The sequence below is a fragment of the Carassius auratus genome, unplaced genomic scaffold, assembly GCF_003368295.1.
Source record: "Carassius auratus strain Wakin unplaced genomic scaffold, ASM336829v1 scaf_tig00018063, whole genome shotgun sequence".
In the NCBI taxonomy this organism is placed as follows: Eukaryota; Metazoa; Chordata; class Actinopteri; order Cypriniformes; family Cyprinidae; genus Carassius; species Carassius auratus.
Window position 1 is genome coordinate 2,950 of NW_020524844.1, and position 72,089 is coordinate 75,038.

At 37.2% G+C, this 72,089-nt stretch overlaps 1 protein-coding gene across 1 annotated transcript; it reads right to left on the reverse strand.

Moving 5' to 3' along the window:
- Positions 1 to 1,973: 1,973 nt before the first annotated feature.
- LOC113075938 (estrogen-related receptor gamma-like) lies at positions 1,974 to 23,431 on the reverse strand. Its single transcript, XM_026248588.1, has 4 exons — positions 23,366 to 23,431; positions 14,733 to 14,861; positions 4,903 to 5,318; positions 1,974 to 2,484 (listed from the first exon to the last, which is right to left on the reverse strand). Exons 1-4 carry the CDS (start codon positions 23,419 to 23,421, stop codon positions 2,348 to 2,350), a joined length of 738 nt encoding a protein of 245 aa, XP_026104373.1. The 5' UTR covers positions 23,422 to 23,431; the 3' UTR covers positions 1,974 to 2,347.
- Positions 23,432 to 72,089: the final 48,658 nt, after the last annotated feature.

A 72,089-nucleotide genomic window follows, 5' to 3' on the forward strand; every position in this document is an offset into this window, starting at 1 on the left:
GGCGAAAGATCCCTTTCTTTATCAGGATTACTTATCCCATCCCCCACCTCTCATGTCTCCCAGGGGTGACAGGGCTAATTTCAGAACAGATCTTCCCCCTTAAGCAAGCTGTTTGACCAATGGATAACATGCCATACTCCCTCCCCCAATACCTCAACACTAAAACAGTTACTCTGCATGGATGCTGGACACATTGGCTTAGCTGTACCTCACCAAAGCTAGCGAGCCACTGTTAATGGCCGACTGACAAGCTAATACACCACCAAAGATGACTGATCTGGATTTAATCTGATCCCAGGCCAGCAGGTTTTGGGCTAAACACTGAAAACAACAAAACATTACAAAAAAGTGCTAGCATAACATTAAAGTACTGTAAAATCACCAAAAAAAAAGGACATCAGTCAAACAAAAAGCAATTTAAGATATTCCATATGAATAGCCATGAGGTTTGCAAGCATGTCTAAAACAAACCTGAAAAATGTGATGTGCAAAAGTTTGTGAAGCTAGTAAAGTCTTGCAGTCAAGTTTTAGAGTTTTACACATAAAAATGTGAGGGACCTCAGGAATTCAACAAACCCCATTCCAAATATTTCACATGAACATCAAGGAGGTTGAATTTTTGTGTTTTTGTATTTGTGTTGGTAGTGTCTAAAATCCTGTGTAAACAACAATCCTTAAAAAAAAAAAAAGAAGATTCAAAACATTTTTTTTAATGCATGAGGTATGCATGAGGGTAAACTATGTTTGCGTGCTTTGGTTACGTCTAAAAAACTTCCACAATCTTTAAAAAAACAAGCTTGTGCAATGGTCAGAAGATGGTAAATGAGTCGTGTTGTATGCATGTCTAAAAAAAAAAGTATGTAAAAAATAGTAGCACATACAGAAATTGTTATTCTCAACAGTAGGGACTGTCATAAACCAACTAACAAAAACAATGCGCTACATTACAAAAAAAAAAAGAAAAAAGAAACAAATAATGATTATACATTGCTGAACTGAATTATTTGTATGCATGCTTTTCATTCTTTGTGTAAAATGCTTTAGAAAAATAAGAAAATTGATGCATGCATTTTTCAAATGACCCTTATTCATATGTAGAGGGGGACTTCTGTATTAAATTCAAGCACTTTACAACAAATGGTTGTGCCAGTGGGTGCCATTTTGATATATGTGCGTATGGGTGGCTAGCAGCAAGAACAAAAGGCTGCTATTTGTCTGGGTGCTCATGGGAGAAAATGCCATATCAAACATGCAACTACAATCCCTCAGACCTTTCTGAAAACAGGCCTCTACTTATCAATTACCTACCTGTCAGCGACACCGGCCGTGTAGGCAAATGTCCCTGCACAGGGCAACAATAGTGTTGAATGAGATTGCCATTTATGTTTGTATATGTGTGTGTAAGAAAAAGATGGATAATATGAAAAAGACACATTTCACATGGACAAAAACACACATACAGTATGTGTACACCCTCATGCTCGACGCAAACAAATGTGGCCTGTGGGGCATTTATGCTTGCTTTTGCTCTCCAGCTGAGTTGTTTTGGTATAATGTGAGCTGACCACTCAGGACCGCAGAAGGTAGGCTGGCCGCAGGGTTTGAGTATGTGTGTGTGCGTGTGTGTGTCTGGTCTTGTGTCTCTGTGAATAAGGTGCAGTCTACCTGATCTGGACTTAAAGGGGCATAGCGTTTGTGTCCACACACAACTGTGAGCCTATAAGTGCCATCATCTGCGTTTCTAAGAGGACCTGTTCTGTGAGTGACAGAAGCTTAGCCTACCTCTCATTCTCTCTCATGTCTTCCCCCTCTCGCCTATGACGGCAATTCTTTCAGAGGCAGACAAAACACTTCCTGTCCACCTGAATGAGAAGCGAGGAAACGAGCTGCCGTGCCGCATTTCTGCTGCTGAAGATATCAGAAAGGACGTTTTTTCCCGTTTGAAGGTTAAAGGCTAGTTCAGGCAGCTCCTCTGTAAACTTTTAACATCAAAAGCGGGAAAGCCTGGAGAGCCAGAGCCTGTTTCCACAGGAGAGCGGCGGTTTGAAAATAACTGCTTGTCCGTTTGGCAGACCTCTGAGAAAATGCCTCAAAGGCCGGCTCTCTAAATAATAACCAGTCTTGTTAGTTAGAACAGGGCCTGGAGGCCAAGGCAAAAGATGGTGTTTGGCTGACTGTGAGTGGCCCTTGAGGCACGAGGCCAACTGGCCCTTCAGTTTCAACCTTGACTTCATTCTAGACCTGTACTATTTTTTCCCCTTATGGAAACCTGTGCATTTCCTCAGAATTGTAGAGTGAAAAATACAGTTGCACAATGGATAAAATGTTCATTTCCTCTACTCCCCAACTATTTCTTATTGCTCTCACCTTCTCGCATCATGCCAACGGTCAGACACTTCATGAAGCGGCAGGCTTGGCAGGACTTCCTTCTGCGTTTGGTGATCTCACATTCATTGGTGGCGGGGCAGCTGTACTCAATGTTTCCTGTGGCGAGGCATGTAGAGAGAAGGAACAGAGAGTGTTTAATGACTGCAAACCAAAACACTGTCACATTTGATCAATTTAATGCACCGTTGCTGAATAATAATAATAGTAATAATTAAAAATCTTACTGGCCTCAGATTTTAGAAAAGCATTGATGTACTCTCAACAAATAAAATACTTTAAGTGCAAACCCAACCTCTGATTGACACTTCGAAAGAAGACACTGAAATACAGCAATCACTTCCCATCATATCTACATCATACATCTTCTCTTCATATCTGTGTGTGTGTGTGTGTCTGAGGGTTCAAAAGGCATGCAGAAAAGAGCCACTGGCTGTCCTCAGAGGTCATGTGTCACAGAGCTGTGTGAAGCTGGATAGGCAGGCTTTACTAAACCTAAACAAAAACCTGCAGGTAACAATTCACCTTTGAGTGAACTTCCAATCGCCTGGTGACCACTAAAACAGCTCCTCATCCTACCAATCCCACACATAAACAAACACAGAGAGCTACAAGTTTGCTACTGTGATTCCTGGCATACTGTAGAGTAGACTATTACAGCAACTTCTTTAAGGACCATGATGCTGTGAGAGGGAAAAAGCAATTATATATGCTTGGTACTGCAAATAGAAGCCTGATCAGTAATCTGGCACACAATAAAAACATTTAAATAGTTTTTGGCTGCATTATAAGATTTGCTTGCCAGATACAGTTATTTAATATAACAAATTTAGGGTTTGGAATGGCGTATGGCAGTGTTACAACTACCAGTGTAAGAAGAGAATTTGCTCTATAGAATGACAATTAGAACATAAATACGTGCACTCACACTTCTTGGGCTGAAACAGACTCTCTAATACACACACTCATGCAATTAATATAGCACCCGTCTGGGACCTCCACACTGATGAAATATTTCAGAGTTAATCAAACTTTGTAAACACTGATTTGTATTGACTTCTCTTCTGTGAACTGATGTTACCCCATTACAAAGCAGATTAGCAGCACGAGCAGGGGGCTAAATGCTCAAGACTGCTAATTCAACAGGAAACAGTATTTAAAGTACGCATGTCCATTAAACTGAGCTCCAATATACATTAGTCAGGTAATCTCCAGAATCCATTAGGGTCTTCGGATTGGGAGGAATGCATGTGGAATGGGGATGTGTGTGGAGATGTGAGGTGATTCTCATGAGGGCTGAGGCCAGTTGAGTGGTAACCAGCTGGGAATGTTTCAAGGGGGGAAAAAATCCTTGCCAATCTAATATAGGTGCTTTCCTACAGTACCAGTAGTTGAATGCCAATGGCTTGAGCGCTGTGTCCAGGTTATCAACACAGTGGAAAGGAGGCTATATGTGTGTGTGTTCCACTGATATGATAGAGTGATGTGATTGGAGTTAGGTGGCAGTCAATTAGTGCGATATCCATTGTCTATCACTCAAGTGGCTGCCGAGAGGTTTCAAACAAGATATAAAATGTCCCTAGCGCTTCCTTCCACTGCCTGTCTTCATACTAAATGCTACACTTCCATCATTCATCAGTCGCAGTCAAATGCCAATGAAGCTAATTACCAGAACATGGTGACAACCTGACCTTGGGGTGACCTTATACTACAGCTATGAAGAAGGGAACAGATTTGGGGATGTTCTGGGCTTCCTGAGGTGGCATTCTTGGTGTACACCTCCTATATTTTGCCCACCGCCTGGCTACAAGTGGCTCAATTGGGAAGTGATAGATGCAGGTTGTCAGGTGGCATTGGAAGAGTGCCACCGGAATGCCAGCTGCCAGTGATTTGAGTTGCCATGGCGTCCGTTCCGCCGCCTGTCCCAATGCCCCTAGCTAAACTGTGGTCTTGACGCATCTGCATCCCATAACTCACCAACCCTGCTCCGTCCCTCAAAAACCAGCCAGTCTGGATGTCAATAAATGTCCAGATGGATGGGATGTTTTTGGAAATCACCAAGAGTTTTATTGGCTAATGGGATGAAACATACCGATATGTCAAACCCCACCTTCTGAGGCTTTGGATTGCGTGCAGGCCAAGCATAATATTTGACCCATTTATTCAGCACCTACTTTGTTCCTCAGAGCTTCACTGCCACTTCTAAAAAACTAGCAGATGGGTAACTTCCCGGTATATTAATTGCCTGTAATTTCTTGTTTGACATAACTGATCGATCTTGTTAATCTGAAGCAACAAGACAAGAAAAGTTTATAAGCAAAAGCATTACCACCCTCTAGCTGTAAACGTCTACTGGACGGAAAGCTGCTTAAGTGGCATAAAGCCAGCAGATGTTGGATGTATGGAATTGCTTTGTGCACATTCTAGGACAATCCTACTTTGACTAAGTCCCTCTGACCCCTTGGCCTGACATGTGAACCTATCTGAAGTTCTAGCTGAAGGAGGGTAAAAGCCAACCTTGAATGGTCCTCTTGAAAAAGGCCTTGCAGGCCTCGCAGGATGCGACACCATAATGGTAGCCGGAGGCGATATCCCCACACACCAGACATAGGCGCTTGGGCATGGAGTTCAGCATGTACTCGCATTTAATCTGTGAGTCCTCCGTGATAGTGCTTGAGCAGTCCTCGTAACGCTTGGCTCCGGCACCGCTGGGACCCAGAGCACCGGTTGGGCCGTAAAGAGTGGGTGAGTCCAGACCATTCTGATGGCCATTCATGGTCGAGCTGTAGCTACCGCTGGCGTCTGAAGAGCCGCCGGGGCTGTGGTGATTTACGCTGTCCGTCAGTGAGGCAGGGCTGGAAGGTTCCGTCTTTATGTAGGAGGGGCAACTGGACTCAATGTGGCGGTCCTTGCTGGACATTCTGCAGAGCAGCCTACACGGAGAAAACATGACAAAACAAATACCAAAGTGTTAGTGACCATGACTGACAGTAAATAAAGTGTGTGGAAACCAAGAAAGTTATTGCCTGAGATCTTAATTGGTACCTTAGATGTTGCTATTTTTGTAAATTCATGCTAGTCTAAAATTTTATTTTCAGCAGGGGTGATTTGAAATGTCACCAACACCAAGCCATTAAGAAAATCAAAAGAAACAGAAACATAATACCCCCCCCACCCCCCACCAGCCCTTAAGAACAACTCTCCACTTCGCACATGGGTCCACCTGCGCCTTAGCCTGAGAGAACATTCAGCAGCTAAAAAAAAGCCCTGATTATGAATTCAGAATTCTAGTTTTTTTCGCATGTTAATGACTTCTCTGAGAAGAAACATAAGAGAATAGGCATATGAGAGCCAGTGTGCCACTGTCCCCTGGGTCTCACTAAAGTGTCTGAGTGGTTGTATATCTACAAGGCTGTAAAAAGAGTGCTAACATTGCTACTCTAGCATAGTGTGCAGCCAAGTTCTAAAGAAATGTGCCAAAACCAACTCGCACATGTCCTAAGAGTTTTAAATATATAAATTATATCTTACACTTACCATAATGGTATATTTGTAAAATATTATATGCACTTTTATATGTATTTGACATAATTTGACTTATTTAATAAATAATAGTGGTTTCAGTTTATTGTTAGTTATAATGTATATGTTAGAGTATATGTATATATATATATATATATATATATATATATATATATATATATAGAGAGAGAGAGAGAGAGAGAGAGAGAGAGAGAGAGAGAGAGAGAACATAGAGAGAGAACATATTTTTTCTTCAATACAAATTTGAACTCGGACCATTCAGATTCTTTTCCACTTGACAGGGCAAATAATTATCTGAAATTATTTACTGCTGAGTTACAAAGCATGAGTCAAAGCCTGCCTTTTCTCCTGGACCAAAATTGTCCATCTCTACAAAAAAGGCCTTTTCTTGTGATTGTGGATCAAGAGGTGGGATTCAGTGATCAAATACAACATGACAGATGAGCGTCTGCAGGGTGGAAGAGAAAGGGACAGTACGAAGAGCTCAGCACCATCACTCATTTTCCAGTCAATATCAACTTGTTCTACAAGACTCTAATCAGTGCGGAGGCGCAAAACAGTTCCATCATCCTCGCCTGTGGCCAGTCACCAACCACTCTCTCACACACACAAGCTCACATGCATTGATGTGCAGAAAACCAAAAAATCAACTAGACAGACACAAACATCCAGTATCAATCAAGTAACACAAACCGACACAAACATAGTCAAAAGCAGAGACTCTTTCCAAGCCAAACAAAAGAGCAGACTGACCACCCCAAACAACCACCCACCCTACATCACTTGATACCGCCAATCCTTTTAACCACCCCTCCACCCACACAGTCCTGGGAGAGAGGCATATTAATGAGTGCTGTAATTAATAGATATCTCTGCTCTGTCTTACAGGAGGCTTCAAGGCCTGCAAGAGTGGATTAACCATTTCCCCTGTTAACAATCCAAGAGACCCTGAGCTGAAGCATTGGTTGGTGGGGGGGGGGTGCACTTCACCACAACCCTGTCAGTTAGCTGCACTTCAATACCTTTAGCAACATAATCATTCAGGGACTGTTTGTTTTTTTTCTAAAATCCTCAAAGGTTTTGGGGGTTGTTACTTGAGTGTGAGGTCGTGCTTTAAACGCATTCTCTATTTTCCCTGAACTGCATTAGTGGTAAGGTGTGTAAAAACCAAGAAGATAGCAGAGGAGCAAAGTCGTTATAGTGACAGAAAGAAAGCATGGAGGATTTATACAAACAACACATCAGGACCATTTTAACATGGAGATGGAGGGGGACAAATAAAAGAGGCAGTCTGGAAGACCACACAAAGGTCTTTTTAATTAAGGAAGCCCGCTTCTAAATGAGGGCTCTAAAATCCGGTCAGCTTGTAAAAGAGGAGTTCTTCTGAGGCCCATAAAGCAAGAGAGAGTGTGAGAGCGAATGAGAGAGATCTTTAAAGAAACCAGACCACCTTACTATCAAAGGAATTTTAGAGAAACAGACTAAGCAACAAAGTTTTGGATTCTAGACTCTGAGATATGTAACAAATGAGAAAATATTGAAGTACTATAAACCTATTTTAAGCATGGAAATACTGGCTAACTGGCTAACTCACATGAGGATTTACAATAATTAATAATGAACTATATAAAATTAAAATAAATCATATCTAAAAAATAGATTATATTTACAGTGTGATTAGTGAAAATATTGACAGGCCAAGTACAAATCAGAAATGTTTTTTAATACTATGAAACAGTTTTAAATAAATTGAAATACTGGATAATTATTTTTTTATAATAATAATATAAATAATAATAATTTATTACTGATGCATCACCGACACACACGCACACACTCATACTCCCAGACAGGTGTCCTGGGTTGTGCAGGTATTCTAGAACATTCCAGTATGTCAAGGATGCATGTTGTGTATTTATACACAGTGTGAAGCCAGTTAAAATCAGTGAAAACAAGCACCACAGACTGTTTACACACGCATCATATTCTCTCATTCTATTTCGGGTAACAGAGACAAACTGGTTTTTGTGGGGCAGCTGAGAAAAACCCGCCTCCAGTCCTCAGTGACAGAGAATGTGAAGTCAAAACGGCGGGTAACAAAAGAGGAAAGGGCCAGCATTGTAAGAGCCCCTCATGCTTTACAGCGCCGCTCTTAAGGCTCTCAACAGGAGACACCCTGCTCTATAACTTTGACTGAAAGTTATGAGTGTTCTCTTTTTCTTGCACTCTTTCTCCTGCTCTTTGAAATTCTATGACTCTATTAATCCAAACCTGCAATATTCACAACTCTCTATAAATTCAATTGTCAGATGGGGGATTTTTATTCTAGGGCGCATTTGAATCCAAAATTAGAGGCAGTAAAATTCACATTAGCTCAGAGAGAAATGGAATTCTAAAGCCTATATTTTAGAAGAAAAGAAAGCCCTTACCGACAGAGGAGTGACTATTTGAGAGCTAATGATTTTATCTGTGTTCACCACTGCATGGTGTCGAGCTCCAATAGCACAGTGTGCCATTAACAAAAGGAACTCTTATACTGAAAAGAAGGAATTTAGTTTAAGTTTATGAATGGAAATAATAATAGTCAAGTGCAAGGGTAGAAAAAAGGCAGGCAATAGTCAGCCGAGAGACAAGGTGAAAAAAAAAAGAAAAAGCACAAGACATAATCGGTTGTTCTTTATTGTTAGGGACTTTATTGTGATTCATTATAAATAATTCCTGAGTTCGCAAATTTCTCGTAAATTGTACCAAACACTGTCATCATATTTAAGGTTCTAGTTAAAGTCTTGTGTGGTCTTAAAACAAAACAAAACTAAATCAACTTTTTTTTTTTTTTTTTTACTGAATATTGTTATGAATTCTGCTGATTTAAATAAGTAAACATGGTAAAGTTCTAGCTTGCTAACAAACACAAGGTTGTTGAAAATTTTAAGAATGATTTATAGTCCGTTTTGGAAGTATCTGTAGAACTGGGTTAAAATTATAAACAAAATTAAATGCCATCATTTTTCCAAAATGTTGCATAATAACTAATACCAATTACTGCAAATGGAAATATATGTGCAAAACTGATAATAGACAATAAATATAAATAAAATAAAAATTGAACAACGGGAAAAGCTAATTAGCTCTGCTTGCTATCGTCTCTCTAATCATGACCAATAATAATTACGTAGAGAGAAAATCTTGAAAGATAAGTCACTTCCAGTCATTTCCAAGAGTAACACAAAAATCTCAGATGTGCAGTCACTGTACAGTAGTGTATTCCTGATCTTATTCAGACTTCAAATATTTAAGCTGTCTATTTGTTGAAAGTTCAAATTCAGAGTGGATCTGAAACCAAAGAGATTATTATTTTTTTATTATTTTTTTTGTTCTCCTCTAGCTGTTGACTCTTTTTTATTTTATGTGCTCAGGCAAGATGTCACAAATCAGCAGGAAAACAATTTTTGGAAAACACAGCCACTTGGCAATGACAAGGTGTCATTAGGCTGTTTGATCCAGTGCTCTGACAACTATAGAGGTAAACATATAATCATTGCATTAAGGTGCAGCTACTGGGAGTTTCTCTCTCTCTTTCTTTGCCGGAAGCAGTAAGTCTTTGTGATCACAGATAGCTGGAGGCAGCACAGTCTGGAACAAAACTGCCCGTGAGAGCTATTGGCTGTTTAAATTAATATAGCACAAAATGTGGGGTAAAATGTTTTGGTGAGAAAAAAACCAAAAACATTCTATTATTATTATTATTATTATTATTATTATTATTATTATTATTATTATTATTATTATTATTATTATTATTGTCATATAAAACTAGATGTTTTAGGATTTTGTATAAAGAAAAAAATTACAGACAAAATGAAAAACATTAAAATAAAAGTGACCGATCAAATAAAACATTTCTGAAATATATTAAAAATATTCAATTAATTGCATGACGCTAATTATATATACTAAATAACAATAATAATAATAATAATAATAATAATAATAATTAGAAAAAAAAATTAAAAAGGTATTTTTCTGTTTTTGTACCCCAAAGTATTCCATTATTTTACATAACTAATTATACAAATATAAAAAAATGCATTCCCTAACATTCCTTAACATTTGTTTGATGTGCATTTGCTCTCAAGAAAGTTGTACGATACTCAATGAAACCTTATAAAACAGGAACTGAACTGCCATTGAACTGAAGGATACTGATTATACTTGTTCCCACATGAGAAATACAGACATGCGAAACAGGTTGCCTTTTCCAGCTGTATGGGCAGATCAATTGTTATAACATTACTGGGTTAGAAAGTAGTAATTCACTTCATTGTCGATAGACGCCTGCAAAATAACACCTCTGATTACATGCAATCAATGTGATAATGGCAAAAACACATTTGTACAATGGAGCGAGCTGCCGTAAAAATGCCAGCGGCAGACCAGTGGAGATGAGGAGCTAATGCTCCGCTGTAATAAATACTGCAGGAGGATCAGTAGCCCTTAGCAAAGCTCCTAATACAATACTGTAAATGCAGAGAAATAAGAATGTATATTTAGATATCTCGTTTTAAAAAAAAGTTAAGTCTCTGCAAACAATCTGTGTGGGGGAAAAACAAATTAAAATCTTTAAATAATTTATTGTCTGCCCCCCCCCCCCCCCCATTTTAATTTAATTATTCCCTTGTTCAATACTATTCCCTTGTACTAATACATATACTGTATATGCATACATATAAATGTAAAAAAGTTATAATAATAAAATAAGATACTGTATATATGTACAAAGTTCAGCAAAACAAAGTTTCAGTCAAGCTGAATCACTGTCAGAGTAAGAGGTCAAACTAAGTCAACAAGGCCAATCATTATTTCATTATCTGAGATTTTTGTAGGTAGGAGCGAGCGGCTGCTTCTTCGGCAGTGACAGCCCCTACAGAACAGGGCAGAGCAAATAACCGTTTGCTATTTTTCAATAAGCAATATGCCTAAAATCACTGTTTTACCGCTGTTAGAGCACAGAGCCCATCTATTCAACCCCAACAGGACAAGAGAGCAGATAAGCGAGGATGAGCCGCAGTGTCAAAGAAATGAAATTGCACGTAAATATAATATAAAAAAAAATAATGGGAGTAAAAAAATGGAGATTAAAAACACATTCTATGAAACAGATGGTTAAAGAGGATTTTATTCCAGGAAATATGACAGGCTTGTAAAAGAGGTGCTGAAAGCGGGCAAAAAGAGGGAGGGAGGAAAGGAGAGAAATGGTGGTTGTTTTTTGGTGAGTGAACCGGTGGAAGCCATGTCTTTAACCAGATCAAATTCTTGAAATTGGCTGTCATGGCAGGGTTGTCCTGAGTTATAGCTGTCTATCACCCCCGCTCGCGTGGAGACGCGCCGAGCTGCTGTCACCTTCCCCTGCCGCAAAGCATCTTAAATTTTCAACACAACCATCTGTTACAAAATCTAATTCAAATTCCGCCCATAATCGGGTTTACCTCTGTAATACCCGTTCCGCCACTCTCTCTCTCTCTCTCTCTGCAAGGAGCCCAGTCCCCAACCCTGAACGAAACACCATCCATGTCTGCAGGCACACATTCATTAGGGTAAAAGAAGAGGCGCAAACAGTCCAATCGTTTTTTCAGCATTGCTTTGATGGCAAAGATGGTAACATCACTCCAACTTCACTTACCAACAGAACTACCACAACTATGCGGTTTCTTTCATTATTAGTTGTCTGAGACAAGAATAATTTAATATATCTACAGTACTTGCTAATTAACTATATTCATTTACTATATATGTACTATACATAAACACCCAAAATATAATAATTTAAATAATGATACAAAAAAATACATATAAAAATAAAAAAACTATACGAAATATGTTAATAAAAATATTAATAGATATGAATGAAAAAACTTTCAAATATAATAGGAGTTATGATAAATGCATTATATTTAGACTAAAATGAAATTCAAGCATATCATAAATAATGTAATGTATCAACATACATATGAACCAGGAATATTATATATAACTAAAACTAAATATGAAATAAAAATAAAACAAAACAAAAAACATTTACTTAAAATAAAATGTTAAAATAAAATGTTTACTAAAATAAAATTAAAAAACGTACTTTTTTTTAGCTTGTCTCCAAAGCAACATTTCTCATTTTAATTTAATTATACTACGTACTAAAATAATTTAAACTAAAACTGAAGTATATAACAAAAAAGTGACAAAAACACAATCAAAATTACTAAAACTTTAACTAAAACTAAAATAAATAAAAAAATAATAATAATTAAAACTACAATAGCTGATATGAATATTTCATTGTCATTTTTCAAATTCAAACATCATAATATTAGAAAATATCATAAAATTAAATTAAAATTAAATTAAATTAAAATTGAAATTAAAAAAGGGGAATAAATAAAATAGATGTTTATTGATAAAAAAAAGTTTATATGACCTTTATCAATATCTTAAACATAATATGCTCCAACAAGACAAAATAACATTTCAATAAAATCAAACAACCAACATCTATTTCCAACAAGTGGCCTTTGCCCATCACATTCGGCCCTGAGACTCTGGAAAGATTGAAAGTATTAACACTACATTATAAAACACCTCAGTCTAACAATCCTCCCAGTTATAAACCTGCGATTCAATCCAATCTCCACCTCGTACTGCACCCCAAAGCCCTTGATTTCCCATCTGCGTTTAAGGCAATCTAATTTATTAAACAACCCGCTAAATTTACAGTAACAAGCCATCCCCTTGACAAATTAATAATTTTAGGACTATTTTATCATATAAATAAAACAGTGCCTCTGGAGGCTGAGGAGCTAAATCAGTTAGATTCTGTTTATCTGGAAAATGGCTGGCATCTGGGTAACAGCTCACCAGCAGATGGAGAGGTTTTTCCCCTGACCCCAGGACCAGGCTTCTGTCTCTCTCACTCCACTCAGAGATGAGACTTATCAGAGGAAGGTGTGTGCATGTGTGTGAGGAAGTGTTGAAGGTGGGTGTTCGCCTATTTCAGTAAAGCGATTTATTTATCTGAGCAGACGTCCACCAACGTTCAAAGTTCTTCTGGTTCACAAAGATCCCCTGAACTACCGTATTAATAGATGTTTTTTCCCGCAAATCTGTATGAATCTTATGCTGGCATAAGTGATCAAACTGTAAACTGTATGTGTTTGTGCATCACATGTGTCTATGCATATACAACAGTACTGATTTGATGGCCATCGGTGTATGATTGTGAATCTATGCGGGGGGTTAACCTGAAATCTTTGGATACAGCTGCAAGTGAAACATCCTGCTCTTTTTGGAGTGTGTGAATGTGTTTAACATGCCTGTTAGCATTAGCATTAGCTTCAACCCTGAATTTACACCAGTGACACACATCTAGCCCTTCAAAGTGAATAAACACAAGAGTTCAAATTGTGCTATGACCAATGTGGATGTTCATGGCGAAAGCCATGTCCTCCAGCTCCCAGCATGCTTTGTTTCAGGCCCATGGCGTGACACTAGATTGCCTGGCAGGCCTGTCTATCTAAAGCAAGACGCTCCGTCTACACTAGTAACTTGATTCTGATTGGCTTAGAGCGGAGAAAACTTCTTGTATGCGAATGGAGCCAAATTGGTTTAACCCAGACTAACCTATCTCAAATCCAATCCATGTAATACATTTGATGGCCCCCATCAAGTCACAGACGCCTTCTTTTAAAAGGTTTGAATAAATTTAAAAAAAAAAAAATTCCTCCCCTCACACACACACCTAACTAAATTCAAAAAACAAGGTGGACATTGAGTATTCAAAGTGACATAAAGCCATTTGCACTTTAAAAAAGACACTCCTATGAAGTACCTTTAAACACATAATTCATAATATAATAGGAATTATTATTAGATGTTTCACTTGTTTACAGTGAACATTTCATATTTGCAGTTTATTGCAATATATGTATACAAAAATAAATGAACAGAATAAAATGTAGCATTTGAAAATAAATCAAACAAGTGAAGGCACTTTTGTCTCTCTGACCCTTCAGTAACCTCTAAAGTAATAACCATAAATGACATTGAAATTACAAGTCAAACAAAGACATTTTACAGAAGATGGCCTGAGAGAGAGAGAGAGAGAGAGAGAGAGAGAGAGAGAGAGAAGGGCCTGGTGAGAACTCTTAACTGGTCACATCTGGCTGTATTTTATACGCAAATCAGCCCCCACTAAATCTAGATAAAACTCACTGACTCGTGATCAGAGCAATGATCTTCATACATCTAAATTTATATGCTAATCGGAATCCTTGAAGCATTTAACACATTCCTCTGCATCTGGTGGGGGCGACAACAGGCAACCTCTCCAACCTATACCAATACACTCAACAGAAACTTTCCCTATCCATATCTATAGTCCATTCATCAATCTATCTATCACCATAGCTTGAGGCAGATGTAAACAGATCCACTAACACACAGACATTGAGATATAAAACACATGAAAATGATCTGGTTACTCTGTAGTAGCTGTTTGCCCATCAATAGGAACAGTCTAGGACCAGGTTGACAGTGCACAATGTGTTTAACATGCAGAAATTAAACCCTGCAAGTTGACGACACACACATACACTGGATGAACTAGACTCAGGCACTGACTTGAATGAAGCAAGCATAGAGAAGTAATAGCTGGGCAGGCAAAACACAAACTCACATACAAACAACAAAAACACAAAATAATCACCAGAACAGATTTTGGCTTTTGATGACAATGTTTTTGGTCTTTTCCTTACCTTTGGTTATATAGAGCATGTGCATCACGCATGTGACTGGCCTCGATGTCGTATTGCTGTTGTGTTCTCCAAGCGCTGCATTTGGCGTACTTATCTTCGCTATTAACTTGGGCCTTTGATAAATTCATTCTACAACAAAAGGGAGAGCAAGAAAAGGAATAAAAACGAGGGTCAGTGAGATGGACTAAGGAATTCTGATAAAGAAGCATTGAGCCATTAACTGCTGACAGACAGTGACACAACTCGGCACTCTGTGAGAGAAAATATTCCTTCTTTTCCTGACCGCCATTCTTCAATGGATCAGCTGTAACTGTGTCCACACTAAGGATCTGAAGTTTTCTTTTGTTAATGCGAGGTGTTAATTGAAACCGGCCTTGATGTTTTTAATGCACAGACTCATCATTCTACAAGCCTCAGATTTAACAAGTCTGAAGTGTCGGGAGATAAAAGAAAGAATCAGGAAGATTAGCGCATGCCTGTGGCCCCTGTACACATCAGGGCAGGAGAGCCCGTGGCTTTATGGGACCCTCCGAATCAGAGGGGACAGAACACTGAGAAATGAACATGTAAAAGAGGAAAAGTTTGACATATGACGGTTTATTTTCTAAATGTCAGATGTTACAAGGACCGAAGGATCTTACTAATCAAAAATCTTACTAATCAAACTCTCAGCCGCAGGTAATCACATAAAAATCACATTAAAAAAAAAAAAACCTTCAAAAGGTGCCTCAGAAGATAACAAAAGACTGATTCAGGAGTGTCTGTTGCAGTTACTGGATGTAAATAACCCTAAGCTGTGTGTTAGTACAGCAAAATCCTTATACGAACTTATGGAAATTAATTGAGGACACAAAAAGTACCTATGAAAAACACCTGTGCACATTAACATACACTTTAAGTTCTCGATCAAAGAAGAAACACACATTTCTGAAGATTCCTGACTGTAGATTTTTTTTTAATGATAAAAGCAAAACACCGGAGAGCAAAAGAAGTGAAGTGTTACGAGCCACAGGCAGTGTGAGTCTGCCACACTCTCTAATTAACAGAGGAGGCCCCTAATTCTCCTTCTCCGTTCCAACTCAGCAAACATGTTCAATGTCATTAGAGCCGCACAACCCCCGACCGTCCCCACACTCGGACTGATGAAACTAATCACTCAACTAATGCTGTGCTTCAGCGGCTGTCTGAGAGAGCCCAGCCATGAAGATCTGTCTGTCTTCCCATCCTTCTCTTTCTAAGGCTCTCGTGATCGTTTCTGTCTATCTGTCTGTGATCAAGTTTAGGCATTTCTCGCTGAATGTTCATTTTTCGATTTTATTTTATTTTTTCTAAAAAAATCTTGTCATTTCTGCTTAAAGTGTAAAGTTTAGAAATTTCACCTCACATTGTAGTTTAAGTATTATTATTTATTTATTTTTGTATTATTATTATTATTATTATTTATTTATTTATTTTTGTATTATTATTATTATTATTATTATTATTATTATTTAGAGGCCTAATTAAGGACATTAAATATATTTAAAATATATATATAAATGTAAATATATATAAATGTCAATATATTTATTCCAGAAAATTGTGTTTTGAATCAACATTAGGGACTGTCAAATCATTTTGTTGCTAATTTGAGAGTTAATTCTGAAATTATACACTTCAGAGTATGTGTCTACTGTACCTCACAAACAGTGCGCAGAAAAGCATGTGCTATCTGTGTGTGTGTGTGTGTGTGTGTGTGTGTACGAGGCTGGTGAGCCAGTCAGAGCTTAGTGGAAAAAAAGCAACACAGACACACACAAACGTAATGTGTTGGCTTTAGTTCAGGGTGAGTGAGCAGTGGAATCGATAATCCCCAGCATCACGCACGCTACACGGCCTGATACACTCCTGTTTCTCTCAACTCTCTTTAACGTGACTTTACACACAAACACACTACTCTGCTCCCAATGCCAGCAGCATTAAAAGTAGAAAAGTAGAGTGCAATATTTTTTTTTTTTTCCCATTCGGGAGAGATGTGTAGACAGACCATGCTATATATAACAGGGCACATCATTAGCAACAGACAAGGATGAAAATTACATCAAAAGCAAATAAACTCTTTGACTTTAGTGATACAATATTAAACATCTGTAAAGAAATCAGAAAGGAAGATATGCATGTAAAATAGTACATTAACACAGCTGTAAATACATTTTATAAACATTTATATGAATTTCAAGTATAAAAAGTGCCTCTAGAAAAATAAGAGATAATCTTAAATGTTTAAACACATAAAAAAAAAAAAAACATGCACAGAAAGACATGCACACGGACGTATACAAACACACATTTATCTCAGTCATTCTCTAAACAATTCCAGAAAACAAAAGCTCTACTTCATCCGGAATGCTAAAGTATGGCTGATATTTCAGAACAGCACTTGTGACAGAGCTATGGAAATAACATGGTAATCGTGGCCTCTGAGTATATACAGTAAAATAGTTTATTCAAATTTAGGGAAATTAATTAGGGAAGGATTGCTGGATTGCTGAGCACAGTCAAAATATGTACTTGAATTTGTACATTTGTACAGCACATCACATGAATCACTTACTTGCATTTAGGGCTACATAATTTTATGAAATAAAAAAGAAATAACAGGAAAGAAATGAGAATTAACCTACATAAGTTTATCAAATAAAAAAGACACAGAAAATAAAGAGGAAAACAGATGTTAAAATAAAGAAACGGAAAACAAAGAAAAACAAAAAGGACAAATAATAATAATAATAAAAAAATTAAATACATGGCAAAATGATGTGGTGGTTGTGCCTAAATGACATCTGATCATCCCAATAAAGCACGTATTATACTAACACTGATTCAGTTTAATTAACATTTTTAAACTGCCTTTTAGTTTTTACTATTCTAATGATAATAATAATAATAATAATAATAATAATAATAATAATAATAATCATCATCATCATTATTCTCATTATTAATTACATTTATTATTACAGTTTAAACAATAAGAAGTAAAGGGTATTTTGTTTTAGAAATCAAAGGTTGGTCAAACAATGAAAACAAGAGTAACAGCTAAAATGAAGTGTCACTTCAGATCAGTGGGAAAAACAGGCACTTCTAAAGGAGAGAATGGATCTATAGGGATCTACCTGAGCCCATTTCATGCTTCTGTCAAAACGCCTAATACTGTATCAATGCGGACAAGGATTAACATGCAGGACAATGAGCTGAATTAAGCCAAGTGTGTGTGTGTGTGTGTGTGTTGAGTTGCGGCCATGCTCTGTGACTCACTCATGTGTTGCTATTCCATCTGTTAATACTGGGGGTCTGATTGATTAGACAGGTGCCATTCTTCCTTATGCAAGAATGGCCGCCCCATGCATGGTAAATGCCATGCCTATATCCCTCTCTCTCTTTTTCTCTCTTTCTCTCACTTCTTCCTGAGAACTCACACAGCCTGGTTACTCATACCCTGCAAATTACCCAGTCCTCCAACCAACTAAAACATGAACATGAACAATGAACATTCAAGCATTAAACATTTAAACATACAGAGATGCCTTTAAACACACACAAATAGACGAATAGACATGTTACTCCTTAATAACAGCTTTTGCTATTAAATGCCACTGTGTTAGCACTATCATGTCACAGACACCACTGGATGTGGCTTTAACCATGTCTTGTTATTGTAGGTTGACAAGCACGTGATTCAACCTTTGGGGGTTGAAGGCTGAAGAATGGGACAGGTGGAATTAAACGCAGGCCTCGCACGGAGGGGCAGCACAGGCAGCGTGGCCGGCCACGCGGCAGATGGACTGTCAGCTTTAATATGACAGAGCGCGTGCGGGCGCTCCAACCTGGAAGCATGCGGCTCTCTATGGGAATGCAGCCGCTCGCCCGCGCAACAGGGGCTGGGAGCAGACGAGAACGGAGCTATGATGCGCAAATACACCCATCTGACACATCACACAGACATGCACAGGTCTACTATTACATCCCGCAAAGTATGCAAAAAAAAATTGTCTTGCTATCTGCAGATAGATGTGATGCAATTGCTAACTCCGAGTTCAAACAGTGACCTGGGCTGCAGTCAGGTACATCCCTACCCTGTCTAGAAAAACTACAGCACAGAAGCAGATTTGTTCAAAAGCCTCCCATCAGGATCACTTTGACAATCTACAGCAGGGCAGAAATAACACTCGTTTGAATGGACTCAAAGTAAAGAAATTTTGCATTCTAGATGAAAGAGAAACAATAGCTTCTGTTTGCCTAAGAATTTCCACGGGGACACGTTTAAACAGGTTTTAAAAAGTCAAGCTAAGCAAACACAGCGAGATAATGTACATAAAAGTGCTGTTTTAAAAAGTCATGCTAAGCAAACACAGCAAGATAATGCACATAAAAGTGCTGAAGAAAATGACATGCACAGGCTTGATTTAGCGGCATTTGAATTTCAATTACAGCACGTTTCTCCAAGGATTTCATCATTCTGGTTTATTTGAGGGGGACAAAATGGCCTGAAGGTGTGCATATAGATACTAATATATATATATATATATATATATATATATATATATATATATATATATATATATATATATATATATATATATATATATATATATATATATATATATATATATATATATATTAGTTGGGCCTTACAAGCATCTCATCTCTCTCTCTCTCTCTCTCTCACACACACACACACACACACGTGATGTATAACATGAGAAAGCGCAAAGAAATATTTCACTGTCACCCAGCTGGGCGATTGATTTCCCTTTTTCTGTTACAAGACCAACATTTCTCAATTATACTGAAGACAAATTAAGATAAAATAGATTCAAAAATCAGTACGGATTCACACCACTAGAACTGGAGAAACTTAACTGGCTTTGAAAGCGCTAACATCAGTTCTTTCACACAAATATGTTCTTGTTCAGCCACACATCACCATTAACAAATGTAAACTCCAGTTATATCACTTTAATAATAATAATAATACAATAAATATTTTTTTTAAAAATCGAGATCCTGATTTTCATCTTATATTCTAATTATCATTAACTTTACTGTGCTAGTATACTTCTAAAACTATTTTACACTAACATATTTTTTAAATACAAAACCAGCACATTGTTGTAATTCATCTTCTGTTGAGAAATAGCCAAACAGGAAGTAAAAACAGATTCAGAAAAGCTACATCCACATGCCGATAGACAAACAGTGAGTCTGCTGGGAGCCAATGGAAAACGCAGTGGCTAAAAGCACTATTTTTACACCCTTATCTAGCCCTCGTGGACCCTCCTACTTCTGGAGTGACCACACTCCCTATTGACCTGCTGTAACTGTATCCTGCAGGCTCTCAGCGCTCCGTGCCTGCTCTGCCTCTCTCTGGCATACAGCAGACCGAATTATCCACAAAATAAAGACAGAAGAAAACGGGAAACCAAGGTGGGTCATTATTATTATTATTTTTAATTTTTTTACGCAGGCAAGCAGATCTCAGCTGGCATGTCGCCTGTTAAAACCCTTATTCAACGTCTCCTAAAAAAATACAAATAATAAATCGCTGCACTGCGTTCGGAAAATCCTGATGGATTGATGCATAAATCACACAAATTGACAACTGCATCATCAGGTTCTTACACTCACGTCCGGCTGTGTTTTTTCATGTGCACGGCACCTGCGTGCGACCGTTTCACATGAGTGTGTGCGTCTGTTCGACATGCCACTTATTGCACTTTTCAACAAAAGGGCAAAAATATAGCCCCCCCCCCACCCCACCAGGCCTCTCTTTTCTCTCGGATGACAAGCCGCTGGAGGGGCCGGGAGGGAGGGGGCTCTCTTTTAACTGGAGTTAATTACCCTTGGAATGCCTCAGACCCCTTCAAATAAAGGGAAGTCGCAATGCTCTGTCTCCAATAAGCAGGACAGCGTAAAGACAAAGAGTGTCCAGACAGTAATCGACAAGGGGCCACGAAAGAGAAAGACGTGCAGGACGAGCCATGACACCTCTCACACAGGGGAATGGGATGGAGCCAAACCAAGACTGAATGGCAACAAAGGCCTCCTCGTTCACACACACTCACCGCACATGGCAGAATAAATAAATCTGTGCTGTACATATTGACATCATTTGACAGATGAATTAAGTAAATGATTTTATAAGGAGATTAAATGGAAATTTAATTTACACAGTATCTCTTTATTCCTGCTGATCCCAGCCTTTGGGGTTTCATTCGCCTCTCGCACAAGAGAGAGAGAGAGAGAAGGGAGTATGAACGGTTATAGAGGAAACGCAAAATCAAGTTTTCTTTAAGGGCCACAGGGGGGTTTCGGTGTTTTAAAATCATCTGCAAAAGCAACAAAAGGTTGAACATGCATGAGTGAACGCTCAGAGACACCTTCTGAATGATTCTGCACTGAATTATTCAGCCCACTGCAGAGTCCAGCAATGATTTTACACACATGACACCCGTGTTTCCAGTGGACATTCACACTCCATTGCCTTTAAAAAGCTGACTGCTTGAAATGGTGAAATTAAAAATGTCGAGCATTAAGTGTTGGTGTAGATTTCTTACTCTCCTTTTTGCTTGAAAATTACATTTATTACATATATGTGTGTGTGTGTTTTAGAAATATACAAAAGGTTTTGAATAAAAAATAAAACAAATAGAAAAAAAAACATGCATGCAATTATATGACAATCTTATGAGAAGCTGCATGAATTTCTTTGTGTAAATATTGAAGTCTCATACAAATGTCCTCACTCATTCGTTTAACAAAATTGAAAACACGCAGAACAATCAAATTTGGACACCACATATGTAACATTTATTTTAAACATCTATTTTTGTTTTTATTTGTTCTTGAATAAACCGTCTTTAAAATATTTGTAATAAAACAAAAACAAATAATTTTTAGACATTCAGATTTAACCTAAATAATAATGATATTAATAATAATACAAAAAGATAAAAGGTTCCCATCATAATCAAAATAATTGTAAGAGAAACATGCTCCATAATATCTCCATCTGTGAATGTAAATATTAAAATGAGCGTGCAGATGTAAATGTACATGCAGACGTTGAGAGTCTGTAATTATGATAATAGCTAAACCACCACTTGTTGTTATTACCATATTAATATACTAATTAGAATCTCAATAGTCAATTTGTGCTAAAATAAAGATCAAACAGCGAGCAAGAGCCAAATGGCTAAAAGGCTGTTTGGAACCGACACTCTTATCTCCAAATTTCCTTTCATGAGTCTGAATAATCCAGTTAATCTAATGATCCTGTGCGGGATGTGTGCCAACACATCCACACCACTGCTGTCATTCCATCAGCAGGCAGTATTTTAAATCTCAATCACTAAAAAAAATTCACTCTCACAACTACGTTAGCATATGTTCTTCAGGTATGTTTATAAATCGCTTTCTGGCTGAAGTCGAGCATGCTTATGTGTTGTATTGTGCAGGACAGCGACTGAAGGTTTATGAGACCAGGATGGTTACCGATTTTTTGAGCTTTCTGACCCTTTTCAGTGCCTTTTCTCCTTTTTCTATATACTCTAGGTGTTGTCAGGTCACACACAGTGTTTTTTTTTCTTATCAGTATTCATATGCAGCAGAGGGCAGAGGTTAAATTTTCTGCTGTTTGTTTAATCAAACTTGTACATGCATTTTTTCTGTTACATCACTATTTTGTCAGATTCAAGAAGCAAAGACTGTCGACATAATGCATAATGTTTTACAAGAAGACACGACTTACAGGAATTAAAATGTATTCTTTTGACAATTAATTTTTAAATTTGTTTTATAAAATTCATTTTTCAAGAACCACTATGAATGTTTTTCTAATTGTATTTCTCACCTAAAATGTTTTTTTTTTTTTTTTTTTTTTTTTTTTTTTTTGCTATCTCACATGATTTTAAACAAGCATGATTTAGTCACAAAACGAATCAAAATAACAGATACTTAGAACAGAATAAAAGTCTACATAAATCTGTCAGTGCAATACCTGACGTCTAAATCAGTGTATTTGTGTTTCCTCGCTCTGTGCTGACAGAAGCGAGCGGGACAGAGATAAATATGAAGCTTATGAGCTGTTCTCTCTGCTGGATCCTGGACCATCCGCTCCTGCACTCAATCCCTCTCCCTCTCTCTCTCTCTCTCTCTGAGCCAGCACACCGTCTTTAATACATTTAGCGGGCCACATGCTGTGCAACTGGTCTGCGATTCAAGCCACCTAAGACCATTTTCTCCTTTCTATCCCATGGCTTTCATCTTCCCCTCCTCCCTTGGCACTCTCTCTCTCAGGTTGTTTTCCGTCACACACTCCTAATGATTTACATAAAACACACATTGCCCTGTCAAAGCGGATGCAGATTGCTGTAATAGTGGATAAGCCACCAGCTACCGGCACAGCGCATGTAGCCTACGCACCCACACTCAGCTCCAGACGCTACCTGACAGTGAAAACAACCTTGACAAGGAGGACCACGGGTGACCACATGCACACATAAACACACAAACAAACCAGGACAGGAACTATACAGACATAACAGTCTAGCCGGCCACACAAGTAGAAGTAGAAGAAATGAAAATGCACCTACTGTTGTTCGGAGTGCAGGGAAAAACACTCAGGGAGCGAAAGTTCTACCGAATCCATGTGCACTCTGCGATCATTTTTTTGAGCAAACCTCTTCTACAAATTAAAGTTTTCTCTCTCTCTCTCTTTGGCTTCTCTGTGTCTGCTCCTCTCTTCCTCTCTCTGTACCTCCTCCTCCTCTCTCTCCCTTCCGCGACTGAGCAGTGCAATTAACAGGACCGTTCTCCCGGTGACAGCCTATAGGCACAGCCAGTTGGGACCAAAAGCTCTTGCACTCTTCTAATCAAGGACTTAAAGCCACGATTGCTGCTCATTAATATGAAGCAGGGCTTTGCATATGCAGTCCCCCCGGCCCTCCCGGACACCAGATTGGTGGCTTCCCAGCCAATTGGAGTGAGACAGGGCAGTGTCTGTTCCCACAGAGAGATGGAGCAGAGAGAGGGGAGGGGAAAGACAAAGAGCGAGTGAGCCAGAGAGAGAGAGAGAGAAGGAGGGAGGGGGAGTGGTGTAATGAAGGGAAAGTGGGGGTGAGAGAGAGTTTAAAGAAGCAGCCTGCGTCTCTCCCTCAGCAATGCTTATCAGCTTGCGCTGTCAAGTGCACAGATAAAACCACTCACTTTGTTGATACAAAACATTGTGAATGAAGCCGCTTGCTGTTCGCTTTGCATCCGCCTCTGTTTGCTTGCTCATTTGTTCCTTTCTTCCACCTGCATGGGGAACATTAAACGATTGAGTTATAAGCAATCAATACATTTGAATTTAAAAGTACTGTTTGTTTTACAATGAGAAAATGTAATTCTTCTGACTTCCGAATGTTGTTGTACACTTTGAGTAAATGGAAATATTTGAATTTGAGGCGACAGAGAGCTGAAAAACCATAGCAATGGACTGCAACTTCATAACAGCGGCCCAAATGTGGAAGTGAGGGAGTGGACACACCACTGACAGATACAGCGAGAAAAGGATGAGGAAAGATCAAAGGCACCCCTTTGTTTTACAATGATTGAGCCACATTTGCAGGGCATCCAGGCTGTGAGTATGTGTGTGTTTACGTGCATGTCACAGGCTCGCTGTATTTCCAGCAGCCGCAGGGAAGATATTGGTGGCATCTCAGCACACCGCAATTCCCCACTGATAAGAAAATTCGGGAGCCGCACTGGCCCACAAACCATTGTGCTTGCCCCACCACGCTGCCGCAGAAATTGCATCAGACCGTCTTTCATATTCCAAACTTGTGGGGATTTTGGAAGAAGATGTCTCTTTAAAATGCCTTTCTTGGGTCTTTGAACTAAACCTCTTCCGTGGATCTCATATATGATCCCAGGTTTCTTTGATTACTTTAAGAGTGTTAATAACATGAAGTCACATAATATTTTTCTTTTTTAATAAAAACTTTACTTTACATAACTACTAAATAAATAATTGTTAGTATGGGTTGTGTCATTACTCCAAAAAACATTTTTAAATTTAAAAAAATAATAATTGTATGAAGCTGTTTATCTTATATATATATATATTTTTTAAGAATTAATTTAAGTAGTAATAGTATGATAAATCAAATATCAGTCATTGTATTACTGAAACACCCATTTCACAATATATATATATATATATATATATATATATATATATATATATATATATATATATATATATATATATATATATATATATATATATATATATATATATATATATATATATATATATATATTAGATCTACTTCTAAACTTCACAAAGAAAGAAAAGGCTTGATATGGCATATATAGAAAATAAGTGAAAATAAGGCTTTTCCCTTTAAATAACAGATGGGCAGAAAAAGAAAAGGAAATGCATTGGAGTAATCAGAATCATGTAACTTTTTCTTCCAGAGAAGTGTAAAAGTCTACTTGAAAATTATTTTTATTACACAGGACTGTGTTGCCATTGCTGAAGGACACTCTGGATCTAACAAAGGAGTTTTGAAATAACACTACTGTTTTCGAACGGCCAACCCACACACACATACTCACCCTGTGAAATTTACATTTGCTTAATTTATTCATACTTCTGCTTTTAAACAATGTAAAGTCTCTGCAATCTTTGCACCACAAAAAAAAAAAAAAAAAATACTACATCAGTGGTTTCAAAGCTCCGCCTGGAAATGACAGGCAGCTGACTGCCATTTGAAACTGTTTTAATTGCACTGGGACAAACAGAAATGAAAAGGATGAGAAGAACAGGAACTGCCGTAGTGTTTGAAATCAGATTTCCATATCTGTGCTGAATGGGCGGCTGCAACCCAAAAACACTGGCCATGTGGGGAAAGACCCAAAACATTACTCCAAACATCTTTCAGCCCCTCTATGTACAACACATCTGACTGTGATGGCAACATGCTAAGAACATTCAGTTTAAGCAAAACAACAGTGCGCTATTAGCAGCACTCAGTTATTCAGAATCAAGCCTGGCTTCACTACTACAGTATATGCTGTCATTAACAGTCTCTAATCTCTGCTGCCCCGCTGAATACATTTGAACTTAAGCATGCACCACTAGTCTGCGCTGATTGCAGCGGTTGACGATACGTGTCAATAGCTGCCCATCTTTTTCATTAGCAGTTTTAACACAGCACTTCTGCTTCTATTGTTCAGATGGTGTGTGTTTTACAACGAGCCACGTCTCGCTTTCAGACCGAATCCCGTTCTGCCACAAGAGACGGACGAGCATTCAATTCACAAGCCGGCAGATTGAAAGACGAGCTCTGAGATGTAAAAACAAAACGCATTAGGCGCTAGCAAAAGGACGGGTATGCAAAGTCTCAAAATGGATTTGAAAAGACAGTCTGGCTATTGTAAGCATGTGTGTGTGAGTATGTGGGCATGAGAGCTTGTGTGTGTTTTTTATTTGTGTGTGTGAAATGTTAAAGAGAGGGATGACCCTTTTGGTCACTGGCTGTTGACATGTGGCTAAGAATGATCAGGGCTAGCTTGGTGGAGCATCAATCAAGGCAGTCAATAGGGGAGGGCAAGTTCACTTAGGTCACATGTCAGCCGACCATACAGTCAATGCGTCCCCCGCTGGAGTTGTTTAAAATCAACTTGTCAAAAATTGGACTGTAATAAATTCAAGAGGCAGGATGATTATTTGTAGCCACTTGGGTCAGCACTGGGCGTCTCAGGGTGAAAACTCTCGGGCTGAGCAGAGAAGCGTATTACAAACAACAATGCTGCAAAAATGTGATGGCTGTTGTTTCTATATTCAAACCAGTTATTTAAAATAGACCAGTTTATAAGTAATTTAATAAAATAAATAAAGTTATACTAAAAATCCTGTGTTTATGTCTGTATATGTATATGTATATATTTAATAGGTAATTATTTTTAATACTACATCACAATGTATTTTATACAAACACACACACACACACAAACACACACACAAACAGTTAATTTACATGAATAATTCTAAACAAAATAATAATACATACTTTAATAGGTGAATATTAAATACGTTTTAACATTTGTTTTTAACATTTTTCAATATTAATTCTGACTGATTGTGTATTGGTGCATTAATCAATATAAAATGCAAAAGCAATAAGACACCAGTTGAAGACTTGAAGTTACTGTAGTACACACATCTAAACTTATGTTATGTTATCAAGCAAAGCTTCAAAGCAAACAAATGATCCTTCTTACATCTGCTTCTGCTTCTTCAAACTCCAAAACTCAAAGTCCCTCGAAAGAGAAAGTAAACTGAAAAGTGTGTGTGTGTGTGTGTGTGTGTGTGTGCCTGTGATATGAGAGTGCTGCAGTGCTCTTGTATTGCGTCTTGATGGGGACACAAAGGCAGGCTGGCAGCTGTGTGCTGGGACAGCCCTCCAGTCTGCAGTTCAGCAGTGGTCAACAGAGGGAGCTACTGGCTGTGCGGTGGTCAGTGTGTGTGCGGTCTGTCTGACGAGCGGAGAGCTCCTCTCTGTGTATGTGTGTTTGTCCTTTGTTGTTTTACCCCTTCGCTGTCAAAGAATGGCTATATTTATGCCTGCCACTGTGGTTTGAGTTGACTTGTCATGGATAAAGGAATATTAATGGACTCAAACAATAAATAAAATAACATTTATAAAATGTTACATTTTACGCAGATTTTGTATAAATCAAACAAAATAAACCACACATCAAACTCGTGATAATCTGTATTAAGTTAAAACAAATGACAAAATCATTAAATACTTTTTGCACAGAAATAATTTTTATTCCTGTTCAGACAATAAATAAAAAAATATAATTCAGTAAAAAAAATATATATACCAACTGTGCTAATCTGAATTAGCATGACAGAGGTTGCCTATAAAACATGGAATGAACCAAGGAAATGTTTCAGATTCAAGAAAAAAAAAAAAAAAAAAAAAAAACAGATTAAAAACATAAATCAATATATTCTTGCAAACAGGTGTTCTTGTCAGTTTTTCTATATTATTATTATTATTATTATTATGTAATACATAAAGCAGCGAGAGAGAGAGAGAAAGAGAGAGAGAGAGATATCCTCAGTATCCTCAGAGTACAGAGGAACACTTTTAACAATTCATGCAGGGCAGAATAAGGCCAATACCCTCTACTAATACGCATTGATAAAAGAGCCATCAAATTTTGACATTTTGAAAATGAGCGACCCCAACTCCACCATTTTACCATTTTGAAGCCCTTAAAAACCAAGAATGTGAACCCTGAAAAAAAAGTCACCTGATTCAGATGGTCCTGAAGCTGCAGAAACAAACAAACCTGACTAACAACATCTAGCATCAGGACACTGAAATTTCCATCCACAAAATTCGGCCCAACCGAATTATAAAAGCACAAAAAGAAAATGATCTAATTTATTGGAAAGAAACAACAGAAAATCTAAATAAACTTGAATTTTATTTAGCCCTAAATAGAGATTACACAACTGCAGAATATTGGAGTACAATGAAAGACAAATTAAGAAGAAAAAATGACAAGGTACAGACTATAGAGATGGCCAGATATCGACAGCACTGGCTGCCCAAGGAGATCCGCATCTGCCCTTACTGTAATCATGGGGAAGTGGAGACAGAGCAACACTTCTTCACCAGCTGCCCCAACTATAAAGACATTAGAAAGACATTCTATCCCAAATTGGAAACACTTTGCCCTGACTTCAAAACGTTAAACAAGAAAACACAACTTCAATATGCATGTTTTTGCTGCATATATATCTGATTTAATGTAAAATGCTTTTTGGCAATACATTGTCATGCCAGTAAAGCACATATTAAATTGAACTGAATTGGACTGAAAGGTTGTGAAAATACATCTGTATTGTTTATCCTGTCGATCTTTAAAAAGAATATATATAAAAATAAATAAATAAAAATCTAAAAAATCGAACTAAAATCTAACACAAATCTAAAGTACAAAATCACATTATGAAAATAAATGTTTTTCTCTAATACACATTGGCCACAATTATTTCTACCCCTAGAAAAATTATTATGAGTAGAATTTCTGAAGATCTATATTCGTATTTATATTTACATATTTTCTGAACACCAGGGTGACTAGGAACATGAAATTATCCAGCCATGACTTTCCTGTTTGACATGAATAAAACAAAGAATATAGTTTTGCTGTGCAGCAACAGATTGTTGAGCTTCACAAAAAAAAAAAAAAAAAAAAAAAAACCCTAGATAAACCATTGAACATTTCCATTTCAATCCATTTCAAGTCCAAACAACTGGAAATGTTACAAATCATTCAATAGTATTTTGCCTAATGTGTCTATATTGTCTTAATGCAATGTGAGGACAATAGTTTGAGTGGTCAAAAGTTACCAACTCCAGCATATTCATTTGTCAGAAACTACTGGAACTTCAAACAGGACAGGGTTATTTGGTAAGATAAAACCAAAATCAACACAAAAATGGGTCACTGATCACAAAATGTAGGTGTCATGCCCCTCCCAGTCCTCTGACCTGAACCCACATGAATCTGAAGAGGAGAGTGTTTCAGCATGGACCCGGGAAACTGAAGGATCTGGGGAGATTCTATATATAAAATGGTCTCTGATCTCTTGTCAGGTGTTCTCTAAACCTCATCAGGCATTATAGGAGTGAAACAGAGCTGTTATCTTGGCAAAAGTAGGTGCCCAATGTGTTTTAGAGAAAAATATTTCCTTTATAATGAGATTTCCCTTCCATTCCATTTAACTTCAATGAAAGGTTAGAGCTTTGTGAATTTGTATGAATAAAAGATATAAATTATATATATATATATATATATATATATATATATATATATATATATATATATATATATATATATATATATATATATATATAAAACGTTCAGATTAACACTGGAAACTAGACTTGTGCGGTATTCGGTAATACAATATATTGCAGTGATTGATATGCACGATATTGTTATTGTTGGCACTTCTTAATACCGTGAATAAATATACATTACAAATTATTCAGAATTTGGAATGCATTTTAAGAATAGTATTCCCATCAGCTGCTTAAAATGCACAACAATGCTGTATTGACTGTTTTGATTGCTTCCACTGTCCTCATCTGTAAGTCGCTTTGGATAAAAGCATCTGCTAAATGAATAAATGTAAATGTAATGTAATGTAAATGTATGCTGCTTGAAAGAGCGCATGCGCTCTGATGTAAACAAGCACGCATGAGAAGCACATGGAGGGACATGTGAGAGACGCGCTGAATGAAAGCACATTTACTCTCTGACAGCAGATGGCGCTAAATGCAGCCCTTACCCTGTAAACACAGTAAATAAAGCAGCTGTTACTTTCTAAACCATATTTAAATAATCTTAAATAACCATTCAGATTTGTGTTTTCCCTATGGTGTTTATTACAGAGCAAACTACTGAAATATTTAGACTTAATTGGCTATTTATCTTCAAACATTCATTTTTTATTTTATTTTTTAATCTGGACTACAAATGCATTAGATATTGTTTGAAAGTGTTTCGATCTTTTATTGTTCATTCACACTTTACATTACGGCTTCATTAGTTAACATAAACTGCCAATGAAAATATTATTCTGAACATTCATTAATCTTAGGTATTACAATATTTAATAATCGAGCGGCAACCTCACGCTCTCTCTCGTGAAGCCAATAAGGAAGTGACTAAAACTGCAATTCATCGACTGGCCGCTTGAGGCTGGCTGCAGAAGAGAGTCAATCCCATAGACTCCCCATGTTAAAATGCCCAACTTTACAGCAGAAAAAAACATGTTTACAGCCTGGTTCAAAAAATGATTTTGGTCTATATTGCTAATTTTGCCCTTCATGACAACTGTGAGGGGAGTGATTTTTTTTTTATAACTCATCCGTTTAAATTATATTAAGCCTTAAAGTTCTGCATAATTAAGGGCGTGGCTACTTGAGTGACGTGGATTGCCGCTGCTGCCAATGCCGTCGCGCTAGGTTGGCGTGGCTTCAGCAATCAGCTCCCGCCTTTTTGCCCATTTTCAATTATCCGGGAGAGTCGCACGGTGACGCGCTGCCAAGATGGCGACGGCTCGCTCTGCACACTTTAGGCTTCAAAACCACTATTGAGGAGTCTATGGGTGACGTCACGGACACTACGTCCATATTTGTTTATAGTCTATGAGACTAATTGTTAAAATCTAAAGTTGCAACTGTGTTATTTAATGAGCTTACATGATCTAAGACTTGTATTTTTTAACAAAGATTAATAACTTCTATAGTAAATGTAGCTATTGCTCATTGTTTAATGTCCAAACTGATTATGTATTGCACTGTATTTTATGTAAAATCATTTTCGACTGTCTTAAATTCATTTTAAGTCAATTTTTTAATCATTTTCATTTTTAAGTTCTTAAATTGCTTGTTTTATTTTTGTGATTTCTTTTTCTTTTTTTTTTCTTTTTTTTTTTCTTTTATGTAAAGCACTTTGAATTACCATTGTGAATGAAATGTACTATTTAAATAAATTTGCCTTGCCTTGAATGTTAATGCATTAACTAAGGTTAACTAATGAGGTCTTATTGTAAAGTGATACGTATTGGTCTTTATAGTTCTTTTGCACTTTAATGTGTAAAACATTTACCTTTTATATATTTTTCTTTATTATTTTAAATGTTTTTAAAATTTAGTTTTTTTTTTTTTTTTTGTTATAAGAAAAAAATATTTAACCTGTTCTACTGTATTAAGACCACTTTTTTAAAACAAAATTTCAATACGGTGATAATACCGTATACCGTGATAAAAGCATTATCAATTAACTGCAACAGAAAATTTTGATACCGGCACATCCCTACTGGAAACAAAATGTTCATCTAAAGTTAAACCTTTCTCCTGGTAGGTTTAATTTAAGCATTTATTTAGTCCTGAAGTAGGACTGAAAATTAAACTCTGGACTAGATTAAGTCCAAGACTATTTAAAACCATCACATAAAAAGCAGATTCCTGACCATCTGGTTTAAATGGCCATTTCAGTCTAGGTCTAGGACTTTCATTCCAGCCATACTGAAACACACGTACAAAAATATATGCAATTGAGAATTCCAGGGTGCCAAAGAGTCATTTTAAACAACTACTATGGTACCACTTTCAAAAGACTTGAGTGGGTGAGTAAAATTGCTCCATGAAAACACTGTTATGAAGGAGAAAGTGACACTATGGTAGCGAATGAGTGAATAGCTAAGTAATCTAATGGTCTATCAGCAGGTATAAGTGTCACATGAAGGGAAGTGCCATTTTCAAAGTCCCCTTGCTTGGCAGGGTGATAACAGGCTAGCAGGGGCTCAAGGGACAGCGGCGAACTCGGAGTGCGGAATTTGCTAACATCTCTTTGATAAGGCCACTGTTGTTTCCAGTTTCTACTCTCTTCTCTCTCGTCTTGAATCTCTTTAGCAGTCCGACTACACACAGGACACCCTGAATCAACCTCCAAGGGTCTTCTCCTTTTTCCCTCTAAATATCCATTTATTTGGTTTATTTATGACTCCATAAATAATATATACTAAAATAAGACTACAAATGACATTAAATAAATAAATCCCATACCCAGAACAGATACCTAGAGCTCTGATATGTGATACACATTATACACATTAGCACATTAATGCACCATTTAAGTGTAGGTATTTACAGTTCACTGTGTCTGAAAAAGACAGAGACACGTCATCTACTTATCTGTGGTTACAATTAAAACACCTTCTGTAATTTCCCAGGACTACTGGGATCAAGTTTACTTTCAAATACATGACGGGCCTCTAACCGATATTCTCTGAGCAGATATAAACACAAAACTGCACATAAAATGGTTGTCATTCCCACACATTTTTTTTTCCAGAGTAAGATAAGCACTAGTAAACATGAGCATAAAATACTCTCAGAGGGTTAGGTGTTCATCTTGCACCTGCAGTAACCATGCCTTGTTGCTGCAACTGATTACGTCTATATAAAGCTGCTTCGAAAATGATGAATTAAAAGCAAAGAAAATCTAAATATTTAGTGATATATATATGTATGATATATAACGAATGACTGAAATGATGGTTGGACTCATTATATATTCCTATTGAAAGTGTCCCTGCTCTGCCAGGATGTGGCCTTGGCCTCTCAGGCCCTGTTCTTAATGGAGAGCTGCCATCACGTCAGCATGGCCTGTTTAACCACATAACTCTCATCCTGTACCACTCACGCTCTTCATGCTAGAGCTGCTCAGCACCACACTGTAGGCCGGTGTTTATTGTCCAAGACATTTCAAATGTCTTGTTTCATCAGTTAACGTGTTGACCGAGTTTGTCATTGCCACACAATATTATTATTTTGTGACAATATGAATAGAATATAAAGTTAAAATATTTAATAAAAATCATCTGGGTTTAAAATGAATTAGTAATTTCCGCACCACTACTGGCGCCAAAGAAAATTTGTATTTGATTGTATAATTGCTGAAATAACTTCTCTATATAGTGATTCTGTTAATGCTATTAAATTAAACTTTCTTTAATATCTACCAATAGTGGGTGAACTAAAACAATTTGTAATTCTAAAGATAATAAAACTCTATCTTGCAATATTTCATAAAAAATAGTCTAGTAATTTGACCCCTTGCATGTTTTGTGCCAAACAATAAAGGTCATTTGCATTTAATTTGGAGCACAAAACATCACTGTCCATATGGCTTGTGCACTTTGTTTCTTATTCATACAGCAGCTTTGTGTGAAGAACAGACCAAAAAAGTTGAAAATCAAATTTTATTAAAGGGTACATAACATACACAGTTTCACCTAATCTCATGTTAATCTTGAGTACCCATTGAGAAGTACTGCATCCTTCATATATCCAAAAAGTCTTTAGTTTTATCATATTTATAAAAGAAAAATACAGCTTTCTGATTCTTTCCGGAAAAAGCAGAGTTCCTTGAGGTGTGCTGCTATAATACTAATCTTTCGTGTTGTTTCCATTAATACATATTCACTTACGTGCTGATTTCCAAAAAATACAGAAATCTGATGCAATTGTACTTATATGAATGGGGTCTTTTATCACAGGGACAGATGTTTTAATAGCAAACGATGTGTACATCCAGCGTCGACTTGATTATAAAACATTCGTCACTCAAATGACCAGAACACACAAACGCACTTGATCCAGTCTGTTGCTGCCCCGGTGAAACAAACTGCATCCACTGATTATGTAACGCTGTGTTCTTGGGGAAGCTGAACACGGTAAACTTTACCTCACATCCAAAAATGCACTTATTTGGAGGCATTCTCAAACAAATCCTATGCAGCTCTGCCGACGATTTTGAAGTGCATCAATGTGCGCGGTTTCGCTCTTCTCTTGACAATATGTGTGCGTATGTCGATTGCTGTATCCAATAGAAAATAGACTTTGTCTCTTGGACAGGACCCCGACTTCAGTGGCATGTCAGTTGCCTCGAGTTGCTAGCAGTATGGCTTTTTCTCCACCGCATCAAGGCCCTGCTGAGGGACAAGCATGTACTGGTCAATAAGGACAACACTGCGCCTGTAGCGTACATCAACCGTCAGGGCGTATTAGGGAATTTGAGGATCAGGGAATATGAGGAACCTCATGGTTGCTCCTTATTGCACCCAGGTCCCAATGTTTGGAACCCACATGTGTGGGTTCTGGGTGGGAAACAGTAGGATTAGTTACCTTGCAACCTAACGTGTTAGCTACAGTCACTTTGGCTAGGGCCTTGTCTACCAGACAAGCCTATGCTTTGAAGTGGAACCTCTTAATCGATTGGTGTTCTTCACGTCATGAAGACCCCTGGAGATGCCCGATAGGTTCAGTGCTTTCCTTTCTTTAGGAAGTGTTGGAACGTAGGCTGTCTCCTTCCACCATGACGGTCTATGTGACCGCCATTTTGGCTCAACATGACCCTGTTCCCAAGTCTCTTTGGAAGCATGATCTGGTCATCAGGTTCCTGGTGCTGCTCTTTCCAGTATGTGCTAGACAGAACTCAGTGCTTCAGGACCTCAGACCAGCTCTGTTTGTTACGGAGGCCAGCAGAAGGGAAAGGCTGTCTACAAGCAGAGGTTATCCCATTGAATAGTGGATGTTATTGTCCTGGCTAATCAGGCTCAAGACCTGTGATAGCCCCTAGAGGATAGAGCTCACTCAACTAGGGGAGTAGCATCCCCCTGGGAGCTGGTACATGGTCCCCCGCCAACAGACATCTGTAGAGCTGTGGGCTGGGGGACACCTAACACATTTGCGAGATTTTGTAATCTCTGTGTAGAGCCTGTGTCCTCCCGGGTACTCACCCCTTCAGGCCAGTCTGTGTCTGGTATAGTCCCTCACTCATGCTGGCCTCACAACAGGTTGTTGTCACTTACACGGGTCACTGGAGACAGCCATGTGGTGTTTTGTAGGGACCCGATTTGTAAGTCTCTTTCTGACGTAACGTCGAACATGACCAACTGAAAGGTATTGTCTAGGTTACATATGTAACCCTCATTCCATGAAGGAGGGAAGGCAGACGTAGATGTTCTTGCTCATCTCCTGACAATTCACAATGTATTTGACTGTTCTGAAATGTGAAGACACAGACATATCAGGTCTGAGATCTATAGCTAGGTAGTTTTCAACTTGTACATAAACATTGCCTGTTTATCAAATAAAAGTTTCAGAATAGTTGGAATATAGCATACAGACTAATGCACTTTATTCTTTCTGGAGCTTGAAAATATAAATCATTGCTCATGTTCCCACAAAAAAAGAGTGATGCTGACCATCTGCTAAACTTAGCTTTGTATGTAATAAAAAAGGAATAATGTCATACAGGTTTGGAATAATATGAGGGTGAATAAATGATGGTTCCTGGTGCTGAATGTTCATGAATGTTCATGTTTAGATAAACAAACCCTCTAATTCAAAGTAATTTGCAAGTTCTTCATCCATTCATGTTACGTAATCCTCACGTCAAATATCGTATTCAATCACACAATGCAAGAAAAACCCATGACTCTTCCTGTCATTAAAAAGCATGTGACAGCCTAAATTTCCAGTCCTGTCTGGTCCTCTCAGTCCACTCACAGCTCAAGACACCAGCCCCCCTTAGCCCATACAGAGCCTGTGCTTCTGCCCGCAGCTGTTCCTCAAAGCTATAGGGCTTTAAAGATTATCTCCCTCTCCGTTAAACAAGTGGATCTGGCCTTTGGAGGAGAGGCGGCCACATTTGCAGGCCTTTGCACAGTGGTACGCAGGGCATCCTTCTCCATTAGGGGTAGGTCACAGGGATTCACACAGACAGAGGGAAAGTAGGGACAGGTGTGTATACACTGACCAGGGATTACTAGCTAATTATGAGGAAGGTTAACGCCACTAAATATGCTTTACATTTAAAGCCAACTGCAGTTGTGTTTGGAGTTCAAAAATAGGCTCTATTAGGCAAATTCACAAAGAATGAAATGTGGCGGCTGATAGAACCATTAGGCCTTTTGCATATAAAAGCTATTTCAGAGTAGTGAGTCTTAAGCAGGTGGCCTCAAAAAACTTCCAAGAGGGCCACAAGATGCCTCAAAATTATTTTTAAAATAAAATATATTTTTAAATCCTCCAAATTCCAAAAATGTGGTTGTTCAGTATGGAAACTATTAACAATCAATTAACCATCTAATTTGCAGCTTGTATTGTTTTAAAGAACAGAAAATTATATGAAATATAAAGCATAAAACATATCATAGTATAATATCACATATAAGATATCTCAATAAGCCAGTTACTCTATGCTTATCTCACAAAACCAGTGTAAATGACTCCTGCCTCAAGAGTCACTGATGATTCAGCTAAGGATCACCATTATCACAGTATGTCTTATTAAAAGTCATGAGCTAATGGGAATATCAGTTTCACCACAAGTAATACTTTAAATTATAACAGAAGTGAACTTTTCCTTTATTCAACCTCATGCCAACTAAAATTTTGCTCTATTTCACACACAAAACTTGAGAAGAATGTCAAAAACAGGTTTAGACTGACATGAGGTTGAGTAAATGATGACGATTTTTTATCTGAACTAATCTCTTAATCAGACAGAAGTTAATTTTGTGAATAGATAGCAATCAAGTCTGGAAGACCATCATTTGGTTCATTTTATATTATAATATGGTCAACACCATCACTATTAATGCTAATTCCAAGCAAAATTAATAGCGGAAAGTGCAAGAAACACACATACACTCTCTCTCTAAAACTCCCTCCTCTATGGAAGTGGTAATTGACTTCTTAAAGAGAGCTAGTGGGCTGATTCAGTCCATAATATAGCCAAGTCTTCATACTGCTTCACCAGGACTAGACTGCATTGGACAGAATTCTTAATGAGGGCCCCCAACGCCCTGCGGGAACCCCATCTCTGTCTGTCTCTCTCTCTCTCACACACACACACACACACACAAAATCTCAACCCATATCAGGGTCCTGTTTCTACACCGACCTGCTCTAAACACTTTGACAAAAGGGCTTGGATGTGCTATTGCTCTCGAGCGTTGGGACCTCCCACACGCTGAACCACCAGCTCTTTTAGTGGGATTCTACGGCACACACACTCTTTGTTAAAAACACTGAAATATATATATATATATATATATATATATATATATATATATATATATATATATATATATATATATATATATATATATATAAAGAAATCAAACACCTGGAGAGCAGGGCAACACAAAGCTTGAAAACAGAGAGATTACTGAGGCTAGACAAAGGGGAAGAGAGCAAAACGCATTAGGGATTGTGTGGGAGTGTATTTGTTGAGTTTTTTTTTTTTTTCAAAGCGTAGCTCATTTTAATAAAGGAGACTCCCCAGACTCTAAGTGCCGCAGATAAAAGAAATCATTTAGTGGCTTAAAAGGCTATTAATACGAAGAGCCACACTTGTCTCTCTTTCACACACTTTTCTCTCTCTCCTGTTCTCAGAGGAAATGTCATTGAGACTGTTGCATCACAATAGCATGGAGTGAACAATCCTGCATGATTCAATCTGATACGCGATGTTTCATTGCTCGCATTTTTACGCTGTAATCTGAGGGGCCTAGACAGATGTGACACATATATATATATATATATATATATATATATATATATATATATATATATATATATATATATATATTAGGGGTGTAACGATACGCGTATTCGTATTGAACCGTTCGGTACGACGCTTTCGGTTCGGTACGCGGTACGCATTATGTATACCGAACGGTTCGTTGGAGTAATTAATTATATTTGAAAAAAAAAAAAAAAAGAGAGAGATAGAAATATAATGATATGCGTTCAACAAGGTAGCCCAATAACCCAAACAACGTAACAGGCAACGCCCCTGACACTCCCGAAGAAGAAAAAAACACCATCTTATATGTTTATGTTAGGCTACTCAGCAGGCGCTCGCTCACTCAGTACGCGCTGAAGGCTCGTTGCAAAATAGCCAATGCGTTTAACAGACTAGAAATTAGAAGATCCTCCAATAACCAACAGGTCTGGTGTTTGGGTGCACTTTGGATTCCCTTTAAGCTATAATGGTGATGGCAAGAGAGCGCTCGGGCAGAAGCGCTCGGGCTCGTTCATGAGGCGTCTGTCTTTGCTAAGCAACAATGACGTGCTCTCTCCATGAGACGCGGAAATTTCAGCGAAGGATAAATGGATTTGCAGCTCTAAAAATCGCTTGCAGTAGCTCTGCTACTAAATTTATTTCAAAATTGCAATCCATATACAACTATGATCAGCTGTTCCTTCATCTTGGCTGAGCTCTCAACCTTGTTACGGGAAAGGATGAAGCTGATTGGTTGGTTCTTGTCACATGACCCGCGGTGCGCTTGCGGCATTCTGAAAAGTTGAGATGTTTTTACATTTTGCTGTATCTAAAACGTATCGAACCGAACCGAACCGAACCGTGACATCAGTGTATCGTATCGAACCGAACCGTGAATTTTGTGAACCGTTACACCCCTAATATATATATATATATATATATATATATATATATATATATATATATATATATATATATATATATATATATACACACACACACACACATCACCTAACATATATACAATTACATGGTCAAGGCATGAATATTTAATTGGACAGTGCAAAAAATGCAATGCTCTAGATGAAGACTGATCCTCAAGAAATTTCCCATTGTGTTCCAGTCATGTTTAAATTTTCTTTTAAGGAAAAGAAAAATGAGAATATTTTAGAGAATGTTTCACCTATTTGAATGTGTAAAAAAACACTGGGGTACAAAGCAATTAAACATTCTTAAAATTATATTCTTTTGCGAAAAAAAAAAAAAAAAAAAGAAGTTATACAGTCTACAGATTTGGAATGACATGAGTATGAGTAAATGATGACAGAATTAAAATTTCTGGAAAAACTGTCCCTTTAAATATGTATAAAGAGACTGCGCACTGTGTTTGCATACATGATTCTGGGCCTACAGTTAAAAACTGCAGCAGAAAACTCCTCTTCATTGCAGTACAATCCTAGCCTCTCTGGGTTGTGTTTGTGTGTATGTGTCTCAGGAAGTCCACCCATCACCTCTGGTGTGGGCGATAGAGTGTGGCGGCTCGTTAAAGGAAAACAAAGCCCCTCACCTTCCTTTATCACTAATATGCACCTGGAGAGCTGCCGTGCTTTATGATAAACTTGCACAGCCAAACACACACTCACACAAACACAACCGTGTTTACACACCAACCCAGAATGCACTAGGAGCGCTGCCTTGTTCCAGGGGCCACTGTAAACAACTAAAGTCAACGTGTTTGTGCTGGTTTACTGCCACAGCTCAACTCCTCTGCTCACAAACAGTTTTCCGCCAGCGATGTCAGTGACTTATGGATGTGATATGAGTTTTCTTCCATTTCTCTCTTTGGATGAGTAAATCAAGACTGACTGAGACAGCAAATTATTGTGGAAAACCTGTTATGTCACATTGAAATTGAATGAAAATTTGAATGTTTTAGCATATAAAATACAGAATGTGTTTTTGGTTCCTATCAAGAAACCAGCATGATTTATTTATGACTACTTACATCAACACTCTGGATGAGCAAACAGAGTTACCTGGGTACTGTACACAAATTGACACAAATCCTGACCTCACAGAAAAGCATCCTCCTGCCACACCTCTATAATGCGCTCCACTGGTCCAGTTATGTCCTCTCAAACAAATCTAATACTGTGTCCTCCCCCCTCATCCACTTCTATCCCACAACCCCTTCACCCAGTTTGATAACAAATATTCCCTCACCTAAATTAGAAATGTGAAGTAATTATACTGGTGGCCCTCCTACGGGTTATTCATAGGACTCGGTGGTCATAAGAGAGATTTCTTTACATAAATAGGTTACTTCAGAGGGTGACTTTAATTATGTTGGTTTCAAACAGAACATGAGGGCGGTATTCCAGTGGGATTAAGCATCTCTGGCTCTTTGTTAACTGAGCACAAATGTATGCCAGCAAGGAGCATCTGCACAAGATCTCCGCTAAATTTATTCAGCCACTGCGCACCTCCACCGGTGAATAATTCCACTAATAATAAAGATTGTGAGAAACAAGATGGAGAAAAGGAAATCTACATTCAAGAGAAAAAAGAGAAAAAAAAACAGTGTGTGTAGTTTTCAAAAAAAAAAAAAAAAAAACGAGTTTAATCTATTTTGCAAGCGAATCAGGTATTCTTGTGTTTTGTTCTGTGAGTTTGTGTGTGTGTGTGTGTGTTAGCAACAGTTTCTGTTCCATTGGTGTTTAAAAAAAAACAATGGTATATTACTAGGATGCAGTATTTCTTTCTTTCTTTCTTTCTTTCTTTCTTTCTTGTCTTAACACTTTAAGTAGAAAGTTTGTGAACTGCAAGGCCATGGATCGAAAATGTAGAAAAATTGTAGAAAAAATGTTTAGGGATGTCAAAGTTAACACAATGAGCAGACTGAACCCACTGAATAATACTAATACTAGTAATTCTATATAAAACATATGAGATTAAGTTGTTAAATTGAAGGAGAGACTTAAATATCAAAAGGTAAGAAAAAAGTTATCTGTATCTATCCATCTAACACACACACACACACACACACACATAAAGGTGCATCTCAATAAATTAGAATTTCGTGGAAAAGTTCATTTCAGTAATTCAACTCAAATTGTGAAACTCGTGAATTAGATAAATTCAGTGCACACAGACTGAAGAAGTTGAAGTCTTTGGTTATTTTAATTGTAAAGATTTTGGCTCACATTCAACAAAAAAACACCAATTCACTATCTCAACAAATTAGAATATGGTGACATGCCAATCAGCTCAAAACACCTGCAAAGCTTTCCTGAGCCTTCAAAATGGTCTCTTAGTTTGGTTCACTAGGCTACACGATCATGAGGAAGACTGCTGATCTGACAGTTGTCCAGAAGACAATCATTGACACACTTCACAAGGAGGGTCAGCCACAAACATTCATTGCCAGAGAAGCTGGCTGTTCACTGAGTGCTGTATCCAAGCATGTTAACAGAAAGTTGAGTGGAAAGAAAAAGTGTGGAAGAAAAAGATGCACAACCAACCGAGAGAACTGCAGCCTTATGAGGATTATCAAGCAAAATCGATTCAGGAATTTGAGTGAATTTCACAAAGAATGGACTGAGGCTGGGGTCAAGGCATCAAGAGCCGCCACACACACAGACGTGTCAAGAAATTTGGATGCAGTTGTAGCATTCCTCTTGTTATTCCACTTCCGAACCACAGACAACGCCAGAGGCGTCTTACCTGGGCTAAGGAAAAGTGATCCAAAATCATCTTTTCAGATGAGAGCAAGTTTTGTATTTCCTTTAGAAACCAAGGTCCTAGAGTGTGCAGGAAGTGTGGAGAAGCTCATAGCCCAAGTTGCTTGAAGTCCAGTGTTAAGTTTATACAGTCTGTGATGATTTGGGGTGCAATGTCATCTGCTGGTGTTGGTCCATTGTGTTTTTTGAAAACCAATGTCACTGCACCTGTTTTCCAAGAAATTTTGGAGCACTTAATGCTTCCTTCTGCTGACCAAGTTTTTGAAGATGCTTTTTTAAATTTTCCAGCAGGATTTGACACCTGCCCACACTATCAAAAGCACCAGAAGTTGTTTAATGACCATGGTTATTATAGTGTTAGGGGAGGTGCAGTGCTCTGTGGCTCCACTGTGTCATCCGTGCCATGATTTTAGCCCTGTCCAAAAAATCCTGAACATGAAAATGCTGAAAAACTGTTTAATTTTAATTATTTGTTAATTTGGTCAAATAAATCTCTTAACCCTTACTGTGTTGATCAGGCACACCATGTTTGATAATTGTACTACAAATACATCTGTTTACATACTCCTATTTGTTTTTATATATACGATATCAACGAGGCAGCGCTTGAGCCTGGCTCTAATGTTTCACAATCATATACAAACAATATCCGTCTGTTAGATTGCGGCAGAATTTATAGCCACCCCACTGATTGTTTTTGCCGGACATGATGGCTGTAAATTGCAGAGCGTTTGGTAAATGCAGGCAGTTAGAAGTGTACAAGTAATTATTTCACAGCTGCTGATTGAAACATAATTCCAAAATGGCCTTCTGAAAATGACAGCATTCCCAAAGTCCCCCATTTTAATTTTGAGGAGATACTAATTAGGGGGAGCATTTTAGGACTTTTTTATGTGATCTCTCCAACGGAGCCCCAAATAATTAAAATGTCAGTGGAAATAAATATGCACAAACAGCTCGTAATTTCAGAAATATCTTGACTTGTATATGACTTGTGAGAAAAAACTTGTATATGACTTGTGAGAAAAAAGCACTCTCACGTTATTTATGGTTTTTCGGGGAAGTTTATAAAGCATTTCACAGAAGTTAACCATCTAAAACAATTAAAAATAATTGAAAGGCTAAGCATGAACTGTGAACCTCATTATTTAAATCTTAATGTTGGAGGTATTACAACTTGTTTATAACCTTCAGTAATAATAATAGTTTTATTGTTACTTTGTAAAAAAAATAAAATAAATCAATCTATAAATAAAAACACCTTTTTTGAAGTTGGAAAATAATTGTGTTGGTTTTGCAAGAAAAAAAAAATATTTAGAATTATGACATTTACTAGCAATTTCTAAGTGAAAATTGTTTCTGCACCATGTTTTTCAGTGCACTAATTATTATAAATGATTCTTATGAAGATCAAGAAACAACTCTGATCCATCAATCAGATATTGCTAGTAAATTTCACAAATAATGACAGAAATGGCAAGGAATATTAAATCAAATATGATTTTTTTTTTAAGTAAAAACACTAAAATATGTTTTTTTTTTTTTTCTAAAACACTTTGTCTTATTTACAACATTGAAAAATAATTTATGGGTTATTTTATTTTATTTATTTATTTTTTTACAGTGACTATAAATACTATTTTTATTATATATGTATAATAAATAAATATGTATATATATATATATATATATATATATATATATATATATATATATATATATATATATATATATATATATATATATATATATATATATATATATATATATATATATATAAAATTTTTGGTCATATGTAATAATTTTAAAATAGTTTAAATCCTAAAAGGTATTTATAAAAGCCACAATGTATAGCTACACTAAAGCAACACATAATCAAGGCAAGTCACGGAAGCTGATGAATGATTTCAATCAAAAGGCTGTGTGCTCATTTGCCAAAAATACACTATTGTAATCAGAGACTGTACAAAAGATAGACACATCTTTAATCTCAGACAATTCCACCATGGGACTACAGGCATCACAACAATGGTTGTGCTGATATGAAGCAACCACTGAGAAAAACAAAACAAAACAACAACAATAAAAGTGTGCCACTGATAAAAGATTTTATATTGTCACAAGTTGCTCTGCCTTTTTGTTTGAGAGGTATTTGGGGCAGCTTGGGCTTTCTACACTGGACCTGTAAAAGGCCTTTGGGGTTCTGTGTTAATTGTTTCATGTAAACCACATTTTGTACTACAAGCAAAGTAGGCTGACATGCTGGTGCCAGCACACAGATATGAACGATTGCAATAAAATATTAATGAGATATGCAAATCAGCCAGGGAAATCACCACCAGTTTGGCTGAGGGAGTACGACAGGTCTGCGAAATAAAAGGCATAGAAGATAAGAGTGATGTTACATACATGAAACACTGAATAACTGGCTTCTATATCAGTCCAGTTCACAAACAACACAAAAAACAGGGTGCCAGTGCATCCTGGCCCGCATAAAGAAAGAGGAAGAGATGAGTTCTGACCTTGTCAACTAAATTCCAGCATATATTCGGTTACCAGCCCTGCCGCTCTCAGCTCTTTCCCAGTATAGGAGTATAAAGATATTGAGAAAGGTACAGAGATGAAACATAAGTGCATTATAGTGCCAACAATATTTTTTTAATTACAGTGATATGAGTCAATCACAAGCAATAGTTTTTACAACAGAAAGGGTATAAAAACAATACACATTTTGTATTCAAGATGGATTCATATGAAGTCATATTTCAAGTAAAAAATTAAAAAATGAAAAATAACTAAATAAAATGCTGTGTAACCATCAAATGTAAAGAATTGACATCTTTTTCTTACACTTTAAATGTATCTAAGTGTTTACATTTTACTCAATATTTTCCAAAAAGTTTAAATACATACATTTTTATTATTATTATTATTATTATTATTATTATTATTATTATTATTATTATTATTGTTGTTGTTGTTATTATTATTTACAACATGTGTATTCAAGTTAGTTTATCTATAAACTGCATTTTAGCATATTTTTTAAAAATAAATTTATATAGTGACTGAACAATATACAAATGTGTAAACATATTTCTTAACATCATAACATCAATAAAAGGTGCTAGTAGATTTAACTTGGTCCTGTAGGGCCTCAACACACCTGCATGGAAGTTTCTAGTTTGCCTATAGTAAGACCTTGACTAGCTGCTTCAGGTGTATATGATTAGGGTTGGAGCTAAACTCTGCAGGACACTAGCCCAGAACAGAGTTCGGTGACCCCTGCTTTAAACAGTCACAAATTGAGATTCTAAGATCATTAAGAACATTCACTTAAAAGTGCAAAATCAGCATTATATCCATGACGTACATCAAATAGATGAAAAGTCTTTCTATTCTAAGTAGCACAGTTATCTTCCTCTCATTCAGCCTCTGTCTTCTTAGTTCTGACGAAAAAGTCTATGCATAAACAGGCACGGGGCCCAACGGCACTTTCATTTCCAGGAACAGGACTGGAGACGGGCATATCTGTTGTTGCCAGGAGCAACATTTGGTTCACTTAGAGAGCCCGGTGCCTCCTGCTTTCTCTCCATTTCAGATAAAGCCACTCAGCTAGATTTCCCCTCAGAGATACGGGCAGCCACAACTTGGCCTTCAGAGAAGCAATGCATCAGCCAACAATGAGCAGCTACAGATATGACCAGACAACACACGTCACGATTTAGACACAATGGAAAATTGGCTGAGAGTAAGACACATCAGAATCCAGGTTAAAGCACAGTGTGCATGTATGCAGAAATGGTCTTCCATGCCAAGTTGGTGATCGCGTTTAGGTTTTCAGCGTTTTTTTAAACATCAGCATTCTGGTTAACTGATATTGAGAGGCAGCATCATGACAAAATAAATTATATGTTAAGGAGTTATAATTTAATGTGATAAAAGATAGCCAGAAATCTATGAATAGAACCAGATCCCAGTGCAATTTTTTTACGAATCTTTTCAAAACTAATTAAAAATAAGCCAAACTCAAGCCATACTCAACTAATCTGTTTAACAAATCAGTAAATCATTGAAAGCTGCTCTTGACTTACTCACTGATTCAGTCTTAATGATTCACTGAATCAGTCAGAAAAGTACTTTTCTTACCCACTGAATCGTTCTAATGATTCAAAGACTCAACCACAGTGTGTTGTTTTTCTTCTTCTTCTTTTTACCAGGTCTTACCAATTGAAATGACTCTTGGAAATCTATCATAATCATTTATTTTAGGTCATTGGAATTTTAATTCAATCTTCTTGTTTATTATATTTACAAAGGATGCAGTTTGAATTTATATGGGGCCGTCTCAAACATAACCCAATTATAAATCAGACAGAGCATAACAAAAATGAGCATAACAGTCCCTCTTCAACAGTTGACTTAAATCTTTCTGTCTCTATTCGAGCCTGATTCTATGTAGGCCAGCTAAGAAACACTCCCTGTGATGCTGAGGGTAAAATTATACCTAAGTGTTCAGAGTGAAGGCTTTTTCCTCTCCTTCTGCTAACATGATGTGTTAAGCATGGTAGTGTGAGGAGAGATAAAGCACTTCCCTGTTCATTTTCATGTGCTGCCTTAAGTAGATCTCTGGGGAAGCTTCAGGCCTCAGAGGAGTTCACAGGTATGAGATTCCTCTGCTTCACACACATCCAAACGTGCCTCAGTTCTTTACATGTCACATTACATACTTATCCCCTCTCAATAAAAGACAAATACATAGCACTGGGAACACAGACTGAAGGTTTTTTTTTTTTTTTTTCAAGAATATTCCATCATTACCATCAACAGTTGTGGACTCAATTTTTGAAAAAATAAATAAACACAACAGTAAAATAATATTTTATGTTACATTTTCTATTATACTTTATCTTAATAATATTGGGCTGTAACTAAAAGTAGAAACGCTACTATCTTAACTACATTTTTAAGTAGCGTGAAAGCAGCAGTATAATGTCACAAAACACCGTAAACAAAGCTGAGCTGATTTGTGTAATACTGAATTGCACATGCAGCTTTACAGCTTGCATTTGAGGACTTGAGAAGATTTATTAATTTTAATGAACTGGTTCAATTAATTTGAGTCTGAACACGGCAGCATTTTGTCATTTTACTGGGTTTTTGTGGCAATCTACAAAATAATATTATAATTTTTATTACAATAAATTTACATAACATTCATTAAAATGATCTGAAGAAATGTTTTGACTTGTTTTTATATTAGTATATCAGTTTTCCATTTCAAAATTCTTCAGCAAAAAATAAGTCTGATTCAAGGTTAATACGTTACTTCAAAAACAAAGTATTTAAGTTATAGCTTGTAGCAGACAGCTGAAGTCACCATTCACATCCATAGTATGGAACAGAGCAGCTGCAACATTTTGCTATAAACTTAAAGAGCCACACAGATGGGATATCAAAAATTACCTGTATTACAAGTGTATGATATAGCTGTCCATCAGTGTAAACAATGTGCAAAGTAATTAAACCAAAAAGTACACGATTTATAAAGTTATTGGCTTCTTAAGTAAGGAGTCGACTCTGAGTCGCTGAAACGAGTCGTTATAGATTTCAAATCTTTTGCCCATCTCCATGTACGTCACTAGGAGCACTTTGCATAATAATCTCCGCCTACCGTGTTGAGAGAAAAAGAACTCTGACCTGATGGTTCATTACCAAATTGTTTTAGAACAACGAGCATTTCCGAATCACAACGCGAAGTGTGATTATGAAGTTATGTGTCTGTTTTCTCCCGAGCGTCTTATCAGTATGTGTGCTGTCTGCAGCCTTTGTCTGTGCTGATCGTCATTTACTCCCTTCGTTATATCTAATGTGACCACGCCCCCGCGCTATTCAGATTCAAACTGAAGCGTGCGGCTTGAATACACACACACAGAAGAAAAAGCAGCGAGACTGTTCAAGTTTTTTATTTTACTGTTTGCTTCGCGATGAGAGGAATAAGACATAATTCACCCCAAACATATTACCGTGGAGGTGTGTGCGGAACAACCAATCAAACCTGACTATGTTAGTTGACCAATCAGAACACAGTATGCTATCGAAAGGTGGGGTTTAAGGAAACTGAATCTTTTGAACAGCTTCGCACGAACCGTTTGGGGATCTCTGAGAATTGAGGTAATTTTAAAAGGATATTTTGACAAAATGACAATGTTTTTTAACCTTGGATGGATTTAAACCTAATGTACAGGACTTATAAACAGTGATAGGAAGCTTAGAATTTTCATCTTACTGGCTCTTTAATATTTCAAATCTTAATACCGTCTTAATTTTTTTGCATTCTAAAAATAAATGAAAAATATGTAAATAAATGTGGGTATTAGTGCATTGTAAAGAGAATAAAAACCCTCACAGACAGGAACTTGAGAACATTTCACAGGCTAAATGTTAGCAAATACAAGAATGTAATGTGAAGTCTCACAATTGGTAACTCTTCTGACATGCATGTTATCATGATGCAAAATCAATGACATGTCCAAAACTATAATTGCCACTCCTAAACTGCTTCAGTAGCAATACGCTGTTGACGAAACCTGCAGCACAGCAAAAACCTACTCTGCTGTCCACAGCCTTTTTGCATCTTTTATATGAGGGGACTATGAGTACTATCAATGTATGGAGAGATTTGTGATGCAAATCCCTGAATGTACAGCGCTATCTCGATAGGAGTCGTGATGTTCAGCGCCTCTTCACATCTTTAGTCTTATATCAGGTGCATCACCACATCCCGGGCTAAATACGCCATTAGCGCTGATCAGTGGGTAAAATAATCCAGGTTATAAATATGAAGCTAGGTGAGAGTGACTTTGGGCTAATGTTATATGAATAAGACATGGCCTATATTTTTGTCCTAGCAATAGACATGGTTTATGGGACATAGCCCACATTGTGAAATCTAATCAAAGGCACAGTCACAGAACCCTGCGTTCATAGGAGCTCCAACCTGCTCTGACTTACAGCCGTGGAGCTACGGTGAGACTCCAGCAGCGTGCGGGGAAAAGAAAAAGAAAAATGACACCATATGTACAAGGAAATAGCATTTTAAAAGACCACCCTCATGCTGCACAACAAAGACTAACACTCTGCAATTAGTCTAATTAATGTAAAACAATGGGCCGCATGGCCACTTATCAAATTGATTGTTCTCCCTATCGAAGGGGGAGTGCAGTAGGCCTGGCCTTTTAAAGGGCGACTAATTTCGGGAGATGATTGGAGTTGTCACGTTGCTGCGGGCCAATTACCTCCTGACTCCGGTCACGGACAGAAAACGAGATAATTAGCATGCGTTTAAGAGGCGCACTTACCGCCTATATTCTAATTAGCTGTGTGTTGCCATAATATGGAAAGTGAGAGTGGACATCTCCAGAACTTTAGAGATTCGGAGCAGGGTTTGAGGGACAAAAGTCCATCCCCTCTGATCGTAATGAGTTTTTTTTTTTTTTTGCCCATCTCAAGCCGCTTAAAGGTTGCCACTTTTCTCAGAGTCCTATAAACTGTCTTCCTCTGTAGCCATCACAAATCCATCATTAATCCTTTCAATTAATTTATTCTAGCGCGCTCCTCTCAAGCTTTAGCCCTCTTGATTTCACATTAGTTCAGAAACCACAAGCCACTATAAAGAATGGTGAAGCACTTCCTTGTCTGTGCCGCTCATATAGTCACCTATAAGGTAATAGAAAGGAGGCAAGCTTAAAATATAAATAAATAAAACAAAGGTGGCATTTGCTGGAAAGTGTGTGTCTTGCGGGATGTGAGGAACTCTTGTTTCTTGTGCGGCTGACCCTTGAGAGAGGATTCGCCTGATGCCTTTATCCTCCACATTCTCTTAATGGCCATTTTACACTTTTAATTAATTCCATTTGACACCATTGAGACTCCTCATATGCATGTTAATTGCAATAGGAGAAATGGTTGGAGGCAGAGGGGTAGTGTAGTTTTTGTTACTGCATTGCTCTCTTCCTCTCATCTGAGCCTAAAATATGTTTTGAGTTGGAATTAAATGATTGACTGAAGGATTTAGCCCATCATAACTAGTAGCTAAAATAAATGTTATTCGCTGATGCTACAGTGCTACTGTGTCATAATATTCTCACTTTAAGGTATGCTCATCATCAGTGTAACATATGTTCTGTCCATCAAACTGACAGAAGGCTTTCTGAGAGCTGTGGGCTGAATTAAACACCTTTTACATTGTCGGTAAACACTGTTTAGAGATCAAATGACTAATGAAGAGAGTCTTCTGAAGGCCGGTTCAAGCTCCTAACACCAATATGGTACTGCAGATATTTTCAGTTGGCTGATGGATTTAAAATGCTACAGAACACAGATATCATTTTAATACTGCCCAAAATTCATCAACAGGGTGAAATCACTGATGCAAAAAAAAAAAAAAAAAAAAAAAAAAAAAAAAAACCTAACAAATAACTGCTGGAAGTTTCTGTTTGTTGAGCAGTGTGAAGTAACTTTTCTAGGGATTTGATCTTAAATTGTAAATAAACAGAATTAAATTAATTTGCTCAAGGGCACCTAAGTCGTTGTATTGAAGGTGGAGAGAGAGCTGTTCATGCACTCCCCCCACCCACAATTCCATCCGGCCCGAGACTAGAACTCACAACCCTTCGATTGGGAGTCCAACCCTCTAACCATTAGGCCACGACTTCATGCTATTTCTTTATTAGATCTATTCTATGCTATGCAACTATCATTTTATTAAGATTTCAAAACAGCTAGAGTCATTTATAGCTTACTTTGTTTTGCTCTATTCTGTTCTATTCAACTCTATGCTGTTTTACCCCATGCTCTCCTATTATGATATATTAAGATGCAACAATAACTGACAAATCATTTCATTTTCATGTTTTTAGCAGCCTTATCCACTTTGAAGATAGAAATTAAGTTTATTAAATAACTTGCAGCATTGATTAACTGCCTCTACATGTAAATGATGACAGCCTCATTATCACTTATTGCATTGACTACACTGATGACAGAGTCTTAGAGAAAAAGATTAGTTTGTAAACACACAAAAGCAAGCGGCAGTAAATCTGGCTTAATACAGTTAAACAGTATCACACACACTGCACACTTACTCTCTGATCTTTCTGTAAACACTGCATTATTTTCCACCTTACACTTCTTTTTAACTCGTCTACAGCATGCATTAGCTGACAGCTCATTCAGCGCTGCTGTAGTACAGCGGTTCCAAATGACAGGCCGACGTGTCTCGGCAGAGGTGAGATTTAAAAAGGGAACGATTGAGAGACACAGAGATGGAGGAGATGGCGAGTGGAGGCTGACAGGAGAGGTAGGAGCCAGTGCACTTGGAGGAGTTGTCTAACAAGGTGCTGAGCACAGAAACCCAAGGGAGTCTCTGCTCTCTTACCCCTCAAGATTAGACGCCAGCAGTCAAGCATGACATGGGAACAATGCAAAGGGGCGCTGGGGAGAGGGAGGTCCCCAAAAACAAGTCAGTCCGCGTGTCACTCTCTTTCCTTCTCTCTGTGGGACCTCATTTCTAAACATCTCCTTACAGTATGTCAGGACAAATTGCTCAAGCTTCAAATCGTATTCTTTGGATCCTGAAAATGCAATAGAGAATTAATATATGGCAGGAGATGGAGGGAGGGAGAGAGAGGCAAATAAAGACATGCAATAACACAGAACAAGAACAGGACCACAAAAAACAAATGCAAACCAAATAATATGTATATAAAAAAGTATGACTATCAAGCAAAAACACTGCACAGCAATAAAACCAAATTGTATATCATATATACCATAATTGCACTATATTTTGTCTTTATTATATCAAACAATATAATAAAGCACCTGTATTTGACAATATCCACACCTGCACCTTTTTTCTTCTTTTTTTTTATTTATTTTTATTTTTTACATATTTACCTTTTTAGTCAGAAATGTGCATTGTGTTTACAAAATGAAAAAACACCAGGATCATTCCTAATGCTTGATTGAACCAAAGGCTTTAAAGTGGCTCAAGACATTTCAATCTCTTCCCCCTGACACCAGCTGATGAAATCCAGATGGCTACTTTGGCCTGACCGTTCAGCCATCACTGGTATTTGCACCACTGGCCACGCGCACACACTCTAGCTGCCACCGCCATAGGTCATCTCATGTGGCTGGGAAAAAAAAAAATGTCTTGTGGTCACCTACTGTATATGCTACCGCTGACAACCATAAGACATTGTGCTTTTTTGGTTTTGCAAGTGAATCATTGCCCTTTGGTGACAGGAGCTTGTGTAAGCTGACTGTTCAGTTTGAGAGTGCTGTTTTGATAGAGAGGTGGGACTTTATCTCTGTCTTACTCTTTCTGTCTGACCTTACTTTCCCTGTGATCACTCTTTCCTTCAAAGCCATTAGGGTCCGATTTCGCTCACCTTATATAGGAAGACGCTGCCCTTGAAGAATACATGGAGTCCTTAAGCCAATGTAGACTCACCAACTAGAGTGCTTTAAAAGGATGCAGAGGGGCTGTCTGCACAATACACACACTTCCAGTTCAGCATATTTTCATTTATTCAGGCTTCATTTTTGAAGAAGTAAATAATGTGACTTTATTTAATACAAAGTTAAGTTACAGATAGTTTATCATGTCTTATATAGGGGCTTACATATTCTTATCAGAAGTATAGTACCCAAGTCATGTGCACCACTTTAATGTGAATTTTATGGTTCTTGAGATATTTTTAAAGATAATATTTTAATTAAATGTATTTTTTTTCTTCTTTAAACTGAAAAAATACAATAGATAAAAAAGGTAAATAACAGTGTAAGTGTAAATGTAAAATAAAACAATATAATAATTAATTATTATAGACAATTTAAGTTTATTTTATAAATGTATTTTAAAAATAAAAACTAAGAAGTACATATAATAATAAAGAAAGTAAAACGAATTAATTTATGTGTTAACCAAGCCTTACTGACTAGTATGACCATATAATTTACGCTAAAAATATAAAGCAAATTAACCAAAATAAATAAGTCCTATGTGAATATATATAGAAACTTTTATTTTATTTAATTGAATTCAACTTAATTTAATAATACTTGTATAAAAAAACACATTAAAATATGAATTACTTTTATAAAACAAAAAGTGAGTATATAAAGCATATTATTTAATTTAATTTAATTTAATAATTTATGTATTTAAAAAAGTAAATGTAATAATAGATTAAAGTTAAAAATATTAATTTCTGGGTGAACGATTTCTTTAAATATGTACAGTAGATCTTGCATAGTGCCTACATATTTGCAGAGTAATTTGTATTGATATACAAAATACAAGGGGTAAAAAATACTACACCTTTAACCACTCTGCTAATTAGCTTGGAGCTGCTAATGTATAAGTTAAGGAAATACTTTTGCTAGTTTATATTTCATCCAGTTGTGTGGCTTGTAATGAAGCTGGTAGAGGCTTGTGTTAGATAAGCTTTAACCTCACAGACCTTTACCCTATCTTTCCAAATTTTTCTTTGTTAGTTGGCTACACACAACACGCTACAGCTCTGTGAACTGCCACTTTTAAATGAGATTAATAGAAACTCTATAACCTTCAGGGTTAACTTGTATATTTTCGACACAACACTACCCTGGCCCCATATCTGAACTCGCTGTCCCTGTTCTCGGTATGCTTCACCATTCAGTATGCTTCAGCAGGACGTGCGGACGCATCCCGTGCCGCAGGGATCATACTAGGCCCTTCCTCGGGGTGTAAAAGACTTCCCTAATCATCTCAGAGATTACAAACATAGACAAAGGCAGAGGCAGATCTCCTGTTGCGCAGCATGGATGCACTGGCAACACGGATTTGAGTACACACGCATGGCTAATGTCGGCCATAGGAAAACTAGCTCATTGACATTCATTACTTTAAACCAGATCCGTGCACCAAGAAAACTGGCTGTAAATTGGCTTCAGGTCTGAGGGAGGGAGCCGAATACCATGCCATACCCATAATCCACAGCTCAAGTGGCACAACCCGCACATCTCCCCCGGACTACAGAAACCGATCTCTCTGCTACATCAATATATTTCAAATTGAGCACCGAGGAGCAACTGGAAGATCAGCAGAATGGAGCGAAATAATAGAATATTCATCCCTCTAATCCATATTCAATTCTTCAGTCTCTCCCCTTTCCGCCTCTCATTTCCCTCCCTCTCTCCTCACCATGCATATGAGGTTTGGCTGTATATCTCATTTAAATGAGTCTTCTGACGCTCCTTTCCTCCCTCTTCCTACGTTAAACACACATGCTTTCTTTGAGATTAAATTATTTTATAATTTTGTCTGTATACTTTAGGGAATATTGGACCACTGAATGATGTGACTGACCAATCAAAATTAAATGGCTGGTTCATTGCGATTTCACTTTTTTAATGTTAGTTTATGTGTAATGTTGCTGTTTGAGCATAAACAATATCTGCAAAGTTACGAAGCTAAAAGTTAAATGCAAACAGAGATATCTTTAAAATTCTGGCAGTTTAATGCCTACAACAACAGCTGGTAAGGACTACAATGAGTTACTTCCCGGGTTCCTGCCATCACAAACCCAGATAAACCCTGCCCTCAGGGAAAAGGCAGCAAAGGGGGCGGGGCATGCTGCACTGCTTTAGAGAAGAGGTGCACGTAAATATCTGATCATATATGAACTCGGTCTTCTAATTATTCTAACTGATTCACAAGTTTCAAAATAAATTTTCTAAAGCAGTGGTTCTTAATAATGTTTCACATGCCTCCCTGCTCTGCACACGCTCAGTATCTCTCTCTTTCTCCCTCATTCAGCTCAGCTACAGCATTTAACGGTTACAATTATACATTTATTTTCACATAGCTATGAGAAGCATTAAACATGGAAGCGCGTTCAGCTGCCATACTTTACAATCAATCAATCAGAGCCCACCGCCTATATCGAGGGAGGGGCTTCATAAAATAAGGAAATGATCAGCCCTTTTCTCAGAGAAGGTAGAGAGGGTTTGTAATAAAGGTAAAAAATAAATACAAAAATAAAAACGAAGTATTAACACATGTTAGACTGCACCCAAAAAAAAAAAACACCCAAGCCTAGAAAAAAACCCACTGAACCACCCCTTCAAGTATTCCAGATAGCTGTGTAATAAATTCTGGTAATATAAGGTATCATAAACTGCCAATGAACAATACTGGATTTATTAATCAAGGTTCATTCTTTTTAAACATATAGTAAGATCTTTTTTTTTTTTTTTTTTTTTACATTTCAGGTTAGAAACATAATGAAGAAACATTAATTAACATATAAACTACTACATTTTTAAATTAGCATTAACTTAATTTATCAAAGTTTAATGTTTGGTGTCAGAAAGATGTTTTAATGTTTTTAAAAGTAGTCTCTTATGCTCACCAATGCTGCATTTATTGAATAAAAAATACAGTAAAATCATTAGGAACATTAGAACATTAGGTTGTTACACAGGTTGTTATTTTATTAAATATTATTACAATTTAAAATAACTTTTTATAATCTGAATAATTATTTAAATGTCAAAACTAAATTTTTAGCCGCCATTAAATCAGTCTTCAGTAAGCATTCTAAAATAATTTCTGAATAAAAGTATACATTTTTGAAAAAATATATTAATAATAATAATAATAAATCTTATTGACTTTTGAATGGTAGTGTAAATTAATAAATGCTGTTAGAATTGTTGTTCACTGTAAGTTTGTGATACCTAATGTATTAACTAATATAAAAAATAAACCTTCTTGTAAAGTGTTACTTTACTTCTATTGTAACAGACACGACAGACTCCAACACCAACCAATCACAGCGCACTCCCTCACCTGGGTACTAATCACTCCCACCTGCTCCTCATCCACCGGCAATCATCACACCCCATATAAACCACACACACGCACCCAGTCAGTGTCCGGTCTCGTTTGGAACAAGGTCTAACCTGCATGCTTACTCTAAGGCCTAACCTATCTCTATGCTTACCTCTTTCCAGCGATCTCCAGTATCTCAAAGTCTCCATCGTGTGTGTCTACTACCTCCAGCGTCTTGTGTTCTCCACCAACTGATCCGTACATCACCACTACCTCCAGCACCATTACCTCACTGTGCACTACCTGCTCCTCTGCTTGCGCCACAATAAACCATGTTCTCCTGTTATTACAGCCTCCTGTCCTTGCTTACCGTAACATCTATAGACTATTGAACAATTAGTTTCATCACACATATAATTTTATATGGCAAAATGCTTCATTGACTTGTCCATTGTCTTGTACTCTGGCCCATGTCCATGTTGTCCTGTTCACACCAAGAATGAGACGGCAACTAATCAACATGCTCCCCCTCCTCAACTTTCTCATTCTCAGTAGGTAACATCCCCCCACCACTCCTGGTCTCCATCTATCTATCCGACTAACTATTCCTCTATCATCTTCAGATTACAGGATAAATGAACAGAGCCATTACTGCTGTGCGCTAACAGGTCCTTCAAGTGCACAGTGACAAATATGGATACATTTCAGGACCACTGAAGCCACGAAGGAATAATTTTGTAGATTTCATCAAGAGTTCTAATTATGTTCCTGTCAAGTCCAGAACGCAGCAATCCATAACTGAGAAAAGCACTCATAGACGATCCACCGCACGGGTGTAATTTATGCCCTGCAAAAAAAAGATGTGGAGCCTTTTGTGAAACAGCGTGCTCAACACCTCCTGACTAACAAGAGTTGGAGAAAAAGAGGAGGAAGTTGAGTGAGTGATTGGAGGAATGGGGGGCCCACTTTTTAGCTGCATTAAAGGGGTTTAATCTATTAAAGCACTTTTTCCCCCTCATATATTTCCTGTAACAAAGGATTTGTCTTCCCTGTGGGACTTTGAGAAGTATTCAGTTCTTCGGTCAAGAAGTCAACAACAGGAGGTTCTGACAGGCCAATGGACCTATAGTCATTATGTCTTTGTCAGTGCAATGAAACTGAAGAGACAAAAGCAAGCACAAAAGGATGACAAAAATGGAGAAACTGGAGGAAAATGTAGAGGAAAAAAGGGTGAGAGGGCATTGAGGAGAGAGGGAGGGCACAGGGCTCCTCAAGGTCTCTCCAGTTGCCCAACTACACCCTAATGAGATCTACCTTGATTAATGGTGTCAATTCCATAAAATAAAAAAAAGAAGAAAGAGGGAGTGGGCATAGTTTCATGTGTTGATGCAAGCAATGATATTCTTCAAAGACACACTGTAATGTCAATAACTGTTGAGAGAAATCAAGGTGTGGCCAAGTAAAGCAGTCAGTCTCCAGGTAAACTTCAGTCTCAAATTTCAAACAAAGGAAAACAGATGCACTCTTCAACGTCACAGAAGGGAAATAATGAGCTAGTTGTCAGCAGATGTTATCTAATAAAGTCAATAGGAAGTGAAGTAAGTAAAGTTAATTTGGGGTGTCTATTAAGTATATACCTGCTAAATTATTTTATTTGATTATGATTGTTTACATGTTTACCTTATGATCATGATGCATTATGAATATGGGTAATTTGTTTATTTCCAAAATTGTGCTGAGGACATAAATGTAAAAAAAAGGACTCTTTTGACTTGGGCTAGTAGCAACCACCAATCATCCATGTGTGTAGCTTGTGGGGGAGGGATCTGGGCCCCCAGCGATGGAAAGATTTTACTAAATGTAATTGTTTTTTAATTAATAAATAATATTTTAAACTGAAAAGCAAATATGCATACAACGTATTTGTATACATTTTCAATTGTTCTTTTGCAAATAAATGAATTATGGCATCACAATCATGTGGAAATTAACATATTACTGGCCATATTTTCCCATGTACATGATGTGACATCTGCTATATTTGCTTGTGTGATCCATAGAAGATTTGGAGCCAATTAACAGGGCCATAACTGTTATTTGACTAAATCTGGACAACAGGAAATTATGTCATGACAACATCAATTGTCTAAACCCTTAAAAATGTAAATACCCTTCAATGTAGAAAGATTATTTTGGGGGAAAAAGATTGTAGTTATGACAAATAGGCATTTTTTGGAGCAAGAAACCTTGACAAACAATATAAGCACACTTTTGGAGAAAAAAAAGTTAGAGAGGCTTGTTCTGATATTCTAAATTGAACTAAGAACTGAATTTATGTTTCTAACATTTCTTGAGAAAATAGTGATATTTAATAAAGGGAGGTAAGTATGCTTTCTCTCTCTCTCTCTCGTTTTTTTTTTTTTTTGTTGCTTAAAAACACGCGCGCGCACACACACACACACATGCATACTCTCACAAATACCCACACAATGCAAACTTGGTGCTCTGATTGAATTGGCTCATTTATCAGAGCACAAATATTGTACGCACGCTGATAATGACAGAAGCAATCGCAGACTGCTCTCTGTGAGTTCAGCTGTTTCATTGCTGGTTTCATTGGCTAGTGGGCAGCACTCATCCAGTACAATGAACCTCTCCATGTTTGTTTAAAAGGAGAAATAGCATTACATTTGAGAAGGAGCTGGACAATGTTCATAAGTAAAGGAAAACAACATCAAGTGATTGTAATATTATGAATGTATAAGACTTCACAACTGTGTATGTGTGTGTGTGTTTAACAATTTTTATATATATAATAGTCAAAATAAGTTGTGCGAGAGCTGAATTTCTTTGAACTGCAATTCAGAATATTCCACATCCTTTTATTTCAATTGAAAATCCAATGCAGAATCCTGCATGTCGTGGTCAATTCAATTCAAATTAGCACTCACAAAATTAATGATAATAATCACACTCATTTTAAATTTAGAATTTTGCACACCACTGGTCTTTGCAAAAACTCCTGTGTAAACCAGATGCAGACAGTGAGGTTCAATATTGCGATCATCCTCTCTCTACTCTTCAGTGACAGGATCCCTCCATCTCCTTCCCCTCCTCCTCCTTTCTTCTGCTCTCACCTCTTTCTCTGCTCTCGGCTCAGTCAAGCACAACTAAGCCAGCGTGGAGGCACAATGAGGCCATTTACAGTAATCATTTCTTTTCACACTTGCTGATGCTCTTAAAAGGTGCAAGGGATCGTGAACTACCTCTAACTCAAATCCACATGCCAATATCCCGTCCAATTAAAGGTGATGACCACAGTGGCAAACGCAAGGGCTGAGCCTGGTCAGTTAGAATAAACTAACCAATCATTGTGCATTTCCTTATCCATCTGAGGATTTATGACCTGTCTGACTTAATAATGTGAGGCAGTTTAAACTATTCATTCATTCATTGACTGCAATCCTGTAAGTGGAATAAATTTAGAGATATTACCTCTTCCAAAATGCATTTTAGCATACATTAGATTGTGTGCAGTGATTTTTTTTTTTTTTTTTAATAAATGTTGCATCAACAAAATTCCCCTTTAAAGTAAATCTGATTGCAAATTTAAAGACTTTTCCTGCCTAACTTCAAATCACCTGCTCTATGTTATAATTATTATTATGCTAATTATACATGTCTCTATATGTGTGCATTTGTAACTTATTTTTCTTCCTGTAACATATTCAGAAGGGCTAAAGATGTGAGGTAACTTAAAACATTAATTAATTAATAAAAACTCAAGACCTCTATATTATATTTCCTTACGTCATCCAGCTCTTTTTTTTTTTACTAAACAACTTCCCTCTGCAGTAGTAAATTTATGTTTTCAGCATTCAACATATCTTGAGCGTGTGCACAAACCATTATGCCACAGCTATGACAAACTCTGCATATTTTAATGTAAAAAATCTATTATTCAGTCAGCAATGTACTTGCAAAAACATCCTAGTGAGCCTAAGCAAAAACAACAGCCTCCTGCTCCTCCTCTCCTCACAAAAGATTTCACCTCTCCAAATTATACATTTTGACTCTCTAAGAGGGAACAGTCACTCACATAGACAACATGGGGACACCACATATAAATATACATAAGAAATTAATAAAGCACTTGGTATTGCTTTGATACAGTGGCCAAAGACCCTGATGAGAAGAAGCACTTAGGCACATTGAGGTCAGCACAGGTAGCAAGTGCAAAGCCCCACTCAGGTTAGCAGACTCAAAGTCAGGTTTACATAATCTGAGCTCCAAAACTCCGATCACACTCTGATGATCCAATTAAAGGGAGGAGAATATGCAATCAGGGCGGCCGCAGGTTACCTAACAGATGCAGAGGTTCTAACATCAATTTCTTAAGTGCTTCTAAAGGATTATGAATGCCAAGCTCTGCCTTAGGGTGGAAACATCTAACCCATTCCTCCATGCCACATTACTGTAATGGGGTAGTGAAATTACCATAGGAGGGGTCTTAAATTGAGGTTTTCATGGAGAGCTGATTGTGTGTGGTTTTGACTTTGTCTTGTGGAAAACCTGGAGGTTTTTATCACATACCAGAAAGTTGGATTATTCAAAAGTAAAAATATTACATTACAGTGAGGCACTTCCAATGGAAGTGAATGGGGCCAATTGACTAAAAAAAAAACTTTACCAACTTTTATATAAAGATATATCAAATTTTACTTTGTTGTCATGACAAAGGCAAGCTATAAACCCTAAAATGACTGTACAAATCGTCATTTAAACAGATTGACATATCAAGTATTAACAAATAAATTAATATAAATGCTTTCATAAAATTGTATGTTTCACCTTTCAGATTTCAGATGTCTCTATGTCTCCTTTCTTTTTTTTTTTTCATAAAATTATTTTGTATGCAAACAATAATGCTGTAGGTTGAGCTTTACTTGTACTGAACCCAGAATATTATTTTAATGAATCTTAAATGTGGAAATTATTGGTCGCTGGCATCACCAATTAAAAAAAAGAATGAAAATTATAAAAAATTAAAATAAAACAACTTTTTTTGATAAAGTGAAAATGCTTATTCTTTGAGAAAATCAATGTGATTCTAATCTAATTGTCCTTACACATTAAGCTGGGTTAGGTGAAAGGACATTTAAAAAATTACATACATCATCTTCTAATTTTCATTATGTTTTCTTGTCAGATTGGTGAGCAGTGATATTTCTCTTAACCAGGTTGTGTACTCACCCACTATTTTATGTTCACTTTGAATAATAAGATGGGCCAGCTGGTGATGCATACAAAAAGCCCAAAATGTTGCATAATATGTGTTTCATAATGCACATTCACCAAAAAGTATTATACATCTGCATGAAAATAAAATAAAATTGTACCAACTTATCAATAATACGATTGCTTGTTCAGTCTATTACAGTGAATGCTGAACTGGTGCCCTTAGGTTTTATTCATCTGCTACAATAGCTCTCAAACAGAGCATAATTATAAAATTGTCAATTGACATATTCTTACAAAAAGTCAATAAAGCTTATCTAAACAATGAAATTGCCACTCAGTTGTAGTCAATTTGTGCACCCAAAGAACAGCACTGGATAGCTGTTCCCCATATTCAGACAAGCCAAAATTGTGCGTTATTCCTCTATTCCCTTAATCTCACTCTAATCTGCAGGACTGATAAAGGTCAGACACCTGACTCCATCAAAAGTGTGTTATCAGGGGTGTGACAGTTCACACAAATACACACACGCCACAGAAAAGCTTGTTTGAATATTACAAAGGGCAGAAAACCCCTGGCTCTATCTACGTGTATCTACATTAATATACTGATTAAGAAGTGACTGAAAGGAAAGACCACACATTCTGGCCGCAAGCATTGAGTCTGCTAATACGGGAAGTGTTTTTTTAAAGAGCTGATATATTATCTTCAATAAAGCATTAGGAAGGAACTAATATTTATGCCTTATCAGAGAGAATTTCCGGGGCTTTTAGCTTTAATTATTGGCAGATCTCTTACACACAAAGGGCCGATAACAAAGGCGTTTCTTTGCCACATTGTTTTGGAGTGGCAATTAGAATCGAAAGCCTCGGGCCACTCTTACTGTGAGAGAGAGTGTGTGTGTACATGTGTGTCTAGGTAGGACGTCAGATTCGTGCAGGCTAACCCATGACCGGTGGAGCTGTTTTATAATTGAGGTCCTTTTGCCTTGAGCACAGCGTTTGTTAGGACCGTATCTGATACTGGATCTGATACTTTGAATTAGGCTGACGGTGGAGATGATGAGCTGCAGAAAAGGATGGAGTGAAAGCTGAGGACGTTAAAAAAAGCATACAGTGTTAAACTGACTGAACAGAACATTATATTACAGCTTCAGTGCTGTACCATGTTCTTTGCATTCCTATATCCAAGCCAGAAAGTGATTTACAAAATGTTACATCACTTTCAAAGCAGAGCAACTGATTATAATTTTTATAATTCTTTTTTTTAACCCTTATTTTCAGTCTTATGGTGTGACAAATTATTAATAGTACATGTTTTCTATGCTAAAAGCTGAATACTAAATGAATAAATAATGCTGTTAAAAATAGTTTGGTTTGAGCATGTCACGTCAGAATACGTCAATTTTCACGGGGCCAAAACAATTACAACTATATGCTTCATCATTTTCACCTACAGGAACATTTATGTAGTCTCAGTTAATATGAAATCCCGAAAGCTGCAATAATAATAATAATAATAATATAAATATTAATAAAAATAAATGATTAATCATCATTTAATATATCAATTAATACATTTTTAATGGTCTAACAATGACACATTATTTAATAATAATAATAATAATAATAGATGCAGTTTAAAAATAGTTTTGGTTACAACAGCACATCATAAGACAACTATGCAACATCATTCTGACTCCAGGAACTTGTCTCAAAATTATCTCATGTCAGCCACCAATTAGATTTCTTAAATGAAGGCACTTCTGACAAAATCAACACATACATTCTCTAGATTATTATGAAGGAAGAAATCAAACTCTTAAATTCTTCCCTAAGTGAGAGAGAAGTTGTGGCCATCTTTATAGCACACAGACCCATGATGTCATACTGTACGCACCACCAATAAAACCAAATAGAAAAAAGCTGTGGAGAGTATTTCTACAATAAAGTGCCTGCAAATATATGTGAACAGTCCTATGGGATTTAAAATCTACTAAAGCACCACTGGCCATAAATTGCTGAGGTAAGCTTTAACCTGGCCAACCACCTAGATGAACTTTAAGTGTCCATTATTTGCGACTATGGTAACTTCAAAATGACTAAACTAAGATAAATCACTTTGGTGAAAATAAACTCTTTTTCCCTGCCCCAGCCCTAAGGCATAAAAGTGAAACTAAATGAACCTTTGAAACTGCATCTCAGGGGATAGTCACTATGAGAGAGAAAAAAAATCCCTCTATAAGATTTTTAAGTGCTGCAATTATTGACAAGAACTATATCGCCTACTTTTCTTTTTCTTTCTCACCTTTTCCTCGTCTGATCAGGACGAGAAAAAAGCACGAAACCCCGTGAGACATCACCAGCTGTCAGGTCTTTTAACAGCTGCTATGAAGTAGTTTATAGTGAAGCATTTGCCACTATCCCTAGACCCAGTTAAGAGGCCTTTTTAAAATCAGCTCAGCAGCACACACACACACGGACACACACTCATACATTAATCAAGCAGGGCCGAACTCGCACTCACTGCAATTCATCAATTACCGCGCATTTTAAACAAATTCCGCCTCTACGACAGACACCTTATTAGGACTCAGACTGGAAGTGCAGGAGAACGAGTAAAGGTCTATTAATGCGGACTGTGCCACTGCTATTACTGGCGGGTCCACAAACAAATTCAATCCCTGCATTACAATTAACATAAATAGAACTGCTGAAAATCCTTGTTATGACTTCCAGCTTGCTAATTTCACAAGCTAATGATAAAAAAAGGACATTGCTATGCACGGGCCGCCCTCCTTATATCCAGCTCGCCGCGTCTCACCAGAGAGCTGCTGCCATTGTTCACATGAAAGACAATTAGAAAGAGGAACATCAAACCTAAAAATGACAATCTGCTAACCAGCCCTGGGTACTGAAGGCATTCTCCTCTCCATTTTCTGGACTGATAGACAACAATCCTCTGAAGGCCACTTTTTAGAAAGGTGGAAGAAAAGCAAAAGCTGGGAGGGTAAAATAAAACGGGCCCTTCTCACTGATTTATGCATCTCTATTCAGAATTTATTAACCTGACTGCTGCCAATTGAAGCTCTGCCACTCTTATAGCCCCGAGCCTCAAATTCCTGACACGTCTAAAGAAATACACCAATAATGGCAGGCACGTATTTCCATACAGAAAAAGGAAAGGAAGAAGAAAGAAGTTGGGCATGACAGAAGGAGTGTGTTCGTGCGTGTGGTAGGGAAGAGGGTTGCGCGATTGCAACAAGTCCCCTGATCATGCTTCCTCCTGTTCCGGTTGGATGGTGAGGGTCAGGCTACCAGAGCTCTCAGTGAAGAACCCAAACCACACTGTTGGCTTCTCCTCCCTTTACTTTGGAGCATCAGTCATTAGCTCTTCTACTCATGTCACCAGGGATGCCATAATATTGAACCAGTGGCTTCTGCAAAATAAAAAGTGTTCTTAACAGACAGCCTTTAGAATCATCAGGGAGTTCTGAGTTAAAAAAAAAATTGTGTCACTGTAAAGAGGGGGGACAATGAGAGACCCTCATTTGCTAAGATGCCACAGGACGATCCTGAGCCATCAGAGTTAACATTCGCAGAGGAACCAAACTGGGGCTTGGGCTGGCTCGATGGAGGTCCAGGAATAGAGTCGATCAATAGGTTTGACAGAAAGAATGCACATTCTCCAGGGTAAAAATTGAGTGGGGTTGAGATCTGATCCCTGGCTGCCGTGAATGGGGCTGGAAACTGGATTCCAATGTGGGGAGATACTTGAGCTAAGCTAAGATGGTGAGGTAATGTGGCAAAGAATAGACACCCGGTGGGAATAAAAAATGCAATTGTGGGACTGAATATACACACTCTTACCAGTTCCACCATGACGTCAGCCATTGTGCCATTCCCTTTGCTTTAGAGATGCCCTACTGTAAGTGTTTTGCTGAAATTTGCTCAACTGTGTACACTCAGTATGGCAATAATATGACAATATGCATCGTGTTCATTTTCTGTACTGATTTTTCACTGGTATTTTACCCGTATTTTGAATTATGCTTTTTTTATTGTATTGTGTTTTACCAAATTTTAAGATTACACCACTGTGACCATTACACTCCTGTAAAAGCACCATGAGCGCAACCACCATTTGATAACTAATTCATTTACTTCCGGGGTTCACTCATGCTGTTCGGCCAGCTTATTGGTTTTTGAGCATCCCGCTTGGATTCTGGATGGAAACCCATATTGATCAGGCCTATAGTCGATGCCCATCAGGAGGAAACAGACTAGGCCATTAGAGTAGCAGTCAATGGCCAGGGCCTGCGAGGGGTAACTTTAGCACAGCCTCAGAGGCACATTGACGAGAATCTAATCCCCCTCTAAGTGCCGCTACGATACTGCCATGCACTTTCTCAAACGCTTCCCATAGCATCACGTCAGGGATTTTTTTTTTTTTTTGGCCAGGCACTGAGAACAGGCATGAAGAGAGTCAAATAAAGCCATCAAGCAGCACTATAGGGCCTTCAGGTTGCTATCGCCATTAATCACTGTAGCGTAACGGCTAACTACATCATGTCACTCTATGTAAGTGTGATACAATACTATAGTGGTGTATTACATATGTCGAGTGGCTTGAATCAATCGCAGTGAATACTAAAGGAAGCAGGCATTGTTTCATTAGTACAGAAAGACATGGTGAGCTATGTCTCAAATGAGTGCTTGTTACTTTTGAACAGACATACGCCACAAAATTTTATGTACACCATATGAAAAATTACATACAATATTTTTCAAAACTTTTTTTTTTTTTTTTTGGTATTTTTTCAAATGAAGAGTTTATGCTCACCAAGGCAGTACTTACAGTATCAAAAAAAAAAAAAAACAGTAATAATTTGAATTATTATTTCAATTTATTTCAACTGAAAATGTAATTTATTCCTTTGATGGCAAAGATGGATTTTAAGTTTCATCCACTACAGTTTTCAATACCACAAGATCCTTTATATTTTGTAACATAAAATAAATACTGCATTTACCATCATATTTACTGAATAAATATATCAATTTAATAATAATAATGACTTTCTGACCCCAAACTTTTGAACGGCAGTGTAGCAGATACAGTATGCACGTTTTCTGATATTTTCTTTCAGTAATTTCTGTAAATGCGTTTTAGACATTCCTAGCTCTAAATGACATGTAAAGTGACCAAGCATAGTTTGCTTTGTTTTTATAAGTAGGTCTTCCTATTTAGAGTTGGACCCAGTGAAAAATGAAGGTTTATGAAAACTGCAATGAAACCATCGAATGTCCTTTTATTTATTTATTTTTTTTATCCATATTATTAACACTGAAATCTTCGATTAGCCAAAAAGTTAAGCGAATTAACGCAAAAAAGAACAAAAGCATCTAGTCAAGCAAGAGCTGGGCTAAGCAAGGCTGATGGTAATCAGAGTCAAAGTGGTGGTGGGAAGCCTGCGGAGAAGCTGCTGGTCAACTGGTATGAAGATGAGTTGAGCATGCTAATTAGTGCTGAGCTGAGGAATGAGCGTGCATTAGCTATGCGACTAATCAATGGGAAAAATCACGAGCAAACTCCTATACAGCCATTTATTTTTAGTCCCTCTTAACCTCTGTTCCCTGCACTCATTAGCAACTTGGTCTTAGAGGAGTCTGTGTCCAGAATGAAAAAAATTTAATTAAATTAGTAAACTCTGTCTCAACAACATGCTAGTCCTGAATTGCCAGTTATAGGTTATTTTAGATATACAATAATGATGCAGCTCAACATACAAATTAATTAGGTAATGCTTGGTGAAAGGGCATGATCTTACTGTATGTTGATTCATTGACCTCTCACCAGGGGTAATTCTAGGATTTTTTTTTAACTGGAGGGCACAAGAGGGGCCAAAGTTAATACAAAGGGGCCAATCTTATGTTGTACATTTGGTCACATAATATTTTAAGGTCATTTACAAATACTGTTGGGAACGTTACTTTAAAAAAGTAATTAGTTATAGTTACTCACTACTTGTTCCAAAAAAGTAACTGAGTTAGTAACTGAATTACTCTATAATAAAAGTAACTCGTTACCAGGGAAAGTAACTATTTGCGTTACTGTAAAAAAAAAAAGTCAGTTGAAATGAGTAGAACAGACAGGTGTTCGTACATAACTTTCGATAGTTATTGCACGTCAAAAGACAGCAAGAGTTTTATCCTGCACTTCAAGTATTATCTTTGTAAGAAAAGTGTTTTGGGCCACTAGCTTTGTAGATGCGTGTGTCACACATTACATGTACACATTACATGCACGTTCTTGCCTTTGACCACAATGAATTTGAAGTAGCACTTATATCTCCACCTTGAAAATGCCAACTTTTCATCGGATTGCTCCTGACTCGCCATTTCTGCTGCTGCTGCGAAACTCTGTGTAGCTGTTGGGTGTGTGTGTTTGGCGCCGCTGGCGCATGTGTGTAAAAACACTGGCTCTGATTGGCTACCATGAAACACATGACTCTGCCTTAGCCAATCATAATTGCTTATCTTGTTTTTAACCCACCTCCACACTAGCTGTGTGAGCCAGAGGTGCGTTAGGATTCCATAGTTTATTAAATCAATGCATAGTAACGCACCGTATTTAACTTTCAGTAATGGTAACAGCGTTGTAACGACGGGAAAAGCAATTAGTTAGATTCCCCCGTTACTGAAAAAATAACGTTGTTACCTAACGCCGTTCTTTTTTAAACGCCGTTATTCCAAACACTGTTTACAAACCATTAACTACGACTTTCAATAAGCTCCTAATATGATGCTTATTAATTGTAAGTAAGTTGTTAAGTTGCTTTATAATAACTAATAAACAGACAATATATTAGTAAGAATACTAATAAGCCACTAAAAGTGAGAATTTCTTAAATATACACTTTTTATAACAATACGCAAATATAATATTATATGTAAATTACTACAATTCTAAATTGCTATAGGCTAACAATAATATACAAAATTATAACAAATTCAACAAGGATACAAGTGTTGAACAGCTGCTGAAAAACGAAAAATTGTGATGCATTATCAGTTTTATATTGCCATATTATGCTTAATAACAATAATTACAGAGAAAACAACCTTTCAAACATAATGATGATGGATGATTTTATTCACGTCAATCACACAAGTGTAGGCAACTGGTTTACTTTCTCCTAGTTATCAATCAACATGTTCGTTAAAAAAATAACAAAACAAAAAAGAAAGAAAGAAAAAAATATTATTATAATATGATATTAATGATTATAAACAAGGTTAATTATTAATGGGGATCTAAATACAATTATAAAACACAAGCTGCATATACAAAATATCTTAATAATCTTTAGATATTTAAGTCGAATTATCCATAATAAACCATTTTTCATCTGGTGAATGATGTTTGAGGTTGCGGTGGTGCGAATTTTGCAGGCCTACTACACCAAATGTATTTTTATGAATACGGCCCATTTTGACGTGTTTATATCCAACCAAACAATATTTGTGGATTCTCACTACTCCTGTATTGTTCTGCACTTGCACAGGGTGATGCAGCCGCGAGACTGATCAGAGATGATCAGAGGTGCCAGGGCCGCTGCTTCCATATCTAGCACTTTGGATAGGCTATTAGTTAATGCCGCATTGATTTTTTTACAATTATTTTTTTTTAAGTTTAATTACAGAGATAGACATAGTATGATTTGGTTCGCTTTCTCGCTTGCAATATCAATTGCATGTCATAGGGAAAAAAGGCAGGATTTTCTGCTATTTATACTACTTATTGCAAATAGAGGCAATATCTGCACCTTAATATTGTAGTACGCTATAAAACAGTATGCAATAATAACTTATTGAGTGTAAATTTTCATTTTAATTCAAAATATTAAATGGCCGTTACCTTATTGGGACAACAAGGCCCTCTTACACTTATCCTAACCCTACCTGATACTTTATTTTCAACCTTTTGATTATTTCCTTCATTTTCATAAAAAATAAATGCATTTCTGATGTAATTTGATAAGGGAGAAAAGTTTGCCATTAGGCAGATTCGAATCCGGGTCGATCGCATCAAAAATAAAATGACAGAGATTTTACCATCTGTCCCACTGAAGCCAACAAGAATCAGGTGTCTTTTGTAATTTTTAATAGCTAATTCACATGTTGGTGGCCAGAGTTAGTGTAAATCGTCTCTGCGATCAAGGCTTGCTCGCTATCATCAATCCTGGTTGTAATTCAAATGCAAGTTGAAATATATGATGGACACTTAGAAGGTGGAGGCACATAGTTTTTTGACGGGGCAGTGCCTCCATGCCCCTCCCTTATCTACGCCACTGCCTTTTACAGCGTGAAAATGCTCCCTTAAAGATTATAAGGGTTGAATCAACAGTTCAGGAGTCCAGCCAGCTAATCTCCTAGACATCCCAGTACTGACAAAAATGCATGATTGTTCAGTTATTCAGTTTATTAAGTCTTCAGTTTAATGATGTAATACTCAATTCTCAAATAAATTATATAGTGAGAATGATATTAATGAACAGTAGAACTTAAGTCTTGCTTGCCTATTTTTTTCTATTTACGGGATGGTCCTGTGACATGTGTGCCATTACAGGACCACATGCAATTTGAATCAAATCAATGATCAGCGAAAAACCGTGGTGGACTTTTAACAGTAAATAAACAAATTTCCTTTGTGTGATTTGTTTGTGGCATCTCTCTCTCTCTCTCTCTCTCTCTCCCTTCCTCCCATATCTGCTGCACTTTTGGGAATAGCAGAGATTAAGCAAAGTAAACTTGGCTTTACTTATCGTATTGTGCTCAGGAAGCCCTGTAAGGAATAGGGGATAAAATAATTTGAATGCAAATGCTGAACTTTGAGCAACGAATATTGTTTGGCACCATCAAGCCGATGTCAGCAAAGGGAATACGATATTTGTTGGGATTTTCTCAGCACAAACAGGGCAACCCAATTCTCAGTCCAACTAGCAACACCATTTAACTAGCTCGGCCTGAAAGAGAGATCACATGCTGCCCTGTGGGATTTTATTTACAATGCAATTCTCCTATTCCTTCCCGATTTCACAAACTGCAGAAACGGAGCAGCGACCTTAGGAAAAAAGGCATAAGCCTATGGAGGCCACAACCACAGCTAAATGCTATAATACGCTATTAAATGTTTAATCTCAACTGGGGCTGAGGAGACACTCTCTGCGGAAGATACAGTGAGACATCAATGGCTTCCCACACAAACATACACAAACGCTTCCTACTCAAACTCCTACTGCAAGCAGCAGCAACTGGTTTCGCCAAAAGAAATGAGACTGTCGGGTCACAACAGACATGAAAATTAAGAGATTATGTACAATATGTACGATACATACTATATTTGTATATATATTTTTTGACTATTTTTTTAGATAAATTTTTTCATGTCATTTATTCCTGTGAAGGCAACGCTAACTTTTAAGCAGCCATTGCTCCAGACTTCAGTGTCACATCATTGTTCAGAAATCGTTCTAATATGTTAAATTTGCTTGATCAGTTCAATGCTTCATTGCTGAATAAAAGTAAAAAAGAAATAAATGGTAACACTTTATTTTAAGGTCCCATTCTCACTGTTAACTAGTTGCTTATATTAGCATGCATATTACTACCATATTGACTGTTTATTAGTACTTATTAGGCATATATTAATGCCTTATTCTGCAATAAAAATTAATAAGCAGAATATCAGGAGTTTATTGAGGGAAAACTCTTATTTAATATTGAATATGTGTTCCCTATTCAAAATTTTTACCAAAAAAAAAAAAAAAAAAAAAAAAATCTTACTGACACTAAACTTTTGAACTGTATGTAAACAACAGAATATTATAGGTGGAAAAAGTATATTAACTGCCATATACAATAGAGCACAGTGCTAGCGCCATCAGCATTATGGGTTCAATCCTCTAAATAATAAACTAAATATATACATCTTCGGTGCAGATGTTTTCAAGGTTTCTGTATTGATATTGTGATAGCCGATCAACAATGTCTTTGATTTGGTACTTTTTTTTTCAATGTCTCTCTGGATCCTTAGTTCATAGAACAAAAACAAAAAAAGATATATATTTTATAGGACTATGGAAACCATGTTACAATAATCATAAGATGAAAATGAGGATAAGAAACCACATTACAACACAATACTTAGAGAAAATGGCAATATATGTTCTATGAACTAAGGATCCAGAGAGACATTGAAAAAAAAAGTACCAAATCAAAGACATTGTTGATCGGCTATCACAATATCAATACAGAAACCTTGAAAACATCTGCACCGAAGTGGAGGAGACAAAAGCGTCTGTGCGAGTAGCTGGGGGAGACAGGAAAGGAGGGAGGAATGTGGAAGGTAAAGTAACACAGAAAGGAAAATAAAGCCCCCCCATCCAGCACATAGCCCCCTCACTGGTGATTAATCAACCGACACACAGCTTGATGCACATTAACCAGATAATTAATAATTTCTTAGGGGATGCCAGCTTGGCAAGTGTTTTATCAACCTGCTGAAGGAGGGAGGGGGTGGAGGGAGGGGCCTACAGAGCCCTGGGATCATCATTATCATCTGGCATGAATATTCATTAGGATTTGAACCCACAACCCACTGGTAATGAGTCCAGAGCCACACGCTAATCCTTACTTATAGGCACCGCGGCACCATCACCTGTGCAGAGATGTCAGAAGAAGGGGAAAGAGCAGGTGACACAAACGTACTTACAACTAGTGCAACTTTTCCATACAGTTTTTCCTTCTTATATGTTATATAATCCAAAATACTGCCAAAGCTAAATTATATTTGTGTTATCTACTTACGTCGTTGCACATTTGCTGCTAGATGTGTGAAAAGTTTATGCAAACCTCACATGAATTGAATGCAACATTGCAGAATTCCCCACAATGCACCCACTCAGCTCCAGCTGAAGTTTAAGTGCGAGACCAAACATGTGGCCCGTTCGCCACTATTCTGTCATGTCTCAGGCTTCACACCCTCTCTAAAGCTGCATCAAGTTGTCCATGTGGTACCATTCCCCTGGTACTGTGGTCACTAGTTGACTTGCCAGGCTAACATAAATTCCTACCATAACATTGTTTAGTTTGGAAAAAGTCAATTTTTAACTTTCTTTACAAGTTTAATTTTGCTTGAGTGTAAGCTGATTACAGCTTGAGTTTAATTCTTAAACCTCGTTAAAAAAAAATGCATGCACATAGTGAGAGCTTTAAACAAGGGAA

Coding starts and splice junctions, on each gene's coding strand:
- LOC113075938 (XM_026248588.1), bottom strand. CDS start 23,421: ATGGATTCGGTAGAACTTTCGCTCCCTGAGTGTTTTTCCCTGCACTCC. Junction 14,862..23,365: donor TCCCTGCACTCCGAACAACA/GTAGGTGCATTT, acceptor CTTTTGTTGTAG/AATGAATTTATCAAAGGCCC. Junction 5,319..14,732: donor CATGCTCTATATAACCAAAG/GTAAGGAAAAGA, acceptor TTCTCCGTGTAG/GCTGCTCTGCAGAATGTCCA.